General features: G+C 34.5%; 4 protein-coding genes across 4 annotated transcripts; 1 reads left to right on the top strand and 3 right to left on the bottom strand.

Moving 5' to 3' along the window:
* The first annotated feature begins 18,487 nt into the window (after positions 1-18,487).
* LOC108347640 (uncharacterized) lies at positions 18,488-29,825 on the top strand. The gene is made up of 5 exons (XM_017587024.2): positions 18,488-18,811; positions 19,112-19,224; positions 28,740-28,837; positions 29,108-29,288; positions 29,462-29,825. Exons 1-4 carry the CDS (start codon positions 18,625-18,627, stop codon positions 29,250-29,252), a joined length of 543 nt encoding a protein of 180 aa, XP_017442513.1. The 5' UTR covers positions 18,488-18,624; the 3' UTR covers positions 29,253-29,288; positions 29,462-29,825.
* Positions 29,826-44,838: 15,013 nt separating this feature from the next.
* On the bottom strand, positions 44,839-45,387 carry LOC108346702 (uncharacterized). The gene has a single exon (XM_017585760.2). It carries the CDS (start codon positions 45,385-45,387, stop codon positions 44,839-44,841), a length of 549 nt encoding a protein of 182 aa, XP_017441249.2.
* A 22,269-nt stretch (positions 45,388-67,656) lies between these two features.
* On the bottom strand, positions 67,657-68,537 carry LOC128193940 (cytochrome f-like). Its single transcript, XM_052868136.1, is given in 2 exon segments — positions 67,657-67,877; positions 67,880-68,537. Coding segments are annotated over 2 exon segments (879 nt in total).
* Positions 67,891-69,394, bottom strand: LOC128193939 (chloroplast envelope membrane protein; the record flags this gene model as incomplete). The annotated part of the gene is made up of 1 exon (XM_052868135.1): positions 67,891-69,394. A coding segment is annotated over one exon (681 nt), but the record flags the coding sequence as incomplete, so codon positions are not given.
* Between the last annotated feature and the right edge of the window lie 1,026 nt (positions 69,395-70,420).

Below are 70,420 nucleotides of genomic sequence, written 5' to 3'. Positions count from 1 at the left end.
TTCGCTAATGAACTGTCGCGCTCTCCGAGTGACACGCAAACTGCACTGCGTTTCCCCACTCCAGACTCCATGCAGCGTGACACCTGGCGTCTGCTGATGGAATGCTCCTTCCTGCTGCTGCCACGTACGCTGTTGAGGTGCCTCGTTCTCCAGCTGCCACGCGTACTCCAACGTACGTTATTTTCCAGGGTCTTACATTCCCTCCAACTACAAAAATTTTCGTCCTCGAAAATCCAGGTATACTAAAGGGTGGACGGAGTACTTTGTCCCTGTTTGCAATCTTCAACTTCTCTTGTAATGTCGTCATTCTTCTCGTTCCAGACCACTTTCACCCATCTGATGGATTTTCACTTGGACACTAGATGGGGTATCTCCAATGCCTACTGTTTGGAGCTATACAATCGTTATCCTTAAATACGAACGTGTTCTAGTCCTAGCACATCAGACGAGTCTCCAATATACATCCAGAGTGGCGATGCGTGAAACTAAATGATGATTAGCCAATTGAGGAGACAATGATATCTTCATACGCTACCGTCCCAATGCGTCTACAATCCAAGAACTTTCGGCAGCAGCTTCCTAGGACAAGTGACTTCGTCCTACACACACGTTTTTAGCAATTGTTCAACGTTGACTGGTTTCAACTATAACGAACTGTTATTTTTAGGTAAGGATTAAATGGTAAAGGGAAGATAGTAAATTACAGGAGAACCCTGAAGTAAGGAACCAGCAGATGACTTTTAACTAAAGAGACATTGGTTTTGAAAGGTTAACCGATCGGTAACATAATACCGAACGCTACATTATTATTAGGAAGAGTCACAATTTTCCAAGATGAACAGAACTAATAGGAGTATTTTACCATTGGATTAGAGTGTGAAACGGATAAACAAAAACAACAGATGAGATAAAAACATAAAAGATTAATCTGAATATTCCGGAATAAATTGATTATCGAAAACTAAGACAAGTATATTTATAGATATATAGCAATTCCAAGTAAAGGGTATAAATGGCGAACGTTAAAGAACGAGCGAATGATAAGGAACGAATCAATAAGGAACGAACGAAAAGGGTCAAACGATAAGGAACGAATGAATCTGAGCAGTCAAAAGACACGAACGTTCGTTCATAATCGAACGATAAAGAACTATCGAAACCTAATAGCTCAAAAGATTTGAACGTTCGTTCATAACCGAACGCTCAAAGGGAGAGAATGTTTGGTCACAATGATCAGACAAAACCAAACGATTTACAACAAGAAACTGAATAAATATAATTTGAAGTAGAGTATCAAATATTTTAAGTTTATAGTAGGTAATGAATATCTTGGTTAGCGTAGAAAAAGAAGGATTCTTAGAGATCGTTTACTAGGATTTTCTTCTTTATCTATACTAAAGAAAATTCTTATCTCTGACCCCTAATTGATTCAAAGCAGACGTTCGTACAAATATGCGAACGTCAGGATCGATCTACTCGTCGAGCCATTCCTTCAGAATGATAACTGGATAATTCTTCAACCGGATACCCAACTTGCTCTTCAATAGTTGCACGGAACCTAGAGATGAATTAAAAATTCTACCAGAATTGCTACCAGTTTGTATTCTAAGAAATCAATCCGCTTACCTACTGTGGAGTTAAACCATCATTATCGTTAAGTCCTCAAACCGATGCTCATAAAGCAAAAATTCTTGGTCAGTATACCCTCAGTTACTCTAATAGTACCTCGACCTTATGACCGATTGACAAAGGTAATTGGCTTAAGTTCTAGGTAACCCTACCCTGTTGTCGTGCGATCTCGAAAGTTCTACCTTTACATTTTAACGTGTTACACTATAACACATAAACCTAGTTACTTCTGCTTATAAACCCAGCTACTAAATTGATCGCGATGACCTTACAAAAATCCATCTCCCAAATCACTATAAAGGACAAAATCTCTTAGTTGAACTTTCAACACACCGTCCATTCGTAACTCAAAATCTGCTCATTACTCACTTTCGATTTATTCTACCGAACGCTTCACTTCCTACTCCCAACCTAAGCCCCTAATAACGTTCGTATCATGTTAAGTGCCTAAAACTTCTCAATCAACCCAACTCTCGGTTTATCACTGTTTACACACGCCCTAGTATTTGTACTTTGCTCATCCAGTAATTCACACTTTGAACAATTCCACTCACACTTCTTCTTATCCTTAACATTCCTAGCAGTGCTCTCAAATGTTTCATTCTGATTTATCATTCTTGTACGCTAGTAAAACGTGCGTACTACCTAATGAAACGTTCAACTCATTCAACTGGTTCTTGGGTTCCATCCACTAGGTAAAGGCTATTTTGTAAAAAGTTACTGATGTTAATCTAACACCTAGCATAAGTGTGAACGAGACTGAACTCTTATTCTGAGTAGATAGTTGTGGTGCCGCTTTAGGAAGACTCATCAGTCCAAGCATCTACTATTACCGTTCGGTTACCTTCTTGCTACCGAAGGGTCTAAATTAAAAGAAACCGAACGCCGACACACCGTTCTCGTGAAGTATTCTCCTAAGTTAGTCAATCCTATAAAATGACACTCTCACTAATATAATAATAAGCATCTATCTCACTGTCGGATATTAAAACTAATTCAATTGCTGGTGTATACATTATCAGACCGGATAGCCTCCTTATCAAAATAATTAAACAGTGTACAGTAGAGTAGTTCATACCGCCAGAAAGTGCAGGTGATGAGCGTACCTGAGCTCGTTGCTTCAGTGTCCGTTAAGACATAGACTCATCCCACTTGTGCTCGGCCACCTCTTCCTGGTTGACCTCTTCCAGCATTTTGGTGGCCCCAACCTTGCTCGTTCTCCCATGTTGCACTCGTTCTTGACATGTCCGCTTCCCCCACATTGAAGGCAATATTTTGCTTCCACTAGTTGAGGACACGATGACCGGAAATGTGGTCCTCCACACTTAAAACATTTTATGGTCTTTTTCTGTTCAGACCGATTGGCAGCAACCCAAGGTTGTGCCTGAGAACCACTAGAAATAGATGGTAATTCAGTACGAGCGTAGGGCGTCCTCCTTGTCCTTCTTGAATTAGTATTATTCCTTGAAGATGTGGTTTCTCTTACAACTTGCTGTTGCTGCTTCATGTGTTGCTCCACTACTGTCACGTTCTTCTCTAATTCATTGACTTTCTCTAGTTCACCAGGAAGACACTTTTCATTGAACTTAGATGGATGATGTCGAAGGAAACTCTTCAAACTTCACTCGATCCTTTTATTCCCAGAGGAAGTGGATGTTCCTGAAATATTCTCAGTGATTTCTAGGATCTCCACTAGCTGTCTTTGGGTCGCTTCAGAATTGGCACGTGCGACTTCCAAATTTTGTAAAACGATCGTAATCTACTGCTCTAATGCAGCGTTCTGTTGTTGAAGTACTCCTATTACTGATTTCAATAGCCTATTGTGATCAGATGCATCACGTTCGGTTGGTTGAGAAGGAGGTGTTGGTGCCATCAGTTCTCTAAGAAGCAGAGAAAACAATGATTAGCAGATTTTTAAGGAGTTTGAATCATTCATCAAACGGACGTTGAGCACACAGCAAAAGTATAGTATGCTCATAACCTACAGTGTTCCTTCAAGGAACAAAACTGCTTTGATACCACTAATGTAACATCCCAAAATATAGTAATTACTATTAATCAGAATTAATTACAATTAACAGTGAAGTGAACAGTCTTTATATTCCTAAAAGAAATTTAAGAGCCGAACGGCTCCAGTACAAAAATAACGAGCGCATCAAAGTTACAGGAATTAAATCAGACGAACGGTTTTTACAAAAGAAAAGAAAACCGAACGTCCTCATAAGTTACTATTTACAATCTAAACATCTACGAACGCTCTAAACAAAAATGAAAGACGAACGTCCTATTGCTCCGCTCTCACTTCCACTTCAACTAAGTTTCTTCTCCCTCGATCACGTCCTCTGGAGTGGCTTCTCCTTCTGCTCACATCCACACGGATGATCATTGCAAGACAGGACGAACGTACAGATACAATGAACAACACAAGGAAAAATGCAAGGAAAGGGTAAGCTTATAATATTTAATTCATACATTCAACATATACGTTCAACATTCCAACTTACACATACACATACAAGTTAACACAATGTAACATGGGAATATATATATATATATATATATATATATATATATATATATATATATATATATATAAGACCGACCGTCCGGACTGTATGAACCGTGTAGCTACAGGCGTCCTTGCACCCGAGTGGTGTAGTAGTCGGGATATACCTAATCAGCTGCCACTCGAGGTCAGTCCGTCGCCCATATCTAAGCGATGAACGAAGAACCTCCTGCCATTCCCACACATGACTACCCCCTTCTACGTGAAGATGAGTATCACGGAATATCAGGATGGACCAAGCCAGCATTAGCAATAGCCACAGTCATACTTTACCAATTTAATATCCAACATACATGAGACGTTCCACCCTGGAACGCTCGTCCAAATTCCATAATCATACAATCATGTAATATAGTGTTCACACGTCTTAGTAGTTCTTATTCATAACATTTTCATTCTGTGTTCCACATTCTTAAAAAGACGAACGTTCAACTCGGAGGAATATACCTTAAGAGGAATACTTAATTAAATTGGGAACTTTTGGTTAAAATGGGACGACTGCCAGTCAATGACCGAACGCGCCAATATACAATCACTAGCCATTTAGGACGAACGCTATTTACGTTCGTTAAGAAATCCAGTACAAGGACGAGCGTTCGTTTAAGACCGAACGCTACATTAAAGCGAACGCTAGGTAGATGACCGAACATAAATTATGACGAACGCATTGGTATAAGACCGAACGCTATTTAGGACGAACGCTTGGTATAAAACCGAACGCTATTTAGAACGAACGTTCGGTATAAGACCGAACGCTACTTAGGACGAACGTTCGGTATAAGACCGAACGATATTCAGGACGAACGTTCGACATGAGGCCGAACGATATTTAAGACGAACGCTTCGGTTGAAGACCGAGCGTTACGTATTTATAAAGTTTCAAATATTTATATAACTGAGCTGAACCGAACGCTCAGACACCAAATTGGGGACGCTCGTTCTCGAGCGGAATTCTTTCCAAATGAAAGGATTCCCTTCTAAGTTATTTTAAGGAAAACCGAACGGTCTAAGACCGTACGGTGACGAGCGTCATTTATCATAGGGAATGATATGAATTTCAGATTTTTCAATCTTAACAAAATTTTCCAGATTTCAAACATTTAAACTTATACTGTATAATTCATATGATTTTCAATTTATAAACTTTATAACATTCATTCCAGTAACTTCATATTCAACATCAACATACAGATTTATTTCATACACCATAACATCCATTTTTCATACGTATCAAACCAACATGCAGATCAAGCAAGATCAGAAATCATTTTCCATAACAGTAGTCGTCCATACAGCTCAAACATCATACATTTCATACATGCACATCAGATCATATAACATACAGTATAAATTAAACATATAAGCTTCCCTTACCCGGATCCGTACTGCAACTCCTCTTAAACTTAAGATTTTGTGGCTTCGTCCCACTAACGTTTTTCTACCCTCAAAGGTTCCTTATCTCTTCCAAATCAAATCAGCTTCAGCTTCTGAAACCGAACGGTTCTTCTTGCAATCCTTGCCACCAGGAGTCCTTCTATGGTGTCGGAATCGTGATCGGAGGAGATGAGACGGTGGTGATCTTAGAGAGAATGTGGGGAAGTCGTAGAGAGAAAGAGGAGAGAAAGAATTTTCCAGAATTATGAAAGGAGTATGCGTGTAGAGCGAGAGATGGGTTTTTCTGAGAAAGCATGTCTTGTTTCCAGTGCCGAACGAACGTCCGCTCCTCGTCAGCCACGTGCATTCCACTAACGCTTTCCAGACTCCTCTCGCCGTGACACCTGGCGTTCGCTAATGAACTGTCGCGCTCTCCGAGTGACACGCAAACTGCACTGCGTTTCCCCACTCCAGACTCCATGCAGCGTGACACCTGGCGTCTGCTGATGGAATGCTCCTTCCTGCTGCTGCCACGTACGCTGTTGAGGTGCCTCGTTCTCCACCTGCCACGCGTACTCCAACGTACGTTATTTTCCAGGGTCTTACAACTACTTAATAGTTTATTTTACATATTTTTCCTATTTTTTTAATTAATTTTTTGCCTTTTCTATTTTTATTTCTAATTTTGGGCACATATTGTATACAATTTCAAATAAATTAAGTTTTAAGTGAAGCTTTTATTTATTTATTTATATATTTAATAAAGTTCATTATTATTAAAATAAAGTCATCTAAGAATATTTTATTTTTAAGTTTAATAAAATCGTTTAACGAAATAATATCTATCAAAAAGACCGTCTAGTATAACTCATTAAACGTCATATATATGTCTAAACAATATCCTAAACTATAAAAAGAAGACAATATCCTAAACACAATACACTATTCTAAACAATATAGAGAACATACCATGTTAAACACAATAATACACGGACTACGCTAAACGTTATAATAAGTGCGTAACATTTTAAATTCAATGTACGAATAATACTTTTTGTTTGTTGTGTAATTTCTCTTTATCTGTGCAGATCCTTTAAGGAAAAATGTTTTATTCATATGTTTTATGTTGATCCAGAAGAACGCTGAAAAATACAAAGACATTCTAGGAAGACTTCTTCAATGACTTTTGTCTAACCTACATATTGTTGTACGTTAGAGCAATTATTACAAAAGAATGTAATTTATTGTCGAAGAACGTTGTACAAACATTAATATTGCAATGTTAAAATCATTTATTAGTTTTTAATTTCTTTTATTTAATTGATTCTTCCCTAGCTCTATAAATAGATAACTCTTCCTTCATTCCAAAACATAGCAAAATCAATCTTCTCTCATTCTCTTTTCTTCTTAGATTTATCCTTGATATTTTTTTCTCTTCTAAAACTATTATGGGTTTATTTATACTCTTTTTAGATATCCTTGCTAGTTCTGAGATCCTCAGAAATTCAGAGAAGTTTTTGTTGTATCCTGGGGGACTTGCGCAATACACCGCGGATAAGTCCTTAAGAACAGTGAAACTACATGCCTCAGGAAATACTATTTTGTCAGCTTTTCTACAACAATCTTAAGGACTTAGGGTTGACATCAACAACATGACTTTGGAGAACCAAACCATTGTTTCTGGAACTCAAACGATCTTCGCGAAATCACTTTCGGACGTGTCAAAAGTCGAGGTTTTCTCTAGACAGAACTTCTGACACTAGTAGGAACGTGTGTCCACCCTTTTAAACATGTATGGAGTTGTTGTTGCTCCCAAAAGGTACCTACACAAACTTGATCACACAAAAAAATTCTTAAATCTCATCCCAATGAATCTAAACCCACCTTTAAGAAAGGAAATTATTTCGTGTGTGAAAAGTCAGGCCATCATGCACCATAGTGCAGGCGTAAAGTAAGAAACGACAATCCTCCTAAGGCAAATAAAGCCAAAGGAGATAACATTATTGTTGCGATCGTTTCTCAAGTACATCTAATGACCAATGTGAGCAAATGGGTGGTAGATTCTGGTGCTGCCAGACATATTTGTGCAAACAGAAGTGCCTTTACCTCTTACACTAGTGTAGGGGATGGAGAAGAACATGTCTACCTTGGAGATTCAAGGACCACTCCTGTTTTAGAAAAAGGGAAAGTTCTTCTTAAGCTCACATCTGGAAAGACTTTGGCCTTAAGTGATGTGCTACATGTGCCATCAATCAGAGTTAATTTAATCTATGTAGCACTACTGGGAAAGGTGAGAGTTAAAGTGTTTTTTGAGTCTGACAAGATCATTATGACAAAAAATAATGTTTTCGTGGGGAAGGGATATTGTGATCAAGGACTCTTCATACTGAATTTTTTTGAAAATATTAATGAATCAAGTTCTTCTACTTATATTGTTGACTCGTATAATATATGGCATGCTAGATTAGAACATGTGAATTTCTCGTATGTTTTGAAATTACAAGAACTAGGATTAATTAATATGCATGATAAACAGCGTAGTAAGTTTGATATATGTGTAGAATCTAAAATAACAAAGAAAACATGTTATTATGTATAACACCAAACTGAATTGTTTGGGTTAATTCATACTGATTTAGCTGATTTGAAACAAACCATGTCAAGAGGAGGTAAAAATTATTTTGTGACTTTTATAGATGATTATTCTATATACACCAAAGTTTACTTAATCAAACATAAAGATGAAGCCTGTGATGTGTTTTTAACCTATAAAGCAGAAGTAGAAAATCAATTGAATAAGAAAATTAAGAGGATTAGATCAGATAGAGGTGGTGAGTATGTGATGTTTAATGACTTTTGTGTTAAAGAAGGAATTATTCATGAAGTGACCCCACCATATTCACTTGATTCTAATGGAGTAACTGAGAGAAAAAACAGAACTTAAGGAAATGATGAATGCTATGCTTATTAGTTCTGGTGCACCTGATAACCTTTGGGAAGAAGCCTTGCTTACTGCATGTTTTTTACAAAATAGAATACCCCATAAGAAAATCGGTAAAACTCCTTATGAGTTGTGCAAATGCTACCAACCTAACCTTAAATATCTAAGAGTGTGGAGGTGCCTAGCTAAGGTGATGTTACCCGATCCTAAGAAAAGGAAAATAGGCTCCAAATCCTCTTATTACATGTTCTTATGTTATGCTGAACATAGTGCTACCTACAGGTTTCTAGTTGTTAAAAGTAACATACTTGAGAGAAATTCTATAATGGAGACAAAAAATGCTGAGTTTTTTGAACATGTGTTTCCCTTAAAGGTTAGTGAGATGTCTCCACCTATTGATGATAATAATAATAGTGATACCATGAATGAGGATTTGAGAAGAAGTAAAAGACAGAGAAAGGAAACTTCCTTTGGAGATGACTTTTATACTTATCTTCTTGATAATGAACCAACAAGCTTTGTAGAAGCTACTAGTGTTTCTGATGCAAAACAGTGGGATAAGGCCATTAGGACTGAAATTGAATCAATTCAGAAAAACAATACTTGGACTTTAGTGGATTTGCCTAAAGGAGAAAAACTTATTGGTTGTAAGTGGATCTTTAAGAAAAAGTATCACCCTGATGGATCCATAGAGAAGTATAAGGCAAGATTAGTAGCAAAAGGTTTTACTTAAAAACCCAACATAGATTACTTTGATATTTTTACTCCTCTGACTATGATTTCCTCTATCTGAGTGTTGTTAGCTCTAACAACTATCAATAAACTAGTGATACATCAGATGAATGTTAAAACAACCTTTTTGAATGGTGATTTAGAGGAGGAAATTTATATGACTCAACCTAAAGGGTGTGTTGTACCTGGTCAAGAGGATAAAGTATGCAAACTTTTAAAATCCTTGTATGAGTTGAAACAAGCACCAAAACAATGGCATGAAAAACTTGATAATGTTTTTCTTTGTGATGGTTTTTCACCTAATGATCTGATAAATATGTGTACTCTAAATCTGAAAATGGTGATTGTGTCATTATATGCTTGTATGTGGATGACATGTTAATATTTGCTACATGCAATGAGATTGTCTCTAGAACTAAATTGTTTCTATGATCAAAATTTGAAATGAAAGACATGAGTGAAGCCAATGTGATTTTAGGTATTAGAATCACAAGGAAGGGAGATAAAATATTACTATCCCAAGAACAATACATTGAGAAACTTTTTAAGAAGTTTGGGTCTTATGAACTAAAACCAGTGAGTATCCCTTATGATGCTAATTCTAAATTAATGAAAAATACAGGATAACCTATATCTCAGACTCAGTATGCCTAGATAATTGGGAGCTTACTACACTTGATGAGCTTTTCTACACCTAATATTGCTTATGTAGTAGGTAGACTGAGTAGGTACACTCGATGTCCAAATCAGGAACAATGGGATGCATTTGTTAAGCTTATGAGATACTTAAGAAGTTCAATGGATTATGCCATTGAATAGTGGATTTTTTGTTGTACTAGAAGAGTATAATGAGGCTAACTGGATCTCTAATTTAGATGAGACAAAATCCTCTAGTGGTTATGTATTTAGCCATGCAAACAATTATTACAAGATCAACAATGGAATCTGAATTTGTTGCTCTTGAGATGGTTGGAAATGAGGTTGAGTGGTTGAAAAACTTCTTAGCAAACATTCCACTAAGAATGAAACCAACGCCATCGGTATCAATACATTGTGATTGCCAACCAGCAATAGCTATAACTAAAAACAAGAGTTACAATGGAAAGAATACACATATACAATTAAGACATAATTTGGTGAAGCAGCTATTAAAGAGTGGAACTATTTTCATTGATTATGTGAAGTCAAAACAGAATCTAGCAGATCCTCTAGCGAAACCCTTGGGAAGACAAATGATATTAGAAACATCGAGGGAAATGAGACTTAAGCCACTTCCAAACAAACAAGTGATGATAACCCAACCTTTGTGATTAGAGATCCCATGAATAAGGTTCATATGGGTAAAAAAAGTCACTTGTTTGTTCTGATAGCACTAAATTGATATATCCATTCCTATAGTGTGTGAAAGTGCTAGAGACTACATTTTTGAGAGGTTAAACTTTGTCATCAAAATTCTATGTGGTGTATGATTTGCAGCATACACTTGATGAAATCACCTATATGAGTGTCGAGTGGGGTCACCTGCATGAGATCTTGGCATGATCTCTAGAGCACTCACGAATACCGTGCACGCGCATGGCCTAGTAAGCGCAATACAACGATAACAACAAGGATTGTGGGGGTGTTGTGATTGATAAACATCTAACACACGTTAAGGGTCTTCGATTCATATAACTTGTTATACCAACTACATTGTGTGTTAAGTTTCTAAATCTAAGACTGTTGAAAGTATTTCTTGTGAGAATTATTAGAAGTAATGCTCCAATTATATATAAATGTAAGTATAGAACAATATCACTATTACAAGAGTCTAAGGAACACTACTTCAACTACTATCACTACTACAAAAAAAAAATTTGACGTCTGTTATTTTCGACATTTAACGTCCAATCCAAATCCGACATCTTATTGGAAGATGTCAATTTGACATCGGATCCCCTTACCCGAACGTCAATTTTAACGCCGGACCCCTCCTAAACTGAAATCCATTTTTTTAAAAAAAGAAATTAATTTGTTTTTACAATATTACCACATTTAAAATACATAAAACAATTCCAACACATCACAAAATTGTATATATTATGAGTTTTAAGCAATGGAGATTGGGCACTCAATGTCGCTGTCGAGATCTGTCAACAAGTGCACAAAACTACATCAAAAACAAAAATTAATAGGTGCAAACTAAATTTAATCGGTGCAAACTAAAGTTAATCGATGCAAAATAAATCAATTGGAAGAAAATCAATCAAACATACCTTGCAGTAGCAATGGCAAACACGAATAAACGAAAACCCAAACGAAAACGCGAAAGAAAGTGAGACTCACGTTCTGAGTTTTTGGGGTTTAAAAAGGCATGTGACGTCAACCCCCCACCACCACCGACGTCTAATTGCTAAAACAATCCATTTTTGCGCGACTTTTGGGGTATTTTGGCAGCTTATTGACGTCCCGGGTGTTGAAAATAGAATGGCTTAGTTTCAATACCAAGATGGGGGGTGAATTGGTGAAACACAAAAATCAAAGTCTTTTAAAAATCTTTTTCACAAAAGGATGATCTTTCAAAAGTTTCTTGAATCGCAAGGAATAAGATTTTTTAAGTGCAGCGGAAATAGTTGACAACGTGAAAAGTAAAGTCGACTTAGAAAATTAAAAGTGCAGGGATAGAGAATTTAAACGCAGGTTTTTATACTGATTCGGCCAAACTGCCTACATCCAGTGTCCTTCCAATCCTAGGAAGCAAATGCACTATAAAGATCAAGGTTTTTACAACAAGGCTTTTATAGCGACCTCCACGTCAAAATATAAAACACCTCTCTAACCCTCTAATCAAAATATAGGCATGTACAAACAAAGACCAACAACAAGATGTCCCCTCTCCTGCAGTCTTTAATCACTTTGAACAATCCTCCAAGTCCAGAACGCCACACGTTTTCTTCCTGTAGTCATAACAAGGCAGCCACAATCTTCACAAGATTGAGAGAAGAAGTTAATCACGTATCAGACACCTCAAGTGTTGGTTGATCAATCAGTCAATGCACATAGATTCTTGCTCGTCAAGCAATCACCAAAGAATGAACACCTCAGTCTTTCTTGATGGATTCTTGGAGCTTTAGCACGTTCTACCAGAGATCAATAATATGAAACAATTCAATCAAAACGTTAGATTCACAAAAGTCTTTGTAGAAATCAAATTCACCTCTATATATAGTTTTCCATAAAACTGACACTCCTAAGTCGATTATGCTACTAATAGAGTCGATTATACTCAGACAATTATAACAATTATTAGCAGTCAAACTAACTTAACTAATTTCGCATTTAATACAGTTGACTCACAATCAATGCTTGGTCAAAGATATAAAATATAGTCGTTAGACATCACAAGCATTAACAGAATTTTAAAACATAACTAACTAAGTCGAGTAGCTCGCGCAATGTAGTTTTGAAAAACTTTCTTTCCAAAAATACTCACAGCACACTTTGAAAAAGTTTGTGAAAGCCACGAGTTTTAATTAACATACTTCATAATGAAATCGACTTAAAACTGTTGTTTTGCCACATATTATAAGTTCAACTAAAGTGCATGTGGTTTTCCTTTTCTAAAACATATGTCATGCATTTACATATAAGATCTCATGTAAAACACAGTGAATTGCAGCAATGACAGAATCAACACAAACATGTTCTCAAATAATCATAAACATGAAAGCTATGAACATGTAACACATTTAACAACATATAACAACACATGTTGTTATTAATTATCTTGTCATCATCAAAAACCAGAAGTTCTTTGAGATTCTAAGGTTTGGCCAAACCAGTGCTCTCCTTATTAACAATCTCAACACCGGGAAAGGGATCTGACGTCTAATGTCTGAAAAAAGTGACCTTTCAATTCTGATTTTGTAGCTTCTGGCTGAGGATTTGACGTCTAGTTTGGGGGGTCGACGTTTATGTCATAAAAAATTTAATATTGAGGCTTATAATGAGGTATTTTTGGACCTTTTTTATGTTTGTGAAGGGAGGAGCCGACGCGGGGGGGCTTGTAGCATATGTCTAAAGGTAATTAAACAATGAATTTTCGGTTATGTATGCAGACCATTTGATGTCTAATCTTGGGGGAACTGACGTTTATACCTTATTTGATGTCTGACCCTAGGGAACCGACGTCTATAATGGCGTTTTATTTACAAAACTGTCACCGGTCATTTTTTATGTTGAATTTTCTTTCGTTACATGTTAAACGCGTGATGTTAAACGCCATTTTTGCACTAGTGTATAAACTATGCTAGAAATAAACTAAAACTAGACTAAAAGAATACAAAAAAATAATAAAACTAGAAATTAATGAAACAACCTATTTTATCATTTAAAGTCTAAAATAGTCTAAAAACCACCGATTAAGAGGAAATACAAATGAAAGACAATATAGCTAATCTACATTAAAAATGTCTTAAACCTAAGACTCTCACTAACAAGTCATCATATAAGTGTCTTTCACTTTAAAATTTTCTAACACATGGGGATTCATAAACAACATTAACTTATAATTAGAAATATACTCAAAGGATTCTTCATGTTGTTCATTTATAATCAAAATACTTAGAATGTTAAGCATAAAACATGAGTTCAACATCTCAAAGGAGGATACGAGATATATAGATTTAGCTCCAACCCTTTTACTTAGTTCTTAATTATGCATCACCTTTTGTTTGGACATATATGCTCCCATGTAATAACATGATCACGACAGTGCAAAATCGCAAAAGTACAAGCAAACAAGAAGGTAAGCTACCAAATAAAAACATTTATAAAAGTTATCATGAATCTTCAAAGGAACATAAACAAACTCATATCATATTCTAGTCCATCATCATGTGAGAATGCATGTACCATGAATCAATTTTTTTAGAAGAAAAGTTGTGGTTGGCTCGAGTACGTCTTAAAGACCATGCACTTGTCATACTAGAATATAGATTCAGGACGACGCCTAGGGTCCTACCAACCAAATAAATCAAGGCTTGGACTCTAACCAGAAACTTTAGTCCATCAAGTGTGATAAGGTGAATCCCCTTGCAGTTTGGCTACACATAGTCTATTCTTGAGAGAACCACCCTACCAAGTCCACTAGTGACCTCCATCAACTAGGTATTTTCATATATGTGATCATGTACACTAGTACAAAAACAGCGTACAACGTCGAATATTTCGGGCCTTTCACGTCAAATTCGAGGTCGACAACATATCGGGAGACGTTAAATTGATGTCAAATTTTAAAATTCAACGTAACATCGAATTTTGTCTATATATGACGTTAAATTAACGTCGAATTTTGTCAATATACGACGTTAATATTTTTTTTTTATTTTTTTTAATTAATTGTGATCCTTTTTTACAATTCTACTAGACTTGAAAAGCAGAAAAACACCAAATTTTAGTTTTTGATATTTTATAAAGCATGAACTATGAACGTGTAGTTAAGTATCAACAACAAACAACAATGACCAACAACAAACAAGTTCAATCAAACAACAACAACAACAACAAACAAGTTCAACCAAACAACAACAACAAATAAGTTCAACAAAAAAACAACAAACAAGTTCAACAAATAAGTTTTTCAAAACGAAAATGAAAACTAACCTTCAAAAGGTGGGTTCGTTGGAATAAAGTGTCGTCACTAGTGAGAGAGAAAGCAGAATGCGGCTATGAAGGACAAGAACATGAAAATAATCGGTCAAAACAAATGAAAATCATATATAAAGTAGTTAATTAACATGCATTTATATCAAATGAAAGAAAAATTACATGTGATGATCGTCAAACTTCGTTCGAGAAAAGTTTGAGAAGAGAAAAGGGTATCGCACACTAAGATAAAGTGAATGAATTTTCAATCTCCCGCTCAAATTTTTATTGAATTCACTAACCTTTCGATGTTTAACGCTGGGGCATTCGACGTTCAAACATCATTCTGTAATAGATCTCTTAGGATTTTGATAACAGCACTCAATTAATGCATCCAACCACTCTAATGTCCATCACGTCGAAGCCCCATGCAGATTAGACGTTCTATTGATGAGCTTTGTTTCTCAACACCAAGAGGGGGGTGAATTGATGTTTTATAAAAATACTTGCTTTTCAAATATTTTTCGCAAATAAGATGAATCTTTAAACCTTTCTTGAACAGCAAGCAATGTGTATGCAATATAACAGTATGCGTATTCGAATGATGACATTATGTAATAGATTAATGTAGAGAGATAGGGAGAAGAAAACTCAAACTCTGAGTTTTATATTGGTTCAACCTTAATGCCTACATCTAGTGTCCTTTCAATCAACCTGAGATTGAAAGCCAATTTGCATTATAAAGATCTGAGTTTTTACAACAAGGGCTTTACAGCGACCACACTGTCAAAATGTAAATCACCTTTCTAACTCACTAATCTAATATAGCCAAATACAAAAAACCCTACAGCAAGAACAATCCTCTCCTGCAGTCACCCCTTTGAGAACCCTCTCAAAGTACAAGAACTCCTCGTTCTTCTTCTTGGCAACATGCATAGGGAAATAACAACACACAAATTGCGAAACTTCTCCTGATCACACAACAAGCACCTCAGTTGTGCAGAAAGATCAGATTCTTCAAATCAGTCGAGCTTATCTCTCAAGAAATCTTCAAGAATAGTCCACCACTTCAATTTCTTGTTTCTTGGAGCGTTTGATCACTTCTGTAAAACTTTTTAGCCCAATCTAAATCAGATATGAAAATGTTAATCTCAAATTGTCTTATAGAAATCCAATCAATGCGTCTATATATAGTTTTAGTCAATTCAGACGCAATTCAATCGATTACTCTTTTAATCTAATCGGTTACATTAAATACTTGTAACAAATTTATAACCACTTAAGCTTTTTAACTAAATACGCAATTAATGAAATCGATTTTCATTTAATGCTTAGTCAACACATTTAAAAATATGACCGTTGAAACAATTATGACAAGCATGAAACAGTTTTCAAATCAATAACAGACTTAATTGAATACATAATCCATATAATCGATTAAGCTTCAACACTTAACACAATTTTGAAAACTTTTTCTTTCTAATTCACAACATAGCACATTTTAAAAAGATATGTGCAAACACACGTGTTTTAATCGATTCACCAATTAATGTAATCGATTCAAAACAAGTTGTTTTGCCTCAGTTTAAAAACACGAATTGTCTGATGATCTGAATTGATTATCACACCTCTGTAATCGATTTAGTCATTCAGATATGCTTTTGTGCACATAATTTCCTTATCACCAAAACATACAGTATGCATACACAGATATGATCACTTTACTAACACAATATGCAACAATCAACATATTATATGTTCGACACATGTGACAATCACAACATGTGCATATTTCATAATAATCATAAACACATACAACATATGACATATACCACAGTACATATTCATGTGTTTTTATTATCAATGTGTTGTCATCATAAAAAACCACTATCACAAGGATTGGGTTTCGTTATCACAGTGCTCCACGTATCAACACTTTTGGCTGACAAATAATACGTCGAAGCCCCTACAGAATTCGACGTATTATTGGTGATTTAAAATAAAATAGAAAAAAGAATTAAAAAGGGGTAACTCTTTGGCTTCTGGCTGAAAAATAGTACGTCAAAGCCCCTACAAAATTCGAAGTATTATATGTGGTTTGAAAGAAAAAAGAAAAAAGAATTAAAAAGGGGTTACTTTTTGGCTTCTGGCTAACAAATAATACGTCGAAGCGCCTACAGAAATCGATATATTATTTGTTGTTTGAAAGAAAAAAGAAAAAAGAATTAAAAAGGGGTGACTCTTTGGCTTTTGGCTGATAAATATTACGTCGAAGCCCCTATTGAATTCGACGTACTATTGGTGGTTTAAAAGAAAGAAGAAAAAGAATGATGCGCTGGTTTAAATAATTACCATCATAGAACGTCGAATTGTATAGGACTTCGACGTTTTACAATTCTAAACAACATCTAATAATTGCATTTATTTACAAAAATGTTATCGGTCATTTTTTACGTTGAATATTCAGTGGTTGGAGGTTGAACGTGTGACGTTATACGTTATTTTTGCACTAGTGGTACCAAGCAAAGTTTGCATAATCTCATTATGTTGCACCCCTAGGAAATCCACTGCCTAATGTACACCATTCATACTAGGTGATATCTCTCCCTTAAGGTAATCCACATAACAACTCCCATGAATCCTAGCTAATGATCAATTGACTTTGACAAGGCCCTCGTCTAGATTTTATTCAATCAAACAATAGTTTTGGCTAACTTTCGTCTTAGTACTACTCACCCTACTTATTCATTAGGTTTTGACCAGTTTAGTTCAATCCATGCTCTATACAACCCAGTTAAGACAAGATTGTCTACCCTTATTTTAAAGTTAAACAAAATTATCTAACAAAATAGTGTTTATAAAATAGTATCGTCCAAAATAACTCTTAAATGCATTACATTATCCTAAATGATATAAAGAACAACCTACCTTAAACGATATAGTAAATAGACTATATTAAATATTATATTAAATAGTCTAATTTCTTAAATACGAGATACAAATAATATATTTTTTTTATTATGTAGTTTCTCTTCATCTATACAAATCCTATCAAAGACAAGTGTTTTATTTCTATGTTGATTTAGAAAGACAGAAAAAAAAATTCTAAGAATGTTTTCTTCAATGTTTTTTTCTTCAATAAATCCCTGTAGCGACACAGTTTCCCGTGCTTGTGTTTTTTGTTTCTAATAAATCCGTTTATAAATTCAAGTGTTTTCGTTAAAGTAAATGGGAATTGTCTTATTATCATATTATAAATATACTCGCTGAAATAAACAATAATATAAAAATATTACTGAAAAATGTATCTATTAAAATTAATAGATACAAAGGGAAAAATGTGAGTTTCATAATAAATATAAACTTTAATCATAATAAATTATAATTCAAAATAATATTTTTACTGACAAGTTTGTGGAAAAGTTATTTTAACTTAATTAGTTTCGTTGTAAGTAATTAATTTAGATTTTTGGTTAAAGAAGATTCAAAACTAGAAGGAAAAATACCACTAAAAGATAATTAAAAAGCACAAGTTTTTAGAATTAAAAAAAATAGTTTACTTCTTTTTAATAGATTTCATATGTGATATGATCCGTGGTATAAAACTTTTTAAGTAGAATTCCTTGTTAATATTTGCAAACATTTTTTGGAATGCCAAATTCTGAACTATTCCTTCAATCATAACGTGTACCTCTGGCCGCGCAGCTTCTTCCAATGTAAGAACTCTTCAAAACTGCAACTAACTCTCTACCGTAAGATGGATTGGCTTAGAAGCAGCTTTTCTAGGAGTTCAAGGAATAGCAAAACCCCAAATACCCAAACACAGTCTAACTCCAAACTGCAGGATCAACAACGAGAAGAAAGCGTATATGGGATTACCGAGGAACTCATCAACCACGTCAAGTCCTTCACCGTCGACACATTTAAGAATTTCCCTCTCAAAGGTTTCCCTCCAATGTTCATACCCTAATTGAACAAAAATTGTGTGATTACGGGGCCCATTTTTTTAATTTTCAATTTTCGTAATTTTTCTTGCCTGTTTTACCATTCACCACAGTTGATGTAAATTTCTTTAATTGTCACACTAAGTAATCGTGATTATTGGTTGCTTGGAATTGGCAGCTGTAGCTTCGTATACTTCTCAGGGAAACCCAATGTTGTTGTAGTGTTATTTTTGAGTTATCTATTGTTTTATATTTGAAAAAAAAAGTCTTCTTTTGTTCAATTTTGTTTTTTGGTTGCAGATGAAGATGAAGGCAGTTATTGGGAAGAAACTCAATCTTCTTCAAGCAAAGTTCGAAAGGATCTCTCCGATTGGCAAGAGAGACATGCAATCCTCGTTCTATCAAGAGTCAAGGTTTGTCTTTAACTATTCTTGTTTATTTGTGATGTTGAACACTTGAAGTATTAAACAGTAAAACTACTTGTGCTCGTTTGTAGAAATAGAGGATTTTTCCTTCATTGGTATCCCAAATATTGCAAGGTTGATGACACTCCTTAATCTAATCTATAAAATCATGTATTTTGTATTTGTTTGCTTGCATGACATTGCCTAGTATCCATGCCGTTGATTAGTAGTCTTTTTTTCTTTTTCTGATGATTGAGTGGCCTATTCGAAGTGTAATCAAGTGGCCCCACTTAAAGGAGCAAAGCTCTGTCTGATCATGTTTCTTCTTTTCACGAAGGGAAACTATATTAGGAATAGACAATGACAACAAAAGTTGTATTCCACTAGGTGATGTCTGTGGTGGTGAGTGGTCCATGCTAAGGATTTCAACTAGTTACATTGAAGGTCGAGTTTCTGGAAAAATCCTCGTTTTTCCCTAGCTTGGAACCATCATTTATGAGACCATAGTCTTTGTACAAATAGACTATTTTCCCATGTTGGCTTTAAAATATTATAGCAGTCGTGGATCCTGCCAATCAACTTAAGGCCTTTTGGGCACAAATGTTGATATTAAAAGAATCAGACATGGTGTGATGCAAAATGTTTGTAGAGGTCTTGTCTGACGCCATGTTGGATTGGTTTAGCACTTTGCCCGGCAGGAATGTATCCTTACTCGTGGAATTGTCTAGTTTGTTCTTTAATCAGTTTGATGTGAATAAAGTAAAACCTCTCAAAATAGGAGATTTGTTTGACATCAAGTAGCAAAGTGGTGAGCCTTTAAAGGACTGCATGGCTAGATAAGGAAATGTTCATGGATGTGTTTGTAAGGACTCCGAGCAAGCCCATTCAGCAAATCACTTATATAGCGAAAGGTGGAGACTCGTAGCTGAGGTAGTGATGTCCCCCCAAAAGAACAATGAACGGCTTAAGCCTACGACCTCCAAAAAGGCTTCCAGTCGTGTTTCAACTTGATATTGAGGATGCATTTCTCCATGGAGATCTTGAAAGAAGGTCTATATGAAACAACCTCTTGAATTTGTTGCTTAGGGGGAGTTGTCTAATAAGGTCTGTCATATTTGTAGGTTCTTTTATGGGCCTTAAGCAATCACCTTGTGGATTATTTGGTAATATTTTGTTTGTCATTCAACAACTCGGAATAATACAAAGTGAAGCTTATCATTCACTATTTAACTTCAATTCTCTCCAAGCTTACCAGTTTTGGACTGTCAAGCTAAATTATTTCACTGTGACTTGCCCTAACATTCCCTTTGCAATAAGCATAGTAAGTCAAGTTTTGAGTAGTCCTTGTCAAGAGACCATTGAAATGTGGTTGTACAAATACTAAGATATATTAAGAAATCTCTTGGCAAAGGCTTTAATTATAAAGATAAGGGGAATACTCAAATTATTGGGTATTTTGATTTTGACTAGGTGACTCAACTAGTGATAAATGTTCAACTTCAGGGTACTTCTTGTTTGGGGGATAATTTAATATCTATGAAAAACAAGAAAAAAAAAATGTTGTGGCATGATCAAGTGCAAAATATATGGCAATGACTTTAGCCATTTGTGAGCTCATGGCTAAAGGAACATATCAAAGAGTTTAAATTTGAAGATTCTCAAATGCATCTTGTATTTGACAACGAGGTAGCATTACACATTGCTTCTAATCCTATCTTTCATGAATGAACCAAACATGTTGATGTGGGTTGTCGTTTCATAATGGAAAAACTGGACTCTAGAGATATCATTACTAGATTAGTCAATTCTAATGAACAACTGGTCGACATATTCACCAAATCTCTCTGAGAGGGCCAAGGATCCATCACATTTGCAATAAGCTGAGCACATGACTTACACGCACCAACTTGAGGGTGAGTATTATGATTACAAAAATAAGAGTCATATCTTTATAGTTACAAATATCAAGATCATATCTTTATAATAAGAAATATCAAGATTGTATCTATATTATTCTAAGGTCATATTCTTATTATTAGAGGATGTCACATGTTCTTTATTAATTTTATTGATTTAGTTTTCTCAATGTAAATAAACCAGTCATGCTGTCACAGAAAGAGACGTTTTCAGCTCAATGCTTCTCTTTGTCTTTATAGCTTAACAGTTTGTTCTTTTTTCTCATGCTTTCCAATGTGTGGACAACTAACATTGTGGTGCTAAGTAATTTTATTTGGGTAACAACTATCAAGGGAAAAACGTCTCATGACTTTGGCATCTGAAAAAGTTCATGATGTATTAGATAATGGAGGACATAAGAAGCATGGAACTTGAGAAAATCTTAAGAATTTGCCATGCCTATAATGATTTTTTCTTAAGAATACATGACTGTAAATATAACAAGAATGAAGATTTGGAAGAATGAAGCAATCTTGTACTCAAATTATATGGCGTGTGTTTTGTTTTTTAATGTTCCTATCATTTATTCCTTTTGTGTCTCTATGTGTTAGGTTTCTATAATCGAAAACCTAATTCCCTTCTCTTGCAAATCACAACAAGAACACAAAGCAGAAGAATGAATGAAACGTATTGATTTATTTGCACATTAACAGTATCGAAAGTCAATGTACAAGTATGGATGTAAGTATGGACGTAAGTATGGGTAACTATGGGAGCCTAATCCCCCTCCTCAGGCCAATGCCCTGACTGTACAAGTAAAATATAGCCTAACCTAAAAGACTGACAATTATTCTATTTATAATAGGTTCCTCCCACAAACCGTTATTACAGTTGTGCTTTCCATTGTTCAACGTTCCCGTTAAACCGAACGGCCCCCACCCCTTAACCGTTCGACATTCGCCTCATGCTCCCATTGCATGTGGCCGCTTGGCCCCTACTGCCTGTAGCCGTTCGGCTCCTTCCCCATCACCCTTAACCGTTCGGTTCTGTCCTCCCTCATATACTAGCCGTTCGGCTCCTTCCCCATCACCCTTAACCGCTCGGTTCTTTCCTCTCTCATATACTAGCCGTTCGACTCCTTCCCCATCACCCTTAACCGTTCGGTTCTTTCCTCTCTCATATACTTTCCAGCCCCTATCACTATGTTTCTTCTATCATTGAAAATATTTTAACCAGCAACAAATAACAAGCAAACAAGAAGTGATACTTTTCCTTGTAGATCTATGTTGACTGGGGAATGCACCAAGTAAATTTCCAATTTCTAATTTCTAAGACCAAAGACTTTAGTTCAATATTCAACCAAAAACATAACAGGATATGATAGGGAAGCACCTAGCTGCATATCTGAATGAAGAAACTAACTTATTCACCAATAAATCCTCTGTCTTGTAATCTCCTATATTTGTTGCTGCTCATCTCTTCAAGGGGGTTGGACTTTATCTGGTGTGAAGGGGGACGGGAAATGTCTTTTTAACCTTGTACTCCTTTATCTCTTCAGGAATTCATATTTCCTTTTACACCTGTAATTTTTTAATTTTGGTATTATTTGTTATTACCAAGTCGATCTTATGAATGCTAATGTTGATAAATTAGAGTTAGATTATGTTAGGGTATAAGGTGGAAGGTAATGATAAGGGTTGGGAGGTAATGAGAAGGAGAAGAAAGGTAGGAGGGAAGTGAGGCCGAACAGTATTGACCGTAAAGGCTGAACGATGGAAGGCATGGAGAGGTAAGGCCGAACGGTGACAACGGGGGGCGACCAGGACGAACGGTGGGAGGTATGAAGCGACCAGGCCGAACGGTGGGAAGCAGGGAAGGACCTGAGCCGAACGGTTGAAGAATCACCATCTTAACTGCGCAACGGTTAGGGGGGCGAGAGCTAATTACAGTAAAAGGAGCCACAATAGGAGAGAATATTCAGTATAAGTTAATTAGAGTAAATAAATATATATCCTAGGAAAATATTCAATACAAGATATTTATAATTAAGGATATATGCTAGGATAATATACGGGGGATATTTATATTAAATATAGAGATATTTATATTAAATGCAGATATATTCTAGGGAAATATTTAGTAAGAGATGGAGCGGGAAATAATTAGTATAAATAAAGCTAGAGTCTAGGGTTAAGGGTATGCTTTTGATTTGTGAGTTTTGTAAAGGAGGTTATGCTCCAGAACAGTTGACGGAGGTTATGCTCCCAATTATTGTTTGTTTTCTATTTGATTCAGTTATTCTTATCAATAAAAGAGATTCATTCATCCATTATCATTTGTTTATTGTTCTATCACGTGTGTGAGAGTGTGAAAGGTTGTATTTGGCTAGTTTAGGTACTCAGATACGTAACAGATTATCACTATCACACTTTCCTGATAGAACTAAGTGATTGTTTTTCTGCTACTTGGCAATTTTTGTTCACTATTATGAATGGTCCAGTGTAAATAATTAAACTAGAACCGAGGAAAATAGAATGAAAATTGAATAAATTTCTTTCACCTATGGTTGTTGGTTGTTGGTTGTAAATGCTGTAGTCAATTAAGATGATTGTGTGCAAAATTAAGCCAATTTAGATTTAGCAGCTGTAAAACATGATAAATTATTAATGCAACATTATACAGGATGTGCATGAGTCTTAAGTTAGTGAAATAAGCTATGAAAGCACCTTGGTGAAGACTGTTAGAATTATTGTATTTGTATTTAGATGTGAGTTGTGAGTGTGCTGTATGTGAGTGTCTGTGAGGTGTGTACCACTCCCTTAATCCTATAAGTATAGGATTAAGGAGAAGGGATGTAACAAGTAAGAGAACCATTTCATTCAATACAATTCCATTATCACATGGTATCAGAGCAGGTTATCTGATCTACCTCTAGGGTCTCTGCTGTCTGCTGGCGGCCGGCCGTCATGGCCGCCGGCAGCCCCTACAATTTTCGGCAGCCTCTACAGTTTCCGGTGACAGCTCCTCAAATTCCATTTTCTCTTCTTCTCTGTGCATCCGTCCAGACCAAGTGTGCCACTGCTGTCGCCGCCACTTTCCGCTGCCATCGCTGCGGACTCCGTCGCCGCCGTCGCTGCCGCCGCCGCCGCCGGTCACCGTCACAGTTTCGACGGGTGACCAGCGGATCTGGACCGTCTCCTTGAGCGACGGCCACCCCTGCCGGAGACAGGACCAGAATCCTCCGAACGCGCCGCCACGGAGCTCTTCTTTCCGGCTAGTCCGCCGCCGGCCGCCGTCACCGTTTCGACCGGTGACCATCGGATCTGGAGCGTCTCCTCGAGCGACGGCCAACCCCGTCGGAGACAACACCAGATTCCTCTGAACGCGCCTCCACGCGCCTCCTCTTTCCGGCAGATCTCGGACGCGTATAGCCACGCGCCGCCTTGTCGCCGGCCACCGTCACCGTTCCGACCAGCGACCACTGGATCTGGTTCGCCTCTTCACGCGACGACCAACCCCACCGGTGCCGGCGACCGAAACCTCCGCACCAGCTGTCACGCGCCGCTTCTTCTCTGCCAGTCTCGGCCGCGTGTTCTGCACGCGCCGCCTTCCCGCTGCCGGAGTTTCACCGCGACACCTCCATAACCGTCGTCGGAGCTCCCTCTCTTTGTTCCGACCCTCAGAGCAGCCATTGCTGCCATCTTCGTCTCCACCGTTGATGTCCAGGCGCCATTTGCTGCTGTCCCGCGCCGTTTGCCACTGTCTAGGCGCCATTTGCCGCTGTCCCGCGCCGTTTCCGCTGTCCCGCGCCATTTCTGCTGTCTGGCGCCGTTTCTCCGTTGTCCAGGCGCCGGTTGCTGCTGTCCGGGCACCGTTTTCCGCTGTCCAGCCACTGTTTGCCTCTGTCTGCGCCGTCTGCCGCTGTCCAGGTGCCGTTTCCACTGTCCGGCGCCGTTTCTGCTGTCCGGCACCGTTTTGCCGTTGTCCAAGCGAAGTTTGCCGCTGTTCGGCACTGTTTGCCACTTTTCGGTGCTAGAGTTAGCACTGTTTGCTGCTGTTTGGTGCTAGAGTTAGCACAGTTTGCCGCTGTTCGGTGCTAGAGTTAGCCCGATCTTCTTGCACTATTTGCTGCTGTTCGGCACAGCCGTTGTTCGGTGCTAGAGTTAGCCCGATCTTCTTGTGATACACTGCTACGTATCACCACTTGGGAATTGTCCAGCAAAGAATTTTGGACCTTCAATTTGGATCTTTGATGCCTCTGTTTCAGCATTGTAGCTTAATCTTGTGTTTTGTTTTAGTGGTCCAGCAACTGTGATATTCCACATTTCCGCCGTTCACACTAAGGGGGAGTACGTTTCCAAGACACTGTAAGTCACATGTATATGGGTGTAGTCCCTGCAGTTTTGTAGATTTCAGCTACTACTGTTGATCCCGTCACCCAGCCATCATTGATGAGGATTTAGTGTAGTCCCTGCAGTTTTGTAGCTCTTAGCTTTCAGCTACCACTGTTGATCCCGTCACTCATCCATCATTGATTGGAGAATCAGTCCTTGCAGTTTGTCATTGGCCACCAATGCTTTCCTTCATCTACTTTTGAAGTTGAAGTTTCACAAGCTGCTGTTGTCCATCTATGTTTGCCTCACACTCTTGAAGACAAATCATCTAGTTCAACACCGAGTTCATCTATTCCAAGCTTAGTACATACAATATGTATGCTCTAGCTTGAGGGGGAGTGTTAGAATTATTGTATTTGTATTTAGATGTGAGTTGTGAGTGTGCTGTATGTGAGTGTCTGTGAGGTGTGTACCACTCCCTTAATCCTATAAGTATAGGATTAAGGAGAAGGGATGTAACAAGTAAGAGAACCATTTCATTCAATACAATTCCATTATCACAAAGACTTTTACTAGTTGGAGCCTCGTAAGAACATTTGTAGTAGCTAAAAGACCACCACTGTCTAACTTTTCTTGAATATAGTTCGTCAATCTCTCTTTGTTTTCTCCTGTCTTGTCCTGTTGAGTTGGATTATGGACAATTCTAATAGTTGAACTGTTGTCGCAAAGGCTCATTGCTGCCTCTCATACTTTGCTTTGAGTCATCAAGAATAATCTTCATCTATAATCCTCCACACATGTTGCGTTGCATAGCTCTAAATTTTTCTTGTGCTCTAGATTGAACATCTAGTTACAATATCCAGAAGTGACTTTCCTATCGACGACTGACTTGAAACAGTCTGCATCTGTATATATCTCGATGGAGGACAATGTTCTTGCTATACTGAATATCGATTTCCCTAGACTTGCCTTCAAATATTGGAGGATCCTATCAACTGCCTATTGTTTCCTTTCTTGCGGTCATGTATAAAATTACAGACCACACTACCAACATAGGCAGATAGAAGATTAGTATATACAACTTGCTACATATGATACCTTATAGATATCTTCCTTTCCTCAAGGCAATTGCATGATTTCTGTAACTTTTTTCAATTTTATTTTCACGGGCACTTACCTCTGGGTTAACACATTAACCCCCTAATTAACTATTTAATATCCTAATTGTACTAACCATCCCTCATTCTTATACGTACACGTGACTGCACAAATATTTGAATGCTAAATTTTTATATACTTTCCTGTTTAGAGAATATTTTATTTAAGAAATTAAATGAAAAGAGTATTGTCTATTTCTATGCTTGATACATTACAATCGAGTCACAGTTACCAGAGTTCTTGTGGGTATATCAATAGGAATTTATATGGAAATTTCAGAGTCCCTAAACATATTGTCATCTTTGATTAGGTTACTGTATGTATATTGATGTTCCAAAGTCATTAATTTTTTTTTATTATTTGTCGATAGCTATTAGTGCTAGGCACCAACAAAGACTTCAATTTATTGTCACACATTATATGCTATGGATAAACTTCTCACAAGATGTTTTCTCATATGTATATACATACATACATATATACATATACACATATACATATCACATAAATGTTTATATACATAAATACATACATATATGATAGAATAGAAATTATTCTCCTGTAATTAAGCCAATTGTTTTCCTATATATCACGAGTCTCTATGATCCAGACTTCACCTCCTTGTGTTTGATAGTCATGCACCTCTTCTCTTTTAGACACCGCCGCACGCTCCAAGGCTCTCCTTGCTTCCAATTGTCATTGCTCCTTTCATCTCCACCAACAACCTGCTTCTGCACCTTCACTCTCTTTCTTCAACCACTCGCAGGCTACCCTTCCTCTTCTAGCAGCTACGATCCACCCCTCCCTTCATTCTCCTATCCACACGTCATCCCCTGGCCCTAACAACCCTACACTGTCACCTGACAGCCCAACCACTGCCTCTTTTCTTTGTCGTTCACTTGTGCCCCACTGTTGACGCCATGTATTCAACCAACTTCGATCCTGGCTCCTCACCAGTCATTGTGGTTCCTATGCCAAAGTCCTACTCGGGTAAACCTAAATTTCACATCAATAATATCAAAAGTAGCATCCCTTTTGTGTTGGACACGGAGAAGGACCATTATGATGTGAGTTTAACTTTTTGAAACTCATGCTCGGGTTACCAGAGTTCTTCATCATATTATCCCTCGACTTGGGAAGGAACGTCTGGCTCCAATTGACGTTGGTCATGAGCAGTGGACAACACTTAATTCTACTGTACTTCAGTGGATCTATTCTATCATCTCTTTTGATCTCACTGCTAATGTCATGGAGAAAGGCTCCACGACTATGGCTAATTGGAATTGTTTAGGATTTAGGTCAACCATAATTCCCATGTTGCTTTAGAGCAGGTTTCTCTTCCACTCTCATTGATGACTTTTTGAATGTTTTGCATATTGTCAATGTCTCAAACAACTCTCTGATTAGTTGACGAATGTTGGTGCTCCTGTTAGTAGTCATTGTTTGGTATCATATCTGGTCTCTGGTTTGTCTGAGCCCTTTCATGGTGTAGTCACCCTGATTTGTCAAAGCAACCCTTTCTATGTAAACGGGCTAAAATAGGTTTTTAAGGCTAAATGTTACTTTTAGTCTTTCATGTTGGTATTCTTACGCTGAGTTTTGAAACTCCCGATTTGGTACTTAATGCTTTCGAAAAGGTTCATTTTTATTCTCATTACCTATAAAGTTAAATATGTTATTAGAGTTAGCTAAGGTGTCCTTTATCAGAGTTTTAAAAGTTTCCATTTGGTACTTTATGTTTTTAAAAAGGTTCATTTAGATAATTTCTGATTTAAAAAAGTTTCATTTTGGTCATGTTTAATTAAAACGTTAAATAGGTTAATAGATACGTTAGTAAACTTTGTTAATCTATTTAACATTTTTGTTAAAAAAACTAAAATAATATTTAATTGACTCTTTTAAAACTTATTGTACCAAAACGAAAAAAAAATGTCAAAATATGAAGAACTAAAAGTAAGATTTTGTTGTTTTTTGACAATCTGTGGTGGCAGTGTTGATGGCTTATATTACTAACTTTTGATTTGACTTTATTCAAAACAATATTAATATATATAATCTTATAGTTGGATGAGGGAAGGATAAACAAAGCCATTCAATTAGTACCCATAAATAATTATGATTTTTGTTATATTCCAGGAAATATCTCAATTGAGATATGCACTGTGTCCACGCCATTTGAAGGAAAATCAATTCTGGAAAATTTACTTTAAGCTTACCAGAAGCCATGTTCTCGAGTAAGTTATACAAATTCTTGCAAATTCTTCTATGATTATTTGCAAATGAGTAAAACTGAATTACTCTGAAGTTTTGACTACTTATTTTGTAGATAGTAGCTGCATTGAGAATTTTGCTATCTTTGTTCCACTCTACCCCATATTTTGTGCATGCACACATTCACAATGCCTATCACGTATTCATGGATACCAAATTAACAAAAAGAGGGGGTAAAATGTCCAATTCATGCTTTTTGATTAAATATGACTCCCTTCATTGCTGCTAATCAGATATGAGCTTCGCCACATAAAACATGAGAAATTGAAGCGGATGGCAATGGAAGATGAGAAATCTTCAGTTAACAACTCGTATGAAGTTGAAATGGCAGAGGCAAAGGATATCAACTTTGTTGAGCCTTTACCACCCGCTGAATGAAAACTCTGATATTTGTTGATGGAATGAATATAACAGGTACTAAACTATTAACTTGTTTAGCATTGAAGGGTCTTTAATAAATAGTGTTGCAAGTTTGAAAATGCATTTCTTCAGCTGATATTAACATATTGTTCTGAAGTTAGTCTTCTGCCAATTTGTATTTTTTGACATTGCTCCTTGATTCCTAACATAATTTTACTGACTGATAGTGCGAAATCCTTGGAAACTTCTGATGATGGTTCTTTGTTATGGAGGCAAGCTATTTCTTTAACTTCAAATTTCAGATACCGGACAATCAAATCAAGGATCTGAAAAATTGACAAATGAATCACGGATGATACCGAATTTGACATAGTCTGTGTTTCTGATGTCTCCTCATTCTTGTCCAAGATGATATAAGTACAAAATGTATTTGGATGGATGAAGTTATAACCACTTTGCCTATGATGTTAAGGTTCAATATAAATGTCAAGAATTGTCTTTTTACAATGTTTATTTAGAGCTTCAACAATTGTCTAGTGTTGTGACGTTGAGATCATAAAATTATTCCAGGAAATAGTTTCTTCAAACTGCTCTTAACAATATATTCTTGATGAACCAATATTAGAGTTTTTTTTTTCAAATTTTATTGGCAATGTTAGTTAGTATTTGTTAATGGGAGAAATTGAATCCACAATCTCGCTCTCCCTCCTTTTCCAAATCCATCACACCAATTTTATATTTTTCAAGTGATTTTCAAGTGTTAGTGGGGAAAGTTCAACTCAATTTCTCTCACCTTTCCTTTTAATTTTACCATCAAACCAATCTTATATCTCCATTAGAGGTTCTTATTGATTGGGAAGGAGATTTACATATGGATTTTTTTTCTAATGTAAAGGTTTTGCATTTAGATTATTGGCAAAACATGTTGGGAGTTGTCCATATAACTCTTCCACTTTGGATTGGTGGTTTGGGTGTGTATATAAACCCATCATCTTACCCTCGTCATCAATATATTTGTTGTACGATATGGAGGGTGTGTTTTTTATTTATGCGTGATGGTTCATATAGGAAAGGTACAAAATATTTAAAGAATACAAGAATGTGATAAAATGAAATGAAGGAAAGCTTTCCTATCCTATTACTATTATATGGTTTATACAATGGAGAATGTTGTTGCTCAAGAGTCACAATTGTTATAGAATAAAGCAACAACCACTGGAAGGAAGAAGAAATCCCTAGGGACCAGGGATAACGGGATAATTCACACATTTCAATCATTTTTTTTTTCAATCCTCATATTTATTTATTACACCAAATTTAGTCCTTCAGTGGAGTTAGTTATTTTTTTTTGGTTTGCATTCCTCTTGTTTTCTTTTGTCATTTGTCCTATTCGTCAATGAAGGTATGATAGTCACATGGAAGTGAAGTACAATTCCCACAAGAAATGTTGGTTTCATCTAATCCTTTTATTGGACTAATACTTGAGGGACATGTTGCTGTTTCTAATGATGGTTCAAGATTGCATAATCTCACTTGGTTGGATTATATAGAACCCAACTCAAAAGACATGTATGGTATTGCAATGTATTTTTTATCATGAACACCTTTAATAGCTTCAATATGGTATTTCTATGCAATTGGTCCTACTTTTTTTGCTCTATTGGAAAAGGTCCATTATCGCAGACTCAACTTCTAATTTTTTCGAAGGGCCACTGATTCCTTCGTCGTACTGTAAAGGCACACTTTTCTTATCAACGTACTCTAATGTTTGAGCTTCCAATAAATTGTTCTTCAATTGGCTAAGGACAAAGTCACGTTGTGACAATTCCTGCAGTAAGGTAGGGTCTATAGTCTAGTGTATACTTTGATAAAGTAAGTAGGTCATGATCATAACCTGCAACAAATTGTAGTATTATACCAGTACGTAGCCCAGGAGAATAATCTTAATGGATGTCTCAACCACTTGCTGAGCGGAATAATTAGTTTTAAAAGGAGCAAAATATTCATATTTGGTCAATTTGTCAATAAGAATGAAAGAGGCAATAAAACTATGAAATCCATAACCAAATCTTCCCTAAATTTGTTACATATTTGGAAGTGGTTGAAGCAACCCCATATGTAGAGAAGCTGAAGCTTTTGTTGACAAGTCACACATTGTTGATCAAAGTTTTTAATATCATTGTGCATGCCATGCCAAAAGAATTGGGCAAAAATTATAGTCTTAGGGCGTGCAATACCTGAATGACCTCCAACAGGAGAGTTATGATATTCATGTAATGTCTACTGAACCAATCTTTGTGGGAATAACCAATATAACAACTCGTCAAGCACTGAATAATTGGGATGGTGTGTGCCTTGGATGCATAATCTCATTAGCTTAAATGAAGTTGGATAAGAACGAAGAGTGGCTCTCAATTCTTGGATGATAGTCAAATTTGGTTGAGAGAAAGCCATGAAAAACATACGATATTACAAATCGACAACAAGATTATCTTTGTTAGGTTTGTATTCTATAGTGAAATCATACCCCAAAAATTTATGCAACCAAGCTTCTTGTTCAAGTGTTTGAATAACTTGATTTGTCAGACATTTTAAACTCTTTTGGTCAGTTCTGATAACACATTCATGTCAACAAATGGTGCCTAAATTTTGCTATAGTTTCAGTGATAACATAAAATTCTCGAGTATGTGCGTTCTGCATTTCTGCACTATGGAGTCAATTGCTTTGAAAAGAAGGAAAATGAATGATGATCTTGGCTTAAAATGGCAATAATAATTATCCCTGGGAATCGGTTTCCAAAATAAAGGACCTGGGAAAGTTTGGAAGAATCAAGAGAGTTGCTTGAGTAATTCTTTAAATTTTGAAAATGCAAAAATGACATTGTAATCCAACTTAAAATTTGATTCTTAAGAAAATTGATTATGGGGCCAATACATGAACAACCTTGACCAACCCCGAAGAAAATTACTTGTACCATGCTTTAATCCATAACTACAACTTTTTCAAAAATTGTATGACCTAAGTAATTACCACTTTGAACCACAACAAAAATTTAGAAAGCTTTGCAAATAAATGATTTTGGCCCCCATAATTGGAAAAGTTCTCCCCAATGTTGTAAAAACATTGTAGTAAGAAATATAAGGGCCAAAAGAAATAGATGATGAGCAAGGCGTAGCTGAATGAAATTGTCAAAGTTACCGCAATCCAACAATATTTGTACTATGATACTATTAGTAAATTCCTGAAATGTCATATTGCCCAACCAAAAGGACATGATATTCTAATGGGATGCACCATTATCAAAAGAAGGTGGATCAAGTAATTTAGGGTTTGATTGTAGATCATCCATAATGAGTTCATGAAGGGGTCACAAATAAATTTAGAACTTTTAGGCTTCTTAATTTCTTTTCTTGTAATTTAGATTTCTTTTTTTTAATTTCTTGTATTAGGCCTTTATTGAGTCTTATATTTTTGTTTTCTATACATTTTTGTAATTACAGACTCCTTAGACATTAGTTTTTATTAGTTTTTTTTTTATAAATGGCTTATTAGATGAGCCTTAGACATTAGAGATTGCCTTTAAGTTCATTAGAAGTTTTGAATTCTTATTTTTGAATTTTCAATACCAAGCGATGAAGTTTCCTTGACTTCTCAATTCAGATTGTGACATCTTGAACGTGTTAGTCTTAATTGTGTCATTTTTTTCGTCTTGTTTTTATCTCTTTTTTAATTTTTTTAGTCATGTAGTGGAAACTATTGGTATCAATCTGTTCTTTCTAATCCAAAGTTATATTTTTGTCAAGATGATGTGACAATTTTTATTAGAACTGAATCATTGTAATCTAGTGGTGCATAATTGTAATCGGTGGCCCAAAATTCTTAAGCAACTTGACTCAACTGAATTGGTTTTAAGTGACACTAATTTTCTCTAAATGGTTGATTCATTGAATTGATAACTTTATTCAAACAGGTTAAGTAGTTGCAGTGATTGAATTTGATGTGAAGAAATTAAGCAGCTGTGTCAATTTGATTAAATCAAGCATCCAACTGAAATTGTTTGGATTGAAAATTAATTTCCGCGAAGTAAAGGTGAATAACTTGTTTAAATTTAAACTTTCTAGATCATAATTTGAGTTTCTATCCTAAGTTCTTTTTATTTATGTCTTTCTTTTATATTCTAACTTTGATTTGAATCGTATGTTCATTAGTTCCTCTGAGTTCTTAATCTTTTAATTCTATTTGTGAGGTATAGTGTTATAAGGTAAACTGTTAAAAAACCTTCGATTGTTTAAGATTGAATTTTGAGATTACAAATTAAGAACTATGTATTAATATCTATGTTTTTAGAATTTCTTTAAATGAGTTGAAGTCTTGAGAAATTAAAAGTACAAACTAAGCAAACTACTTAAGAGTGGGTGGATGCTTATTTAGCTTTCATTAATCTCAAGTATAATAAGAAAATTAAAAAAAGAACTTGTGTATATGTTTTATAATTATTTTGAGACATACATTTGTTTTTAATTGAGTTTTTGTTGCATGTTCAAATGAGTTTCATTACTTTTATTAGCATTGATTCATTTCTTACAATTTTATGTTTTTAATCGTTTCCATTGTTTTGTTTTACACTTAATGATAATTCTATACATTTTTTAGTTTGCTTTTGTATTTTAAAGTTCTTTTCTTTTTAACATTCTTAATTTTGTATTATTTCAGTTTGTCTTTAAAATTTACCAATTTTATTTTCTTAAATTTAGGCTTATTAAAAAAAGCTTAAATCCATGAATAAATATGTCAAAACGATTCAAAATCTCTGCGTTAATTTGACTTACCACATATTTGGATTAGACTAGATTGAAAAATTAAAAAAAATTATTATTATGGATTTAAACAGGTTAAGCTCACTTAATCTACGAGTTTTTTTATGGACAAAATATAATTATTTATATTTATATAATGAAACACTTGAAGTACTCCAATTCATTTTTAAAAAAAAATGTAAAATTTACCCGTCATAAAGTCACATATATATAATGTGTAAACGTATTGATTTAAATTTGCTACCTTATAACCATTCACGATTTAAATTATGGTATCTTTAACGCCTGCTTCAATTGAGCAAATGCAGATGGATGAATATTGCTCATTGCATCATTAATATAAAATTCTCCATGAATATCATTACATGTTTGTAGATTTACCTTTAGAACTAAGGTTTTGAAAAGTAGGTTATTGACATATAAGAGCTGCAACACACGGATCCCATGAAACAGGATGCAAAAAATGGTTGTGTTACAATCATGCATATCAATTTTTCGTGTCTATCAAATGACAATATCAACATAATTAATTGATTTATCTGAATGTTAACCCAATGTTTAAAAAGGTATAAAATGGTCATCCCATTAAAATAAGATGATGAATTGATGAATAACTCCTTCAAATTTGAGTTAAATAACATATATTTTTTATATTTTTCTGTATATTTTCGATATTTAAGTTCATTGTATTTACCTCCATTTCTTGATATTATTGTGATTAGGTAAATTTCAATATTCAAATATTATCATATTACTAGAATATATTTTTTGGAAACTAAATTTGGGATTAACATATAGTTTTTTTTGGAAACTGAATTTGGTGGTAACAGTTACATATTTGTAACTGATTTTGTTATGTTTTGTTTTTTTTTGTTTTTCTTTTTTTAAAGGTTATTTATATACATGCTTGTAGTACATTTAATCAAATTTTTTAATGTGATAATAATATCACACGTATTTTATTATTAAGATGATATCAGAGGTTATTTTTTATCTTTTCTCATACTATGATGTTAGAATAATATAGTAACTTTCACACTAATCTCTCAAATATTTTTTTTCTTCCCTTTAATGAAAACCTTACTCCAAATTTGTCGTCCAATAAAGATGGTGTTTCTAATTCACATATTTTCCATGAAGGTCATATGACAAATGTCATTATGTTGCACATGGACGTGGTAATAATAATGGAGGAAGAAATTTCCATGGTAATAAATTTTGCACTTGAAAGCATCAATCACAGTGTGGATAATGTTATTTTAAGCATGTTTTCCATGAGAATTCTAAGACAAGTTTATCTACATGCCTAACAATGTTGTATCTGATATTCTTTCTAACTCTTTTATAATTAATGCCTCCAACCTTCTTAAGATCACACAACCAACGTCTAGTTTTACTAAAAAGCACTATCATGACATTATATCTTTTTTGTAACAATACAAATCTCCTGAACATACAACAAATTCGGTTTTCACTCCTTCGATTAATTCTTCTTTTAGACCTTCTTGTGTTATTCCAAGTAAATTATCTTCTCAATGGCTTCTAGATATAGGTTTCAGTGATCATATCACTTTTGATTTTCATAGTTTTGTTACTCATAAAACTATTCCACCTATTTTGATGACTTTGCCAAATGTTGTACAAGTTTATGCTTTTGTATCTAGTATAGTTAAGTTAACAAATTCCTTGATTCTTCATGATGTTCTTTATATACCTAATTTTCATGTTAACCTGGTTTTCGTTCAAAAGTTAATCCAAACCTTGCATGGCCATCTTTTAAGTTTAATTTTTGTGTTATTTTGCAACGAACCTCTGTAGAGGATAATGGGTTCATATAGCTTGCATCACAAATTGTATGTGCTAAATTTTTCTCTGTTTCTCATCTCAATCGTCGTCTTGTTTGTGTTCTTACCTATAATACCAAATCTAGCGTTGCTTCTCTTTGGCATCTTAGATTAGGTCATGTTTTTACTCTATCTTTCGTATTATTTCTCATCAATATCCTTTCATTCCTTATTATGTTACTACTTTTCCTTGTGACATTTGTCATTTTGCCAAACAACATAAATTGTCTCATCATAGTAATGCGACATAATCACATAAACGTTTTTATATTCTTCATGACGACATATGGGGATCATTTTCTATTCCTTCTAATTGTGGTTATAAATATTTTCTTACTTTAGTTGACGATTACTCACCGTTTACTTAAGTTTATGAAATCCAAATATGCAACTCTCATGCATTTAATTAATTTCATTTCATTAATTGAAACTCAATTTCATACTAACCTCAAATGTTTTCAAAAAGATAATGGAGTAGAATTTTTATTAATTGATTCTTTTTTATCCAAAGGTATTCTTTATCTCAACAAAATAGTGTTATTGAATATAAACACCAACATATTTTAAATGTTGCTCTTGCCTTTACCAAGATAAACTACCTCAAATATTTTGACCTTATGTTGTTCAACAAGTTGTTCATATCATTACTCTATTAATGCATTTTAAATGCTATTATGCATTGTTATATGATAAACCACCTAGCATAATTCATTTAAATTTTTTTGGCCATCTTGCTTATGTAACTATTTTTCAAAATCACAAAACTAAATTTCAGCCCCTTACAAGCAAAACGTTTTTGCGATATAAGGAAGGTACTAAAGCATATATTTTATATGATCTACATACTCATTAAGTTTTCCTTTTAAATGTTATTCTTTATGAATTCCTGTTTCCATTTCATACATCCACCACTCCTTCCTCAAATTGTTGGAAGTCCACATCGACTAGAGAAAAGATCAATTTATAATATATAAGTGAGGTGCAAACCTCACCTTACAAGACAGTTTTGTGGGGTTGAGTTAAGCTTAAAACCCACTTTCTAATATGGTATCAGAGCCATGATTAGAGTCTATCCTAGCGAGTTCTAAGTGGGCATTTTTGTTTCCACCCATTGTCGGGCCGCTATTGGACCACCCATTAATTTCACCTATCACACACGAGATTTCTATATCTCGGCGTGAAGGGGGTGTGTTGGAAGTCCTACATCGACTAGAAAAAAACGGTCAATTTATAATATATAAGTGAGGTGCAAACCTCACCTTATAAGCCAATTTTGTAGGGTTGAGTTAGGCTTAAAACCCACTTTCTAATACATATCTTCTACATTTCTTCATATGTTTGTGATAACCTTTTGGCAAGTATACCAAATCGTTACAAGTAATACAGTGAATAAGTAAAGTATCGTTCTCCCAAGGGAATTTGAGTCACGTTATTCTTTCAAGATTATTTATCACAATCAATTACTGATGATAACATTTTGATTTCAATTTGGGAAAATGACATAAAATTAACAATGTAAAAATTTAAGATTGTAAAATACGATAAAAAAATCACTGGAATTGGTCTTGGACTAACATTACAGTAAAATCTTGGACATCATACGTTTTCTGTTCAAGCATTCACATAAGCATATCTTTATTTAATTCCTTAAAAAAGTTCTAAAATTATCTATTAAATTATTAATTCCTTAATTAATTCAACAGATAATTTTGCATGAATTTTAGATGTTGAGAATGACCAAAAGCATAGAAGTTATTCCTAGCATAGTTACTTTTAGTTGTTTTTCTTACGTTTCTGTTCTAAAATACTTCCCAGTACAAAAGAACGTCTAAAGATAATTATACTTCCGTATAATTATAAGCAAGTCAAGAAAAGCACAAGAACAATCACATATATTGCACAAGAAAATTACATTAATGTATTGTCATACAACCAATTCCAATGAATAGAAAAACCAGCCTCTCCTAGACTTCTAAAGCGTACTCTTTACAACAATTCCTTGCATAAAGTGAAGTCTTGATGCCTTGAAGAGTCTCCTGAGCGTCTCCTGAAGTTCTCCAGAATTTTTCGTACTTTTGTTGTGTTAGAAGATAGTTTCTGTCACGTCTTTTTAAGCCACTTAACTTCATTAATTCGCTTAGCGCACATGTGCGTATGCGCTGTGCAAATTTTCTTAACTGCTGCACTTCAACTTATGTTATTCGCTTAGCGCACAGGTACTGGTGCGTTGTGCGAATGTACTCCTTCTGGTAGTGCGAATTTTGGCTTGTGCTTAGCAAGAATTGGATGGCAACAGTCCAAATAATACAACCTTTCATGTACAATGTTTTACATAACATCTACTTCCTGTTACAACTTTCACTGAGTAACAACATGAATAATTACCATATTGAGTTCATTTATAAGTGTAAAAACAACTCTTTTCACACTTATCAACTCCCCCAAACTTGAACTATTTCATGCCCTCATGAAATCATAGAAGAAAATGAACACACAACAGACATTGGATATTTTGATAAAATGACTTAAAACATCAGAAAAAATCACATGCATTCCCAAAGACTCAAACAAATATGACATGGTGCATCACTCACAAAATCACCTGTGCATAGAATATGAACAACCATATCAGCATTTATCATTACTCACCACTCAAGTGTTTGTCCTCACATGACAGTAGAATTGTCATAGAACTTCATTAGCTTTTGCATTTCCTTTGATTCACACACTTCACACACTATTGGTTAAGTCAAAAGGTCTTTTCAGGTTATGGCTTGGCTTGGGTAGACAAAGAATCATGGTTTTTCTTGGATTCAAGGATACTTATTAAGAAGAGAATACTAATATAAGCTTCAATTCCCAATCTAGTACTCAAATCCCAAAATATATCATTCATTACATACCATTTTCTTTCACAGCTCAACGTTCTTTTTCATTTTGAGCACCATTTTTATCATTTTTTTATATATTGATCTTTTCTTCCCCCAAACTTGAATTCAACCTTAACCTCATTTAAAGCATTGTACATGTTCTCTTCTAAGGTGTAAGGTAGGATAACATAATAGGCTCAAGGTGGAAGAAAGAAATCAAGGCTCAAAGAGGGTTCACAAATGTAGCACAATGTATCAAGGTTGGCTATTTGGCCAAGTAGTTGTACAATAATAACAACAATGTCTTTCACATCCTTAACCAAAAAGTGTGTGTGTAAGTACAATCAAAATCTTGCAAAAGTCAATTCCATATCTAGACAACTCATAATATCTCTCAGTCAACACATGCTCTCAACACTCGCATATCTGGTCATATTCATATACATAGATAAAAATTCTAAAGCACATAGTAACCACAAACATACATGTCATCATCTTCAAGAATCACATCACTTAATCCAATAATGCATAACCATTAAATCACAAAGTCACATGTCTTAACAACTAACACATTAAACATAATTCAACTAAACATAGTTCCACATAAAAACAATTGAACTCAAATAACAAAATCACAATAAACATAAATCAGCAGGAGTCTCTATCCATCAGCTACCAAGACCCATCTGGTCTCACTCTTCACTAGCTCTCCTGGTGTTGCTGACTAGGCTGTGTCCATCTCGGATCAGGCTTCTCTTCCTCCTCATCACCATCACTTGCCATCATATCCTCCTCCTGTGAATTCAGATGTTTCCTTAAAATTCTCACTGACGTCCGACTAGTCCCTAACTGATAGCCATAACCCGATAGACACAAGGTGGAAGCAATCAGATCATGATCAGGATGGCTAGACATAAAATTTTCAAGAGGGCATTGTTGAAAAGTAAGTGTTTATAGCATCATGTTCAGAAAACGTCTATCAAAGCGTATCAACTTGCCCCTAACCTTGGAGACTCTAGAACGAGTTTGGGACTGGTCAGGTTCCCAAGCATTTGCATAAAATTCCTTGACCAAAACCTCATCAATTTCATCTGGGAGGTTGGCTAAGACAAAATGTCATTTCCTCTTCTCAAGTTCTTCCTAGATGTGATCATATTCCCCTGGTTTCAACTCAACCCTCCTCTCAGGTAAAAGTCCTCTGCCCATGATATTTTGATGGAACCTATCTGATGCTGCCTCTGAAACAAAACGATCCTGATTATAATTCAGGACCATGTTCTCCTCTTGTGTGTCTGCACGTTGGGATCTAGAAGAAGACCCTCTAGTGGTCTTCCGCTTCTTCTCTTAAGTGTTCTTTGAAGGATCCATATCTGCAAAATATTAGCTACACAAGAAGCATGGAACACAATGTAAGTAGTCAAACAATCAACAATGCAAAGATGCTGCCAGAGGAATTCGTTATGCGCAAGTGTGCATTAGGCGAATATACAAATTTAGTGGTTGCTGTCAAGAACAAGTCGCTATGCGCACAGATCCGTTGTAAGAATATACTAATATCTGAAATGCAGTATTCATGATTCGCTATGCGAAAATTGTCGTTGTGTGAATCTGTTAAAACAGGAGTTGCTGGAATGGGGAATTCGTTGTGCAAGAGGCTCGCTGTGCGAAACTACAAGGCAATGGATTCACTGTGCGAATCGTTTGCATAGCGAATGTGATCTAACCATGAATGGTGTTATGCAAATGTTTCGTTTTGCGCTAGAGAACCTTCAGCATATGAAAATGTAAACATTCAATGCGCTTTACGATATTTCCCACTGTGCGACTCAGAATCAATATATGTCATGCAACAAACTTAAATTTCTAATTCGCAGCAGCCACACGATGGACAAAGACTCACTAATCATGATCATAGACATCTATTCCTATAACAGACAGATAATCACTGAACAGAAAAGTAAAAGAACAAGAGAATCAAACCTGAACTGAAGTTTGAGTGAAAAGAGGAACGTTAATGAAACACTTGAATGGACTAAATCAAAGCCAAGAAGCTTGGAAAAAGGAAGAAGTTGGGAGAAGATAATTGGTGGCGTTGTGCGAAAATGAAAGAGCAATGTGGTGGCTAGGGTAAAAATGAAAAGTGGTAAAATTAAATAAAGAAAGAGTAAAAAAAAATTGTACGAGTAGATTCGCAGAGCGCACCATAGTTGTGCGTTGTGGGAATCAGCTCGTAATGAATGCTTACCCTCTTTTTCAGAACATTTTGAATATTTTATAATTTTTTTGAATTTTGGAGGTTAGTCGCTAAGCGCACCTGAGTTATGAGCTATGCGACTAATTATTTTTTTATTCACAGAGCGCATCTCAGCTACGCGCTGTGCGAATGAAGATATAGAAGCCCCTCTTATATTATGACAGAGAGCTCTCTCAACTATAGCTAGCTTAGCGCAAGGTGTGCGTTATGCGAATTAATCACACAATTTCTCCCAGCTTGCTCTAGTGATTTTGCTCACTTTGCAATTCAAATGCGCCATGCGGATCGCATTATAGAGAGAAAATTAAATTTTGGACCACAAAGCGCATATGGTGCGCTGTGCAACCCCCATTACAGTAAGAAATCACTTTTTTCTCACGCATAGCGCATGGAATGCGCTGTGCGAGCAAACCACTGCCTCCTAAAATGCTCTGGTCGCTAAGCGCACCTCAGTTGTGCGTTGTGCGACTAGAGCGTCAGAAATCCACATTCAAGCATTATCAACACTTCCTCTCCACACTCAAACTTAACAATTACAGAAACAAAGTCAACAAACACACACATAAACAAACATGTGCTAGGGTGCCTCCTAGCAAGCGCTTCTTTAACGTCACTAGCTTGACCTAGAAAAATCATGGTTCAGATAAATGAATAATTATGGTGACACATTCAACCTCACCACCCAAATAATGTTTCAATCTTTGACCATTCACAATCCAACTTCTATTTTGGTCCTCAAAATTTGGATCCATCAATTCTACAGCACCATAGGGCTTGACTGCCTTAATAACAAAAGGACCAGACCATTTAGATTTTAACTTACCTGGAAACAATTTGAATCTGGAATTGAACAACAGTACATGTTGTCCAGGTTGAAAATCTCTCTTGATCAACTTCTTATCATGGTACATCTTGACCTTTTCTTTATATTTTCTTGAAGAATCATAAGTAGTCATCCTCATTTCCTCCAAATCTTGCAACTGAAGCTTTCTTTTACCTGCACAAAGAGAAGAATTAAAGTTAAGGAATTTTAATGCCCAATATGCCTTATGTTCCATCTCAACCGGGAGATGACATGACTTTCCATAGACTAACTGGAAGGGGGTTAGCCCCATAGGAGTCTTTAAGGGAGTCCTATATGCCCAAAGGACATCATCTAACTTTGCAGCCCAATCCTTTCTTGAAGATGAAACAGTCTTTTCAAGGATTCTTTTAATTTCCCGGTTGGAAACTTCAGCTTGGCCATTAGTCTGAGGATGATATGGAGAGGCAATCTTGTGCCTCACATCATAATGTGTCAAGAACTTAGCCAATTGAGCATTACAGAAATGTGATCCTCCATCACTTATGAGGATCCTAAGCACACCAAATCTTGAGAAGATTTGTCTTTTGAGAAATTTGACAACTGTCTTGGCATCATTCTTTTGGCATGCTGCAACTTCCCCCCACTTACTAACATAATCCACTACTACTAAGATGTATTCCTTGTTGTAGGAAGAAGGTAGTGGTCCCATAAAATCCATTCCCCAAAAATCAAACACTTCAACCTCTAAAATAGCCTGCAGTGGCATCACATGTCTTTTTGAAATGCTTCCTGTTCTTTGGCATTTGTCACAACCTTTTGGATGAGCATGTGCATCTTTAAATAAGGTTGGCCAAAAGAAACCAGATTGAAGCACTTTAGTGGTTGTTCTTTCTCCATTATAGTTTCCTCCGTATGGCGAATTGTGACAATGCCATAGAATACCAACAACTTCCTCTACTGTGACACATCGCCTAAGTAAGTGGTCAACACCCAATTTGAAGAGATAAGGATCATCCCAAAGATATTCTTTGGAATCATGTAAAAACTTCTTCTTTTGCTGCCAAGTCAAGTCATTAGGGAGAATTCTTGTAGCTTTAAAATTTGTCATATCTACAAACCATGGCCTCTATTGTATGAGCATCAGACGCTCATCAATGAATTCTCCCTTAATTTCTTCTTCTTTATCAGTCACCTCAGTGTTAAGGAGGTGAGACAAATGATCAACAATAACATTCTCGCTCCCCTTTTTGTATTTAATTTCAAGATCAAACTCCTGTAACATTAAAACCCATCTTATGAGACGTGGCTTTGAATCAGACTTTGTCAGTAAGTATTTTATTGCGGAATGGTCAGTGTAAATTGTGACTTTAGACCCTATCAGATAAGCTCTAAACTTTTCAAGAGCATACACAATTGCCAAAAATTCTTTTTTAGTTGTGGCATAATTCAATTGTGCATCATTCAGAACTTTACTAGCATAGTGAATAACGTGAAAAACTTTGCCACGTCTTTGCCCCAAAACAACCCCAATGGCATAGTCACTAGCATCACACATTAACTCAAAATTTTGAGTCCAATTTGGTGCTACTATAACTAGGGCTAAGATTAACTTCTCTTTTAAATATTCAAAAGCTTTCAGACACTCCTCATCAAACTCAAACTGAGTGTCTTTCACTAACAAATTGAAAAGGGGTTTAGCAATCTTGGAGAAGTCTTTTATAAATCTCCTACATAATCCAACATGTCCAAGAAAACTTCTTACCCCTTTGACATTTGTTGGAGGTGGTAGCTTTTCTATCACATCAACCTTAGCTTGATCTACACCTATCCCCTTGGATGAGATCTTATGTCTTAACACAATCCCCTCACGAACCATAAAATGACATTTCTCCCAATTCAACACAAGGTTCGTGGCAATGCATCTTTTCAAGACTACATTCAGGTTCTTCAAGCATAAATCATAAGATTTGCCAAAGACTGAGAAATCATCCATGAAAACTTCTATGTAATTCTCTACAAGGTCAGCAAAAATTCCTAGCATGCAACGTTGGAATGTGGCAGGAGCATTACATAGACCAAAGAGCATCCTTCGGTATGCAAACACACCAAAGGGACAAGTGAAAGCAGTCTTTTCTTGGTCCTCAGGATTTACTACTATTTGGTTGTACCCGGAATAGCCATCCAGGAAACAATAGTAGGCTTGTCCTGCCAGCCTTTCCAACATTTGATCCATAAAAGGGAGAGGAAAATGGTCTTTCCTGGTGGCTTGATTTAATTTCCGATAATCAATGCACATTCTCCATCCTGTGACTGTTCTTGTAGGAATCAATTCATTCTTATCATTCTGAACAACAGTCATACCCCCTTTCTTAGGAACAACATGCACAAGACTCACCCAAGCACTATCAGAGATAGGATATATCATTCCTACTTCAAGCAATTTTAGTACTTCATTTCTCACCACCTCTTTCAAAGTTGGATTCAATCTTCTCTGTGGTTGTGCTATGGGTTTATAGTCCTCTTCCATCACAATCTTATGCATGCAATAAATTGGACTTATACCTTTCAGATAAGAAATATGCCAACCTATTGCCTTTTTGTTCTCTTTTAAGATTTCAACCAATTTTGCTTCATCATTCTTTAACAGAGAATTGCTAATGATAACTGGCTTTTTGGAATTTTCCTCTAAAAACACATACTTAAGATGATGAGGCAATATTTTCAATTCCTTCTTTTCCTGATCATCTAAATTAGTCTTTTCTAATTTCTCCACTTTCACATAAGTGGATTTCTCTTCTTTCAATCTTTCCAGATGTTGTGAAATCTCCTCTACTTTAGATTCCTCTTCTAAAGTCAGTTCCTCACATGCATATACCAAAACACACTCTAAAGGAAATTTCACATACATTTGACTCTTTACCTTCTCTACAACATCAACCAAAACTTCTACTCTGAAACAATTTCCTTTATCTCTCGGGTGTGGCATTGCTTCCACAACATTGAAAGTTATTGTCTAATCATGCAACCTCACCTTAAGATGGTCATCATCAACATCAACTATCACCCTAGCAGTCTTCATAAAGGGTCTACCAAGTATAAGGGGGACTTCAGTATCCTCTTCCATATCTAGAATAACAAAATCCACTGGAAAAGTGAATTTGTCAACTTTCACTAAAACATCTTCAATAACTCTATATGGGCACTTGACAGACCTGTCTGCTAGTTGAAGTGTCATCCTTGTTGGTTTTACTTCCATGTCCCCTATTTTTTTCAACATAGACAAAGGCATCAAATTGATACTTGCACCTAAGTCTATCAATGCTTTTCTAATGGAGAGTTTTCCAATTGTGCATGGAATAGTAAAACTGCCAGGATCTTTGAATTTTGGTGGTAGAAGTTTTTGGATGATTGCACTGCAATTTCCTTGCACCTCAATTGTTTCTTCTTCAATGTACTTTCTCTTCTTGGTCAACAAATCCTTCATAAATTTGGCATAAGAAGACATTTGTTGCAGTGCTTTTGAAAAGGGAATTGTGATTTCTAACTTTTGGAAGAGAGCCATGAATCTAGAAAATTGACTTTCCTTTTCCTTTCTTGAATAAGTCTTTGGATAAGGTAAAGGATTCAAAACTTGTTTTGCTTTATCACTCTCTTCCTCTTCCTTCTTTTTATCTTCTTCTTCATCAACTTTCTCTTCTTTCTCTTTATTTAATTTTTCCTTCTCTTCCTCCTTCCTCACAACTACTCCTTCTAACACTTTACCACTCCTTGTAGTTATAGCTTTACAATGCTCTTTTGGATTTGGTTTAGTGTTAGCTCCAAATGTATTTGCAGGCTTATCTTTTAATTTCTTGGCCAATTGACCAATTTGAACTTCTAAATTCCTTATAGAAGATTCTGTGCTTTTTTGGTTTGATATGGACATTTGCATGAATTGTTGAAGAGTTTCTTCAAGTTTGGATGTCCTATCAGATAAAGAAGGTTGTTGTTGAAACTATTGTTGTGGTGGTCTACTAGAAGAACTAGCCTGACCCATGCTAGGATGAGGTCTCCATCCTTGATTATAATTTCCATAGTTGCCTTGACGGCCTTGATTACCCATGTAATTTACCTCTTCCTTAGCATTGGACTGAATAACACATTGTCCATTTTGGTGATCACCACCACACAATTCACAACCTTGCACAATTTGATGATGTTGTGCCTGAGATACAATTTGGAGCTCTTTAGGTAATTGTGAAAACTTTTTCATTAATGATTCAAGCTGTTGAGTCATGATTTTATTTTGGGCTAATAAGGCATCTTGGGATTGCAATTCAAACATGTCTTTCTTTTGGGTTTGCACTCTCTCACTTTGGACATCGTTATCACTAGATGCCATATTCTCTATTAACTCATGTGCCTCATCAGGTGTCTTACCCCTAATGTTACCTCCAATTGAGGCATCTAACATTAACTTAGTGTGAGATTTTAAACCTCCTAAGAAAAGATTTAATTGAGTGGGCACGTCAAATCCATGAATTGGAGCCTTTCTTAACAATCCCTTGAACCTATCACATGTTTGACTAAACGAATCTTCAGGGCTCTTGTTGAAAGGAGGATATTTCTTGTTTACCCTTATTGATCTTGGATTGGGGAAAATATTTATGCAAAAACTTTGCCATAACATCCTCCCAAATAGTCAGACTTCCCTCAGGAAAAGAATTTAGCCAAAGCTTTTCATTTCCAGCCAATGAGAAGGGAAAAAGACTCAATCTGATTGCTTCATCTGGCACATGAAGAATTTTCACAGCATTACAAATCTCATTAAAATTTTCCAGATGATTGTAGGGATTTTCATGTGACAGTCTAGTAAACTGATTGCTCTAGACAAGGTGAATCAGCGTTGGCTTCATTTCCATACGAGCAACATTCACTAAAGGTCGGGCTATATTATTGAAGGTTGAAGATATTGACACAACAACATAATCCTCCAAAGTACGCCTAACTCTATCTTATCCATCCTCTCTATTTTCCGTCATATCCTTATCTTCTAATTCAGATGAAGAAAAAGTTGTGGAAGTAGAACTCAAGCTAGCTTCTCTAGCCTCTTTTTTTCTATTTTCTTTCCTACACCTACTGTTATTCCTACGGGTTGTTCTCTCTATCTCATAATCAAACAACAAATTTTCAGATTTTGTCTTGCTTCTCATGTAGAGCAAGAAAGCTCAAGGAATCAACCCAAGGAAATAACCTAGAAACAAAATACAACCTATCTACAAAAATTAAAAATAACAATGGATATATACAGATAATGGAACAAAATTGAAATTGATAAACAATCAATAATTGAAATAACAATAACAATCAAATTCCCTGACAACGACGCCAAAAACTTGATAACTTTTTGACAGGTATACCAAATCGTTACAAGTAATAGAGTGAATAAGTAAAGTATCATTCTCCCAAGGGAATTTGAGTCACGTTATTCTTTCAAGATTATTTATCAAAATTAATTACTGATGACAACATTTTGATTTCAATTTGGGAAAATGGCATAGAATTAACAATGTAAAAATTTAAGATTGTAAAATACGATAAAAAAATCACTAGAATTGGTCTTGGACTAGACATTTAAAATGTACTTTTTACAGCAATTCCTTGCATAAAGTGAAGTCTTAATGCCTTGAAGAGTCTCCTGAGCGTCTCCTGAAGTTCTCCAGAATTTTTCGTACTTTTGTTGTGTCAGAAGATAGTTTTTGTCTTTCTGTCACGTCTTTTTAAGCCACTTAACTTCATTAATTCGCTCAGTGCACATGTGCGTATGTATTGTGCGAATTTTCTTAACTGTTGCACTTCAACTTATGTTATTCGCTGAGCGCATAGGTACTAGTGCGCTGTGCGAATGTACTCCTTCTGGTAGTGCGAATGTACTCCTTCTGGTAGTGCGAATTTTGGCTTGCGCTTAGCGAGAATTGGCTAACAATAGTCCAAATAATACAACTTCTCATGTACAATGTTTTACATAACATCTACTTCCTATTACAACTTTCACTGAGTAACAACATGAATAATTACCAGATTAAGTTCATTTATAAGTGTAAAAACAACTCTTTTTTACACTTATCAACTCCCCCAAACTTGAACTATTTCTTGCCCTCATGAAATCACAAAAGAAAATGAACAACACAACAAACATTTGACATTTTGGTAAAATGACTTTACACGTCAGAAAAAATTACATGCATTCCCAAAGAATCAAACAAATATGACATGATGCATCACTTACAAAATCACCTGTGTATAGAATATGAACAACCCAAATCGTTATAAAATTTCTAGTTTTAACTCACTCATTTTAAATTCAATATTCAAATATGTGATGAGTCAATATTTGTGAGTCGGGTCAGCTTATTTTGACACTCCAATCATGAAGAGGTATGCGTAGAAAAAGGATAATAAACCTATGGTCATAATTACAGACCTAATAATTACAAACCTAATAATAGAAAATTATAATGAAAATTATTCTTCACAAATACAAAAGTAAAGAAAATAATTCATATCCAATTATTTGAGAGTATCCTTAACCCTCCTATAAATTTACTAAATAATTAATTTATACTGAAACAAGAATAGTCTTTAAAAAATGAACTTAATTACTTCATTACAGTAATTGCAAATATTTTCGAACATGTATGCAATAATAAAAACTCTTTTAGAGGTTGATAGGAAATTCTCAATTTGTAGGCGAACAAAAGGTTGGTTAGTTAGTTTCATATACTGAAAACAATTAACATACTTTCTATTAGTTGTCCAGAATAACTAATATGAACAAAAACTTAGTTGTCCAAAATAAATAATATTGACTAAAACTTTTAATAATTAAACTAAATTAACTTCAAAATAACGAAATTGCTAATAAAATTGAATCTAAACCGTCTTCCGAAATCAGTTTTAATACTATAAAAAAGTTCAATGCACTTGGAATGAAGCTAAAGTATTTGCTGTAGAAAAACAACTTTATATTTTATATTATTGTCAACACCCAATTTCGCAATTATTTAGTAAATTTTTTGCTGATTTTTATACAACACAAACTACAGGTGACGACACCTACATTATGGATGGGGCAACTTCTTCCATTCTCTCCATAATTTTAACATGTAATTTTATAAATTTTTATATTCTAAAATATGTAATAATAAAATTGCATTTCAAATTATAGAACTTAAAATATAAACATATTTTAAAATATATCATTTAAAATATAAAATTTATATTCTAAATTATGTATTTTAAAATATATTTCAAATTTTATATTCTAAAATATAAAATAAAAGTATATACTAAATTATACAATTTAAAATACAAACATTTTGAAGAATATAAACTGAAACTATAAAGGTACAGACAGAAGTTGTCTAAGTTAAATATGTCTAGGAAAATTTTTATAGTTGTCTATTTTTGACATTATCGGATATGACAAATTCTATAATCGGATTTTTTAAATTCCCAATTATTCTAGTTATTTCTCCATAACGCATAAGAATTTCTACCATGTACAATAAAATAGTAATAAGCATTGTATAGGTATATGTTTTTTTTTTTTAATGAATGAAATATATATTACATAACTTTGCATAACCATCGTGGAAAATAATTAATATTACGAAAACGTATATACATTGTTGATCTATCTTTGATTTTATTTTTCAAAATCAGTATGTTGTAATTCAAAACAGTTTAGTCCAAAGTAGTAGATAGAAGGAACCATTTCAATTTAGTTTTCATTGTCTATTTTACAGTTGTATTCAAATTGGATAATTGTTTTACAATTTATTTCAATTATTAAAATTCAGTTATCTTTTTTAACAATCCTATTTTCTACATTACTATTTTAATAATTTATTTAAATAGTTATACCAAAAATATAGGGTGTTACATTTGGAGTTGAACATTATCTCTAATTTTGATAATGTTTCCAAAGTATTATGGGTAGGGGTCTATTTGAGTGATCTACATCAATGTTTGGTCATTTGTCATCATCTCCATAATTTGAGTGTGATGCATAATTAAGGTGATCATTTAACTTTTCAAAATAATCAAAATTCAATTTTGACTCACTACAATAATATAAATCTATAATCTAAATATATTTTAATTAGATCATTTTGATTTTGATTTTGATTTTTTTTAATTTAATTACAGATTAGGATTGACCTACTTCAAGATAGACATCTCACAAAAACTTTAGTAAAAAATTGAAAGATATTCTTAGTTTAATTTATCTATAACAAAAAGTTTTATGCTTTTGTTAGGAATCTTCAAAATAAAGTATTTTTTTATCAATAATGTTATATTGTTAAATTTTGTTAGTAAAAAAAAATAAACACACAATTTTTTTCATGTTTTTTTTTTTAAATTCATCAAATCATAATCTTATTTTTTCAAATTGTTAATAAGAAAAGTTGAACTATCAACCTTTTTCACCTTTCCTTCTAATTTTATCAAAGTAGCACTTACACTGACGTTGTTTAATGAATAATTTGTCAGAGTTGTACAAGTACTTTATCTTCCATGTCCTAAAAGGTGGTTACGTTTCATGGTACTTCACATGGAGGGGTTCATTGCAATGAGAAGTTTGTTCATTGCAATAAGGGATCGTGTAGAGGAGCAAAGAGTGAAAACAAAATTGCGAAGAGATACTTTTCTTTTAAATAATAAAAACTTAGTGTAAACATCATTTATCAGCCATTAATATTATGTTAACTAAATTGTGGTTCTATTATAATATTTTATTTTCTTAATAAAAGTACATAATATTTGTACAGTAGGGGTCCGACGACCTGTGAGATAATGCGTATCAAGACCGGACGGTGCTGGAGAATTGAGAACAGCTAAACAACGGATAGATGTTGTTGGACTCCGACAGACAAGACTAAACGACCCTATCAAGGTCGTTTGGCCTTATTTGACAGATAAGTTTTCTCTGCATGAATTAAGATAAATGGTAATTAGAGATAATGGGTTGAAATTGGGTCGAGATTAAGGTTTCACTAATCTCAAGCCCATATAAAAAACTATAAATACAGGTCAAAGGTAAGAGGTATAGGTGATCGCATTTATTGTACAGTTAATACCATTGTTCTGAACACCGTACAGACCGTTCACTGACTTAAGCATCAGAGAACCTTTAATCGGTACCTCTCTAGACGGCTGAAGTGAAGACGAAGATAAGAATGTAATATCCCGAACGATTTTGAAGGAGAAATTGTGAAGGTGTTAAAAGTTATTTGATTCTATACCCGAAACAATATTAATAATAGTTGTACAATTTCTTGTGTTATCTTTTATATATATATATATATATATATATATATATATATATATATATATATATATATATATATATATATATATATATATATATATATATAATTTTTTGTGCTCTTTAATACCCTAGAAAGTTTCCTACTTCAACCGTGCTCTGGACCACCACTATTAACAGATTATACTCTTGAGCACTTTGACTTGCAACCTAAACTTGTTTTGTTTTCATGTACAAAAAATAATAGATGTGAGTATAGTGGAAGATATTATATCATATCTTATCAAAACCATTATGTGATGTAGGAACATTTGAGACCCTACTTCATTAACTCTACTAGTGTCCCACAATATAGGTGGTGGGCAATCATAAATTTTAATATTATGATGAAAGTTGCCATGCCCATCTCTATCCAAAATTTTGAGTCTTCTTTCTCTTTTCTTCACCTTTATCTGTTGCTTTCTTAACGTGGAAAGGGAAATCATTTGCAGAAGCACAAAACCAACAAAAATTTCTTATATTCCTTTACAAAAGTTACTACTCGAGTTTCTCTTCTCTAAATCTCAAGCCATCTAAATTTTAAATATTTTCCCTCCCTCTTTACCTTTTCTTGCTTTTCCTTGTTTTAGCTCTCTCGTGCTGAAACCAGACCATCCTTCATTTTTACTTTGGAAAAGTTTTGCAATAAATTTTGTTGTGGAATCTCTTCAAAGCGAGAAATATTAGGGAAGTCTAGTTAAGTTAGCCCTAGAATGTTAATTAGTCATAGAGTTATCAAGAAATATGAATATTAAAAGGATTAATTATGTTTTCTTCGAACTATTTAGTTTACTTTGAATTTTACAAAAGTTACGTATTTATTAAATTATTTTTCATGTAACAAATGAAATTTTAAAATTCTATAATGAATTATAATATAATATTCACATGTCACTTCTTAAAATGAATATTTTATATCACTTTTATAAAATGAAAAGATAAAATATTTTATAATTGAGTCAATTTTTTATATTAATTAAGACAAAAAAAGCATACTTATCTGGCACGTTAAAATATAAAATAGTTATTTTTTCTTAAAAATAAAACTCTAAATAATAGTTAACCAGTTTGTTTTTACTTCGTTTCAAACATGAGTTTTCTTTCATGAAATATTCTTGCAAATATTGGTTCCTTACATGAATTGCTCATAACGCATGAGCGAAAAATGTGTAGTCACTGTTACACCAATCGAGTAGGTTTCTCATCAAAGTATTTTCAGGCAATTTTTCTAGTCTTGTATTTCTTTCATTTTACTTTTACATAAAACTGAAAATTTTGTTACGAAATCATTAACAGTTTGAAATCTTTTTACATAAAAATAAAAGTTATCATGACCTAAATAAAATTTATTTCTTAAGAATTTTAATTATAATACAATTTTAATTTTAATTTTTTTTAGAAATATACAGAATAAAATCAAGAAGACGAATCGAACATACTAACATACTAAATACAAATAACTATTTAACAAAGTTTATGTTGCTAAATTAGAAGAAAGATCTGTCAAATAAATAAATACACATTGTTCCAAAGATTATCGTGGGTGGCAACAATAAAGACTACACTGACGATGTAAGCTAAGACATTATTGCCCATGGAAACGATCGTAATCAAGGATGTCTATTGTGAAATCGATTCCTGATCATGCTTACTAGTGATGGACAATTATTAGAACTCAGAACATGCACATGTGACAAATATAATACAATAAATATAGTATTATTTTAATAGCAAAGTCATGTTCATGGAGACTCTTGAACGGTATACGTTAAGTACAGAAAAGAGCCATGGATAGATGTTAAATGTCGATTTCCGTTAGTTAGTACTTTGTTTCAAAACAACCCAAAGGGGTTCCAAACACTTCCGTCAAAACTACTCTCAAAAAGTCTAATACTATTTTTACCGGATTTGGAGGGAGGTGCTTCTCCGGTGGAAGTATAAAGATTTTAAGAGTCAAAATTTCTTATTTTGTAGTGAGTTTCGTGAAATACACTGGATTCTTCCTGCCTCATGTACGAGTATCAAGCTTATTGTGGAGGCGAAAGTTACATTATGAGTGTAGAATGTGGTCGAGGACAAGAACGAAATATTCATTTTTATTTGTTGCAACGTCGTCTCGCAATGGTCATTCCATTGGAACTCCTAGCTCCTTTCCATAACTTTAGGAAAGGCTTGGCCTTCTCCGCAAGGCGAGCTCAAGTTTCTCGTTAAGGCGTTGGACTTCTTTCTTGTTGGGGTTTTCCTTGATGTCTAGCTGAGTTGTCATGAAATCGAGGAACTTTTCTCTACCTATCATGAAAAAACATTTCTTTGGATTGAGACATGTGGTGCATTCCTTATTGAAGACCATTTCTAAGTGGGAAGGATGATCTATTGTTGTAGTCAACTTTACGATCATATTATCGATATAAACCTTCATATTGTTGTCAATGAGTTCTGAAAGCACCTTATCCAATAAAAACTATAGTATGTGCCGATAACATTTTCTAGGCCAAACGGTATAACCTTATAACATATATTAGTTCCTTTATTTATGAACGTTGTTTCATCATTGTCTAGAGGGTATCACTTAATTTTTTTTACCTTGACTATGCTTCCAAAAAATTGAGTAATTAAAAGCCTACCGTGTTATCAACAAGTCGATCTATGCTTGACAAGGGATAAATGTCTTTGGGGCATGTTTTATTTAGGTTAGTGTAGTTGGTGCATGTTCTTCATTTGTCATTTGATTTCTGGACCATGACTATGTTTTCAAGTCATGTGTTGTATGTGATCTATTAATGAAGTTGGCTTCTAATTGCTTTCTAACTTCTTGGTCAGCTGATGCACGTCTTTCCTCCTTGACCTTGCATTTTCTCTAGGCTATCAACTTGGCATGTAGAAGAATGGAAAGCTTATGGTGAATAAACTCTGGATCAATATTTATCATATCAACGAGGCACCATGTAAAATGACTAGCATTCTTTGTTGATACTCTCTTTATCTTGTATTGTCGTCTTTTGTACACTAAGTTGGTTAGTGACCTAGTTGCTATTGGAAATCTAAGTGTGAGTCTAAGTATCACACATTACATAAAAATGAGAAAGTAGAGCATCACATAGGATGAAGACCCACAAATTTATTGTTTTAAAGTTTTGGGTTGAGAGTAATATATTAATCCCTAATGAGGTTAAAGTCAAGTCTTATTGGTGTTGTGCCTCCCAAGTGAACCTCCTCCCTCGATAACATATTTTTAAGAAATAACATTATATTTTTAACACAACTTTCATGTTTGTCATGAACGTTTTCATATAAAAATATGATATTTTTATTGTAATAAAAATTAACTTAGAAAAGTCAATTTTTTATCTTTATTATTATTATTATTATTATTATATATATATATATATATTTAAATTTATTTATTTTAAATAGCACATGTTAAATTTAGAAAAATAACATTTCAAAGTTTATGATATTGAAAGACTATTTGTAACACCTAGATTTCTGAGATGTCATGGGTCATTAAAAATCGGTAAAATTCAAAATTTATCATAGCGCAAAAACGTAGTTAAAGAAAACCTTATCTAATTACATTATTTCGAGTAATAAAATAACGAAGGAAATACTCCAATTATATTGTCTTAACTTGTAAAATAAAATAGCTTTAAATGAATCTAAAGGTTATTCCTCATCCTCCCTCGAGTCAATCACGCATCTGAAACATCTGGAATATTATCTGCTCATGTTTAACATAATATACGATCATCACCGAAATTTCATTCATAAACACACAAACATGTATGGGGTAAACTACTAATAAAACAACCATAACAACAAGATACATACATACTGATTATATTAATCATAATCAAACACACAACAAGATACATATCTTCTGATTATATCAACCATAATCAAACACATAATAAGATACATATCTTCTCATTGTACCAACCATAATCAAACACACAAGATACATACCTTCTAATTATATCAAACATAATCAAACACCACATACATAGTCGTAATAACAATAGAATTTCTAATCCTCTAACATAAACAATTCGATCATACTGAATTACTCAATCATCGATCTCCGATCCTTGAACTTCGATCATAGATCCTTGATCTCTAACCCTTGATGTATCATTAACATCTCACACATAGACCATTGGTCTATCCACTCATCAACATCCATGCTAACTACTTTCTATAATCATTATAATAACACCACTATCAACATATCATAACCCAGAGCATCTCAAGTATCATGATCATCATCATAGATACACCACCATCATTATTATCCCATTCATGAACAACACCATGAGTATCATTGTACCATAATACCATAGTGGAAAGAGTTCATCAAACTCCTGTACCCACCATACCGAGTCTAGTTGATCCTACAACCCATTTGTATCCTTCCTTATAGGACATTTGTAGCCTCCTCTATAGATCATCTCCTTCCAATACACACAAGACAAAAGGAAGCACATATTTGTAGATAGAACCAGGATTTACAAGGTACAACAAGTAGACTTATCATTCACTCTCATGCTCAATAATCATATACTCAAGTACATCCCAACACTAATTCATGCTCCACTCTCAACCATAAGTCAAACTGACCCTAAACATAACCACTAACCTTAATCTCTGATTATCATCATGCTCCAAGCTCCTCAAGCTTGGTTCACGTCCATTTTTAATCAAATTCATTATTTTCACCAAAACGCACTATGATAGTTGATTAACACTTAAGATAATCGATTATCTCAATGAAATTTACCTAGAAACATAACGCAGGAAAAGATAATCAATTATCATCTAGATAATCAATTACTCCTGAAACCACAATCAAAACCAACGCATATATAATTGATTATAACTAATGATGATCAATTATCTTCGACATGATTTAAGAATTCAAACATACATACATCAACCTTAAATCACGTGAAAACATAGTTAATGCTTACAAATGAGAACCAAGAAGATGAAAATTCTCCAAAATAGAGTTGCTGATGCGAGACTGTTTTCTCCCAAACTATACCCCTAATTGACTATCCGAACGGTTCGACAAAAGAACCATACGTCTGGAACCCAATGTCCAAAAATCAGTCCGATCCAACGGTGAACGACTTCACAACGACGAAAACACTAGTGCAAATTTCATGAAATTTTCCAAAATAGAGTTGCTAATGCGAGGCTGTTTTCTCCCAAACTAGACCTTTGATTGACGATCCGAACGGTCAAAATGAAGAACCATACGTCCAGAACCGACATTAGAAAAACCAACCCGATCCAATAGTGAACGACTTCTAAACGACGAAAACACTAATGCAGGTTTTATGTTATGCGGAAATGACTTCTTCTCTTCCTTTCTCTTTCACTTGGCTTTTCCCTCTCTTCAAATGACTCTAATTTGTCCTACTAATCTGACCCATCTCCACTAAAACAAAGTGAGACATAATGATTGGGCTCATCTCTCTAGTAATCGTATTCTATTTTGGTTTTTGAAATGAAAGTATAAGAACTGAACAGGGATCCACTCTTTCTTTGACGAATGCAAGTGGATCCCCCTTGAGTTCTTAAGAATTCTACTTTTTTTTCATATAAATGACTACTTCTTCCGATGTTTCAAAAAATTCCATTTTATTCTTTTTTTTTTGTTCACTACATATTATATACAATAAAAGATTATCTGGCAGAAAGATTCTAAGTTGGAAAAAATAGAAACTAAGATATAGGATTTTTCAGGAAGGGTTTAAAAAAGATTATTTTATTGATATTTCTAGAATATTTCTATTTCAACACAAACAAGAAGGAATTGGAATCGGACTCTGTAACACCCAAATATTTTAAAGGGTATTACTGATAGTAGAGACTAAATTAATTTAATATCTCATATAAACAATCAAACTTTATTTCAATTACTCCAAAGTACAATACCAAACATACAAACTTTAAACAATATAGTCTTCACCATTGAAATTTCAACTTATAAGTTTTACACAACATAATCTTCCCAATACAAATTTATTCTTTTTACAAAAATTCCTGAAAGTTTTTCCCCGCATCTCTCTCATCTCTAAGCTTTTTCAATCGCATCTGCAACATTATCTAATCACATATAACATGAGTTATATGATCATAGTACAAACAAATAAGGGTAAGCCAACCATATCATAAAATCATTAAACTTGTAATAAAAATATTATAATCATGTATTTTTGCAATTGATAAAACATCATTATTCCGATGTCATTAATTCATCATTATCAAGATCATCTTCCTCATTCCCATAAATCTTACAAGTGTACCATGCTTCCTCATGAAGCCTTATGGTCAGACCGCTCTCTGCCTGCTTCCTTAAGCCTCACTTATATACTATGTCTTACTTTCTGAAGCCTTATGGTCAGACCCCTCTCTGCCTGCTTCTATAAGCCTCACTTATATACTATGTCTTACTTTCTGAAGCCTTATGGTCAGACCCCTCTCTGCCTGCTTCTATAAACCTCAATGTTACTTTGTTCATACCAAACTCTCATGGTATAACTCGATCATACTACTCCCGGTAGTAACATCATTTCATAAGTAATGAACTTCTCATATCCACCCCAACATTTCATAAAACCAACAATTCATACCCTCTTATCCACCTAACTCAATCATGTTCATTCTTTAATCATGAATTCATAATAACCCGTTTTGATATCAATAAATTAAACATATTGCCAAATATCATGCTTCATATTATAAACTCATTTTGCCCATAACGAGTATAACTCAACATATTTTCACCAAACAAAGATTATGGATCAACAAAAATATATCAACATATCTTAGGAACTACATAATAAAGTCTGAGCTCAATGTAATAACAAATAAAATATAGATGAAGTTTCTACCATGATAACGTTATGCATCTACAATTGACTTATTTTATTTTATTTTCATCCTATTAGAGATCTTTCTTTACCCCAATTAGTCACCGGAGAGGACCTAGATGTCTGAACGCATCAAACTCACCTTCGACGCCAGCACATATGACTAGTCACAACTGACTGAACCAGGCCAGGGCTGCTCTATGATCAGGGATGTGCCAACTCAGGTTTTTAAGGTTCCTCTATCCTACCAACAAAGGGAGGCCCTTAATAATTTACAATTTATTTATTTAATTTATCTATCTTGTTCTCTTATGCTCTAAATCTAAAATACCTAATTTTAATATTTTACTTCCTATCACAACAACCTCAAACAGTATCTGTATATTTAATACCCATATACAAGTTATTACAGAACCCTTTCTCCAAACCTTCCAACAAGATCTATTTCAGCCAACAAACTCATTCAATAAATTCATCACAATAAACATCCATAATAGAATTCATACAAGATAATTATAAATAATTAAAAATAATAAAATATTACTATAAATGGTCATAGAAGAATACAATATTTGATAATCATAAAAATAATCTTAATATAAAATTTTATGGGGAAACAAGAAGTTGAATCTGGCAGAGCCGGTTAGACAACTTCTAATCCATCCAACAATACTATATAATTAAATAACAAGAACAATACATGTTTGGGGAAATAAGAAGTTGAATCTGGCAGAGCCGGTTAGACAACTTCTAATCCATCCAACAATACGATATAATTAAATAACAAGAACAATGCATGTCTGGGGAAATAAGAAGTTGAATCTGGCAGAGCTGGTTAGACAACTTCTAATCCTTCCAAAAATTGCAATAAAATAAGTAAAGCAATAAATAGTTTTGGGAAACAAGAAGTTGAATCTGGCAGAGCCGGTTAGACAACTTCTAATCCTTCCAAAATGTAATAAAATATGTAAGGAAAGAAATAAAAAAAAATTTGGGGAATCAAGAAATTGAATCTGGCAGAGCCGGTTAGACAATTTCTAATCCTTCCAAACTATAATGAAAATAAATAAGGAAAACAATAAAATGTTTGGGGAAACAAGAAATTGAATCTGGCAGAACCGGTTAGACAATTTCTAATCCTTCCAAATTACAAAAATAAACAACTAATAACATACAAATGGCATAACATATTCAACATCACAATTTACAACTATCACACTCGGATATCAACACAAAAACATACTCTCATTTAAATTCAAGATCATACATAAACAAAATATTCCATATTCAAGATTTAAGATCAAACAAAAGCAAAATATAGCATATTCAAGACTCAAGATAATATAAAAGGAATTACTCAAAGTTAGCTCCCCTTACCTCTATTCCAGACTTAGTTTCCTCTTCTCAAACCGTTCTCCGGAAACTTCCAGAATTTCCCCTCTTCAACTAGAATTTCCTCCAACTCTCTTCTCTCACAATTTCTCTAGAATTTTGGTGTAACTCTTCAGCCTCCCCCCTTGGCTATTTATAGCCAAAAATTTTACTATTCATTTTTACTATTCATATTTACTATTCACTTTTACTATTCATTTTTACTATTCAAAAATTATTTTTTATTCACCATTCTTATCTCTGAATGATTAATTCTACGTGGAGTGTTCTCTTCCACAATTTATTTTAATATTTTTTTTTAACCATTCACTATTCACTATTCACTATTTACTATTTACTATTTACTGTTCACTATTCACTATTCACTTTTCTAATAAAAAATCCTAAATAAGTTATCAAAATTTTGAAGCTCTCCCTATAGAATTACTATAATTTTATATCCAAAAATTTACATTTTTCTATCCATTAAAATTATTATTACTAATAAAATGCTAAAAATTACTATTAGAAATATATATATATATTTTTTATGGGTGTTACATTCTCCCCAACAACAATTATTTTCGCCCTCGAAAATTATCTATTTAATAAAAGACTTTTTAACAAAAGACTACTTTCAAAAGAGATATGGATATTCCTTTATCATAAATTTTTTCAAATTCCCAAGTCATTTCCTCTGTGTCTTCATTCCAAAGTACCTTTACCGTGCGAATATCCTTTCCTCTTAGCTTTTTCATTTGAACATCTAGTATACGCACTGGTCCAACGTCCATTGTTAAATTTTCCTTGACCTGGATTTCATCAACTTCTAACACATGCTTTGGATCTGGAATATACTTCCTCAGTTGGGATACATGAAAAACGTTATGCAATTTTGCCAATCGAGGTGGTAATGCTATCTCATAAGCCACTGGCCCAATCTTTTTGAGAATTTGATACGGTCCGAGAAATTTTGGTGTCAGCTTCCTCATCTTGATAGCTCTCCCGACTCTTGTAGTTGGTGTTACTCGTAAGAATACGTGATCTCCTTCTTCAAATTCTAACGGTCTTCTTCTTTTGTCGGCATATGACTTTTGTCTACTTTGAGTTGCTTTCATCCGATCTTGGATTAATTTTATTTTTTCTGTGGTTCGCTGTAATAGCTCGGGTCCCACTGTCAGTGCTTCCCCATCTTGAAACCAACACAATGGGGTCCTACATCTTCTTCCATATAAAGCTTCATAGGGTGGCATACCAATACTGGAATGATAACTATTGTTGTAAGTAAATTCTACTAATGGTAGTATCTCATTCCAAATTCCAAGATGGTCTAATACACAAGTTCTTAGCAAATCCTCCAAAGACTGAATAGTTCTTTCTGTTTGACCATCAGTCTGAGGGTGATAAGCCGAACTCATCCTCAACTGTGTTCCCAGAGCCTTCTGTAGCGTCTTCCAAAACCTTGAAGTAAACCTTGGATCTCTGTCTGACACAATGCTTGTAGGTATGCCATGCAACCTCACTACTTCCCCGATGTATAACTCCGTCAGCTTTTCTAGTGACATACATTGATTAATGGGCAAAAAGTGAGCGCTCTTGGTTAGCCTATCAACGATAACCCAGATAGAATCGTGAGCTTTTGATGATTTTGGTAAATGTGTTACAAAGTCCATCGAGATACTATCTCACTTCCATTGAGGAATGTCTAACTGTCGTAACATCCCTCCCGGTTTTTGATGCTCCACTTTTTCCTTTTGACACACCAAGCAGGCTGCTACAAACTCGGCCACATCCCTCTTCATTCCATTCCACCAAAATGACTCTTTCAGGTCCTTATACATCTTAGTCATACCTGGATGTATGCTAAGACGACTTTTATGGCCTTCATCCAAAATTAAATGTTTCAATTCACTCTTTGCAGGTATACACACTCTATTCTTAAATCGAAGAATGCGATCTTTACTTAGAACGAACTCACTGGCTTGATCGGTGTCCAACAACCTGATCCTTTGCTGCAACTCTTGATCCATTGACTGCTCAACCTTCACTTGTTCTAAGAAGTCACTAGTGATTACTAAATGACCACACCATATATGATCTCGGGTTAACTGCAACCCCAAGTTCATATCACGTAACTTTTCTAACAATTCTAATTCCTTCACCATCAGTGTTGTTATCTGAGCTTGTCTCCTACTCAATGCATCTGCCACCACATTGGCTTTTCCTGGGTGATATAAAAGCTCGAAGTCATAGTCCTTCATATATTCCATCCATCTTCTTTGTCGCATGTTCAGCTCCTTTTGATCGAACAAATACTTTAGACTCTTATGGTCACTAAAAACTTGGAAACTTGCCCCATAGAGGTAATGTCTCCATGTCTTTAATGCAAATACTACTGCTGCAAGTTCTAGGTCATGCGTTGGGTAGTTCTTCTCATGCGCCTTTAGCTGCCTAGATGCATAAGCTACAGGTCTCCTTCCTTGCATTAGGACGCACCCCAAACCTTGATATGACGCATCACAGTACACCTCAAAAGATTTGTTGGAGTCTGGAATGATTAATACTGGTGCTGACGTTAGCCGTTGCTTCATATCTTCAAAACTGGCTTCGCACTTGTCAGTCCACAGGAATGGTTGATCTTTACGAGTTAACTGAGTTAGAGGGCCTACAATCTTGGAAAACCCTTCGACGAAACGTCGGTAATAACCGGCTAATCCTACAAAACTTCGTACTTCAGTTACTGTTTTCGACCGCTCCCACTTTAGCACAGCTTTCACTTTAGCTGGATCCACTGAGATTCCTTGAGCAGAAATCACATGACCCAAAAATTTTACTTTCTCTATCCAGAACTCACACTTTGACAATTTCCCATACAGTTGATGTTTTCTCAAAATTTCCAACGCCATCCTCAAGTGTTCTGCATGCTTTTCCTTATTCTCTGAATATATAAGAATATCGTCTATAAATACTACCACGAACTTATCTAAACATGACCGAAATATCCTGTTCATGTAGTCCATAAAAATCGCTGGAGCATTCGTCACGCCAAACGGCATTACTACGTACTCAAAGTGTCCGTAGCGAGATCTGAAAGTCGTCTTTTGTACATCTTCCGTCTTGACAAGAATCTGATGGTACCCAGATCTGAGATCATTTTTCGAAAACACCTCTGCTCCCCTCAACTGATCTAATAGATCATTGATTCTTGGCAAAGGATATTTGTTCTTTATTGTAACCTTGTTCAACTGTCGATAATCCACGCACAACCTTGAACTTCCATCCTTCTTCTTCACCAGCAATACAGGAGCTCCCCATGGAGACACACTTGGACGGATAAACTTCTTCTCCAACAGATCTTCGATTTGCTTTTTCAACTCTGCTAGTTCAGCAGGAGCCATTCTGTATGGAGCCATAGAAACCAGGCCAGCTCCGGGCACTAGATCTATTGTGAAATCGATCTCTCGACTAGGTGGTAAACCTGGTACTTCTTCTGGAAAAACATCAACATATTCTTCTACCACAGGTATTCCGATGATTTGTTCTTCAGTATTTCCTCTTTTCTCCTGAGCTAACACCACATAACAGGTAGCTCCATCTTTGATATCTTTCGCAACAACTCGAGTTGAGCTTAGTTCTAAATCGTTCAAATTTAGAAACTCTATCTTTTGTTTCCCGCAGTCAATAAGAACGTGATTGGCAGTCAACCAATCCATTCCCAAAATAATGTCTAGATTTTGAAGGGGTAAGCAGATCAAGTTCACTTTGAACTTGCGTCCTGCAATTTGGATCGGGCATCCGACACAGACTGAACTGGTCGCAATAGGTCCCGATGCTGGTGTAGAAACTACTAATTCACACCCTAGATCATGCATCGATAATCCGAGTCTTTCTAAACATGCTAGGGATATAAAGGAGTGTGTGGCTCCAGAGTCAAACAAAACATATACGGATTCTCCTAACAACATACAGGTATGTAAGATTAATGTACCTGGCTTAGTAGCCTCTTCTACAGACATTGCAAATACTCTTCCTGTTGCCCGGGGCTTTACTTCAGCAGAATCTTGTTGTTGTGGTTCACCCACTTTCTTTTTCTTTGGACAGACATTAGCAAAGTGTCCCGGATCATTGCAGATGAAACATCTCTTCCCTTCAACTCTTTCCCCAATAAGTTTAGGGCAGTCACGTCTGAAATGTGCCCCTCCACACTCAAAACACTTCACTGTTCCTCGATATGATAATTGTGGTTTTTCATAAGGTTTTTTGTTGAATTTCATTGAAGATTCCCCCTTTGCAAGTCTGGAAACTCTACTTGGATCAAACTCCAACAATTCTATCATTCTGGCTTTCTCTACCAATGCTGGAAACTCTTGTATTTCCAATGGCATAAGTACCTTCTTCAGTTCATGCCTTAGTCCTCCCTCGAATTTTCGACATCTCCATTCTTCTGTGATATTCTGAGTATAAAACCTCGAGAGATAATTAAATTTTACTACGTACTCTTGTACTGATAACCTTCTTTGTTGTAAGGTCAGAAACTCCGCCTCCCTTGCAAATTTTGCACTGTTTGGAAAATATTTTTCCAAGAACCTTATCTTAAAGTTCTCCCAATTCACAGCCTCACCACGAACCGTCATCAACTGTTGCATACTTTCCCACCAATATTCAGCCTCACCCACCAAAAGAAATGATGCATAAGTTAATTTTTGTTCTTCTGAGCAAGTTATTACCCGAAAAATCTTCTCGTTCTGCCTTAGCCAAGAGTCAGCCTCATCAGGAGTAGCCTCCCCATTAAATTTAGTTGGATCATGCCTTAAGAAGTCATTCAAGCTAGAATGATTTTGAGGTACTTGATCAACTTGTTGTTGCTGCATCTTTGTCGAGTTTAAATGATTTCTTCAAAAAGATAACAATACAATTTAGCATATGATATCAATTTCCTCCAATAGTCATTTTCATCATAACAATTAATAGTTTTACTAAGAATAATAATTTCACTCCCCATAGTCCCAAAATACTTTCGAAAACCATTGCTCTGATACCATAATGTAACACCCAAATATTTTAAAGGGTATTACTGATAGTAGAGACTAAATTAATTTAATATCTCATATAAACAATCAAACTTTATTTCAATTACTCCAAAGTACAATACCAAACATACAAACTTTAAACAATATAGTCTTCACCATTGAAATTTCAACTTATAAGTTTTACACAACATAATCTTCCCAATACAAATTTATTCTTTTTACAAAAATTCCTGAAAGTTTTTCCCCGCATCTCTCTCATCTCTAAGCTTTTTCAACCGCATCTACAACATTATCTAATCACATATAACATGAGTTATATGATCATAGTACAAACAAATAAGGGTAAGCCAACCATATCATAAAATCATTAAACTTGTAATAAAAATATTATAATCATGTATTTTTGCAATTGATAAAACATCATTATTCCGATGTCATTAATTCATCATTATCAAGATCATCTTCCTCATTCCCATAAATCTTACAAGTGTACCATGCTTACTCATGAAGCCTTATGGTCAGACCGCTCTCTGCCTGCTTCCTTAAGCCTCACTTATATACTATGTCTTACTTTCTGAAGCCTTATGGTCAGACCCCTCTCTGCCTGCTTCTATAAGCCTCACTTATATACTATGTCTTACTTTCTGAAGCCTTATGGTCAGACCCCTCTCTGCCTGCTTCTATAAACCTCAATGTTACTTTGTTCATACCAAACTCTCATGGTATAACTCGATCATACTACTCCCGGTAGTAACATCATTTCATAAGTAATGAACTTCTCATATCCACCCCAACATTTCATAAAACCAACAATTCATACCCTCTTATCCACCTAACTCAATCATGTTCATTCTTTAATCATGAATTCATAATAACCCGTTTTGATATCAATAAATTAAACATATTGCCAAATATCATGCTTCATATTATAAACTCATTTTGCCCATAACGAGTATAACTCAACATATTTTCACCAAACAAAGATTATGGATCAACAAAAATATATCAACATATCTTAGGAACTACATAATAAAGTCTGAGCTCAATGTAATAACAAATAAAATATAGATGAAGTTTCTACCATGATAACGTTATGCATCTACAATTGACTTATTTTATTTTATTTTCATCCTATTAGAGATCTTTCTTTACCCCAATTGGTCACCGGAGAGGACCCAGATGTCTGAACGCATCAAACTCACCTTCGACGCCAGCACATATGACTAGTCACAACTGACTGGACCAGGCCAGGGCTGCTCTATGATCAGGGATGTGCCAACTCAGGTTTTTAAGGTTCCTCTATCCTACCAACAAAGGGAGGCCCTTAATAATTTACAATTTATTTATTTAATTTATCTACCTTGTTCTCTTATGCTCTAAATCTAAAATACCTAATTTTAATATTTTACTTCCTATCACAACAACCTCAAACAGTATCTGTATATTTAATACCCATATACAAGTTATTACAGAACCCTTTCTCCAAACCTTCCAACAAGATCTATTTCAGCCAACAAACTCATTCAATAAATTCATCACAATAAACATTCATAATAGAATTCATACAAGATAATTATAAATAATTAACAATAATAAAATATTACTATAAATGGTCATAGAAGAATACAATATTTGATAATCATAAAAATAATCTTAATATAAAATTTTATGGGGAAACAAGAAGTTGAATCTGGCAGAGCCGGTTAGACAACTTCTAATCCATCCAACAATACTATATAATTAAATAACAAGAACAATACATGTTTGGGGAAATAAGAAGTTGAATCTGGCAGAGCCGGTTAGACAACTTCTAATCCATCCAACAATACGATATAATTAAATAACAAGAACAATGCATGTTTGGGGAAATAAGAAGTTGAATCTGGCAGAGCCGGTTAGACAACTTCTAATCCTTCCAAAAATTGCAATAAAATAAGTAAAGCAATAAATAGTTTGGGGAAACAAGAAGTTGAATCTGGCAGAGCCGGTTAGACAACTTCTAATCCTTCCAAAATGTAATAAAATATGTAAGGAAAGAAATAAAAAAAATTTGGGGAATCAAGAAATTGAATCTGGCAGAGCCGGTTAGACAATTTCTAATCCTTCCAAACTACAATGAAAATAAATAAGGAAAACAATAAAATGTTTGGGGAAACAAGAAATTGAATCTGGCAGAACCGGTTAGACAATTTCTAATCCTTCCAAATTACAAAAATAAACAACTAATAACATACAAATGGCATAACATATTCAACATCACAATTTACAACTATCACACTCGGATATCAACACAAAAACATACTCTCATTTAAATTCAAGATCATACATAAACAAAATATTCCATATTCAAGATTTAAGATCAAACAAAAGCAAAATATAGCATATTCAAGACTCAAGATAATATAAAAGGAATTACTCAAAGTTAGCTCCCCTTACCTCTATTCCAGACTTAGTTTCCTCTTCTCAAACCGTTCTCCGGAAACTTCCAGAATTTCCCCTCTTCAACTAGAATTTCCTCCAACTCTCTTCTCTCACAATTTCTCTAGAATTTTGGTGTAACTCTTCAGCCTCCCCCCTTGGCTATTTATAGCCAAAAATTTTACTATTCATTTTTACTATTCATATTTACTATTCACTTTTACTATTCATTTTTACTATTCAAAAATTATTTTTTATTCACCATTCTTATCTCTGAATGATTAATTCTACGTGGAGTGTTCTCTTCCACAATTTATTTTAATATTTTTTTTTAACCATTCACTATTCACTATTCACTATTTACTATTTACTATTTACTATTCACTATTCACTATTCACTTTTCTAAAAAAAATCCTAAATAAGTTATCAAAATTTTGAAGCTCTCCCTCTAGAATTACTATAATTTTATATCCAAAAATTTACATTTTTCTATCCATTAAAATTATTATTACTAATAAAATGCTAAAAATTACTATTAGAAATATATATATATATTTTTTATGGGTCTTACAGACTCTAGGAAAGGAAAAAAAAGAAAAAACAAAGAATCCCCTTTAGAGTAACGTTTCCATATTTGAATTTATATATATATATATATATATATATATATATATATATATATATATCTTTTTTATATTATACAGATATTATACAGAATAGAATTACAAAAATTATCAAAAAAATTGAGTTCTTTTTACGAGTTTAATATGTTGATAAATACGCGGAACTAAAAATTCATTTCGAACAATTGAACACGTAATGGATCTTGAAGTACTATTTCTGCATCCCCCTGACCAAATCCACCGACATTAGGATTACTTGTCAATGGCTGATCCAGTTTGATAGATTCACCTTCTGAAACAAGAAGTTCTGGTCCTGGAGGTATAATATCAATCACTTCATGCTCATCCAATGCATCTACTATAGTGATTTCGTATCCCCCTTTTCTTTTCGTATTATGTTTTTGACTATACCTGCTGCTGTAGCATTATAAACATTATTATTACTCTTGCTCCCGTCAAGATAAATCTGGCCCCTTCCCCTGTTCCCGCCTACGTATATCGGATATTTTAAGAAATGAATATCTCTTTTACTAGCGGGATCCGGGGAAAGAATAGGAAACGTGATTTCATTATATTTCTGACCAAGAACAGGGCCTACTACAAGAATATTTTTTTTTGTAGGGCGATAGTTTTGAAAAGACAGATTGCCTATCTTCTCTTTAATCTCAGGCGAAATACGATTGGGGGGTGCCAATTCAAAACCTTCCGGTAAAATAAGAACAGCCCCCACATTCAAAGTTCCCTTTTTACCATTAGCTAGAACTTGTTTCACTTGCATATCATAAGGAATTCGAACAACGGCTTCAAATACAGTATCAGGAAGTACCGCTTGTGGAACCTCAATATCCACGGGCTTATTAGCTAAATGGCAATTGGCACAGACAATACGACCGGTTGCTTCTCGGGGATTTTCATAACCCTGCTGTGCAAAAATTGGATATGCATTTGAAAAGGGTGCTTGAATTATTATATATATCATGACCGATATAGAAATGGATCGGGTAATCCCTTCCTTTATACAAGAAAAAGCATTTCTAGTTTGCATGGTCTAATCATTGATCCTTAAAATTTCTACAATAAGATTAGGTAGGTCACTCGCATAGTTCCCTATCCAAGGTGGGAACCCCTTTTTTATTGAACTTTTTTTTAAGAGGGGGAAAAGAAAAATTCTCTTTTTTTAGATAAAAACTTGAAATTTATTCAAGTAAATCGGTTTTTCTGTCAATCATTCATTGAATGATAAATCACTACAAGTGATACAGATATGCGATTTAAATAACGGAAAATCCAATATTTTAAAATTGTATCTAAAATGACTGGAAAAGTGGACACAAGACCGGATATAATTTGATCATTTTGAGCAAATCCAAAATCTTTATAAACGAAACCAATAATTAGTTCCCACCCATGGGTTGAATGGAATCCTATACATAAATCAGTTAATAAAAGAATAGAAAATGCTTTTATTGTGTCACTTAAATTATATATAAATTCTCGAACCAAAGAGTTAATAAGAACAAGTTCTTTATTACCAAGAATAGAATAACCGCTTAGAATAAAGAAACAAATTATATTTGTGGAGAAGTGCAAAATCGTATTCATACGATCTTCGTTGTGCGTTTTGATTAATTGGATTGTTTCTTTATAAATTCCAGTACGAAGGTTTTGTAGATATGTTTTCGGACATTCCTTTAACATGTCATCTAAGAAAAAAAGTTCCTCTAATTCTATGAATTTGTTGAGAATACTCTTTTCTTTAATATCATTCAAGAAAATTTCGGATTGACTAGTATTCCACCAATTCATAAACCAAGATTCCAGACTTTTCTTAAATGTGAAAGAGATACACCAGGGCAAAAAGACTATAGATGTAAGATATAGAAGGGGAATGTTTTTTTTTTTTCATTTTTCGTCTTTAATGAACTTAACTTCATCTTATTCGTCAACTCTATATGATAATAACTTTTCTATCAAGTATAAGCTTCATTACAAGTTATAGAGCTTCTAGATAAATCTAGATTGTATTTTATCTTTTTTTTTACTTAAACTTCGGAAGTTAGCCTTTGCCTTCTTTAATTTAGAAAAAAGAATACATAAATCCAATACGAAATCGAAAGAATTCACAGTAAATTCCAATCCAATGAAGAAAAAAATATTGTTTCGAAAGGATATTAATTGCTAACATTCGAAGAAAAAAGGATTCCTTTTTAGAAATACACCAAGGAGCACTTCGAGTTATGACTCTAATATTCAGATTTCGAAATCAAAAAATGTCCCATCTATAAAAATTGAAATATTTTGAAAACAAAAAAGTTTTTTTTTTCAAAATATTTCAATTGGTACACTAAATAAATAGGACAATTCTGAAACTTTTTGTGCAATTTTATTTCTAGTTAAGTCCAATTTTCATCAATACAGAAGCGGTACACCTAAAAAAAAAGCTAATTCGCCAGCTCTATTTGCAATTTCTGGTGGAGTCAAATTATCTTCAATACGAGTCAAGGGAATAAACCCCTGTTCTATTGTTTCCATATAAACGATACTCTCATAAGTAAGAGTACGAGTAAAAATACCTCGTTCTTGAACTCCTGTTATTATTCTGATAGATTGAATATCGTTCATAGGTATTTTTTTAATAATACGACGATTTTTTCCAGGAAATCCCCAACGAAGAAAACATACTTCTTTTTTCTTTTTTTTATCGAAGATATCAAAACCACCGCCTATATCCCACAAAATAATCCACCACAAATAAAAACTAATAAAGAGACCCCCAATTCCATAAAAAGCCATCGTGGCCCCTTGTGGAATAAATGGAAATTTACTAATTTCCTCAGAAAAAAGGAAAAGATCCATATCGAGATAACTGGAAATTGCAACCAACAATAACCCCAAAGAACCTAACAAAATGATAAAGGCTGAAAAGAT

Source organism: Vigna angularis, chromosome 9, assembly GCF_016808095.1.
Source record: "Vigna angularis cultivar LongXiaoDou No.4 chromosome 9, ASM1680809v1, whole genome shotgun sequence".
Classification (NCBI taxonomy): domain Eukaryota; kingdom Viridiplantae; phylum Streptophyta; class Magnoliopsida; order Fabales; family Fabaceae; genus Vigna; species Vigna angularis.
The sequence above is the reverse complement of the archived record's forward strand: the minus strand, read 5'-3'. Positions and strand labels throughout refer to the sequence as shown.

Coding starts and splice junctions, on each gene's coding strand:
- LOC108347640 (XM_017587024.2), top strand. CDS start 18,625: ATGGATTGGCTTAGAAGCAGCTTTTCTAGGAGTTCAAGGAATAGCAAA. Junction 18,812..19,111: donor TAAGAATTTCCCTCTCAAAG/GTTTCCCTCCAA, acceptor TTTTGGTTGCAG/ATGAAGATGAAGGCAGTTAT. Junction 19,225..28,739: donor TCGTTCTATCAAGAGTCAAG/GTTTGTCTTTAA, acceptor GTTATATTCCAG/GAAATATCTCAATTGAGATA.
- LOC108346702 (XM_017585760.2), bottom strand. CDS start 45,387: ATGGCTCTCTTCCAAAAGTTAGAAATCACAATTCCCTTTTCAAAAGCA.